Source organism: Python bivittatus, unplaced genomic scaffold, assembly GCF_059951505.1.
Source record: "Python bivittatus isolate LINGU-HERP-01145 unplaced genomic scaffold, Pbiv_v1 ctg000480_np1212, whole genome shotgun sequence".
Lineage (NCBI taxonomy): Eukaryota > Metazoa > Chordata > Lepidosauria > Squamata > Pythonidae > Python > Python bivittatus.
The window spans coordinates 31,875,452-31,941,914 of record NW_028277075.1 but is presented as its reverse complement, the minus strand read 5'-3'; the positions used below and the strand labels follow the sequence as shown (position 1 = coordinate 31,941,914).

At 39.7% G+C, this 66,463-nt stretch overlaps 1 long non-coding RNA gene across 1 annotated transcript; it reads left to right on the top strand.

The window, feature by feature from the left end:
* The first annotated feature begins 5,833 nt into the window (after positions 1–5,833).
* LOC148214946 (uncharacterized) lies at positions 5,834–31,481 on the top strand. Its single transcript, XR_015797019.1, has 3 exons — positions 5,834–10,001; positions 10,148–10,268; positions 31,121–31,481. It is a non-coding gene; the product is annotated as an uncharacterized LOC148214946 (long non-coding RNA).
* The last annotated feature ends 34,982 nt before the right edge of the window (positions 31,482–66,463 follow it).

Genomic DNA, 66,463 nt, shown 5'->3' with positions numbered 1-66,463 from the left:
CACCCTTAGTTCCACCCAAAGTTTAATGGGACTCACCCCCATTTCTTCACTCTCCGAGTCCTCCCGGGAACTACTTTCCTTCTCCAGAAGCACGGCTGCCTATTGGAGAGAGCACGGAGCTAACAACTTCCGGGTTTTACCGCCGCTGCACGTCACCGGTTTGGCGCCCATCTCGCCGCCGATAGCCACGGACTCTTTCTTGCCGGGCTTCGAAGACTTCAGCCCCTTCTGCTCCGTCTTCTTACCTCCCGATTCCGGCTTCGCTTTAGGGCACGCCGCTGGAAAGTGCCCCGGCTCCCTGCAGTTGAAACACACACGGTGGCTCCAGCTACTCTCCGACATGCTGCTCTTCACCTTGGGCGCCGTTTTCTTTGTTACGGGTAAGGGCAGAAGTCGGGTTCTCGCTTCCACGGTGCGCCATTGTTCCTCCACCTCGCCGGCCATGGCAACCCATCCATGAAAGGTTTTAGGGTAACCCTGGCACATCACTCGCTGCAGTAATTCGGGTTGCAGGCCCCTCTGGAAGAATTCGATTAGGAGCCCCTCTGGCACGTCAGGCAGCCTCTGCGCCAAACCCCGAAATTCGTAGGCAAACTCGGAGACCGTCTTGGACCCTTGCTTAAGCCTTTCTAGGTCGCGTTGTGCTTTCAGCACCACACACGGATCTTCAAAGTGTGCCCAGAGAGCTGCCATGAAATCCTCCAATTTTCTCAACACCCGATCCTTCGCCTGGTGCAGGCCAACCACCCACTCGGCTGCCATGCCTTCAAAGAAACTCGACACATAGGAGACCTTCTCAGCCTCGCTGCGGAACAATTCACCATAGCCCTCCATGTAGATCCAAACCTGGGTGATAAAACAGGCAAGCTGCTTAGCATCCCCTCCGAATTTCATGGAGATGCCCTGCTGCTGCATTGGGCTCTTCTTGACTCAGCTAGGTGAGTTATCCTCATCCTCCTCTCTGGAGGTCTCCCCCTCGGCCAATTGCTCCACTGCTTCCATTCCTCCCGGTGTCCCCGCCGACTCTTGAGTAGGGAGCATAAATCCCCCTCTGAGCAGTTTATCCACCCTGGCCCTTAACGCTCGCACATCATCAGATAGGGACCCCATCTGCCCCTCCAGTTTCCTCATGCGCTCTTTCGTCGAAGGGTCTCGTTCCTTCGTTGCCGTTGCCCTCGCCACCGCTTGGGTCTGGTGCGATGATTCCACCGGCTCCTCCTGGGTCACCACCTTAACTTCTAACGGAGGAAGATGGGGTGCCTCTTCCACTTCCTCAATGACATTGTCCCATTGCTTGGTAGGTCCCGGTCAACACGACACCTGGGATTCCCGCAGGACAATCTCCCCAGTGGAAGTCTTCATTGGGAGTCTTAGCAAAATGTAATGATCTGCCACCCACTGCTCCCAAGTCCAGTAACTTTCCTTGCAACCAATATTGATTCAAAAGAAAGTTCATTTATTGAGAACAAGTGTACAGTTCCAAAGCATTGCTAAGACTAAGCCTCTGCGCACCAAAAGCTGTTTTTTCTACTTTTCCCCTCCTTCACCCCCCTTGCCTCCTTAGTCTCCTGATTCTCCCGCTGGTACGACCTTGAGCATTCCAGCGCCTGTGATAAGGAGCCATCTGCCTCTAACTGTGCTTCATCCATTTTCCCGCCATTTCCCCCCCTCCCCCCTTTTACAATGGCAGAACCGCAGCATGTAAAAAGCAACTACCAACTAGCCAACTCTAAAATCTACTATTAAATCTTGCGAGGATTCTGACCCACTGTTGGTTTGCAATTTGTTTCAATACTTTCTACAATCAAATGTGTGTATTTCAGGACATTTCTTTTCTAACTGTCTTTTTCAATGGTGGAAGTCTTTCCCTATACTTTGAATTTTTCATATGTTCAATACTTTTTCCTTTCAGGTGAATGAAGCTGATGTTCTTCATACTTTTCCTCTGTGATTTCATGTCTTTCCTCATCTGTTTCAGAAGTTAATAAAATGTGATATTCATAAATTTCATTCTTTTGATGATCTTGATCTTTTGTTTCATTTGTGTTGTTGTTGGCAATACTATTACCCTGGTTACCTAATAGGACCAGCTCAGTCCTATAGACCATTTATCAACTTATGCCAAGGGCCATAACACCAGGCGTGGTCCTTGTTGACCTGGGTAACAATGGATCCAGTATGGACATTTCCTTTTGTGGGTTCACTTTTAAAATGGTTTTTCAGCCACATTTTCTCTTCATCTCATCCCACCTTTTCTTTCTTCTTCTCTCCACACACAGGGAAATGAAAGGGATCTGAAGATGGAGGAGGAAGGTGCCTTTCTCCATTGCAAGAACACTTCTGAAAGGGGGCCAGTAAGAAAACAGGCACAGTGAGGTGAGGCCTGGGTATGGTTTGGCCAGCACACTACATGGGGAGATCTAGAAGGCCTATAATGGTATGTGGGAATGACTGTGGGAGACAGGAAGAAGAGCTGCAGCCTAGACAATGGTCTGATAAATGAAATCTGAGTCTGAAGGAAGGGTGGGGGTGGAGAGAGCATCTCAGAAGGGACCCTCCCTAGTTTTTGGGAGAGTAAAAGTAAAGGAGGGGAGAGATACTTTCAGACTTGCAGGTTTCTGCTACTATAACGTTACAATAAAGGCAGTGTTATTACTCATGATTGGTGCTTTTGGACTACCTCAAGGATTGACAAGGCCAGACCTGCCCATGGTCTGTATATTCCTCATTGCTGGCCCAAGGTCTGAAAACCCAACATTAATCAATTCTAGCACTGCATAACATAGGAAGAATAAAACCCAGCCTGTTTCAGAAGTGAGTTTTCCAGAGTGTCCAACCAGGTGACTCTGCAAAACCCACAATAAGTTTTTGCCACTTGTTACTTTCTAGCAACTGATATCCAGAAGTGTACTTTTTCTAAAACGGGTCCAGTTCTGCAACTCTTGAATCAACAAGAGTTAGTAGTCAGTAGCAGTGTGAATCTAGTCATTTAGTTTTATAAAGTATGGTTCATGGTTTAGCATGTGCATAAAAGCAGACAACTGCAGTTTATGCTACTGCTGTGCAGCATTATAGAAATAATTTGTAAAAATTACTTCTGAATATTAAGGAAAGCAAAAGTAGCACAGGTCTACAACTCTTTAAAGCAGCCGTGAGCATATGGCTACTTTAAAGAGTTGCAGACAGATGTATTTGCACTCTCACAGACTCTTAAACAATTATTTAGAATCAAATCTACAGCACTGCATAATCCGGGCTTATTCATAACTCATAATTAAATAAATGATACTTAACATGATGTGGGAAACCAACTGCAGATTTTACGTGGCAAACCATTCAAATGGAATAGTATTTTTTCACACCCTATTTAAGGATATGTTCACATTATGGATACATCCAGCAATTTGAACTCAAGATAAATTACATACTTTTCCATTTATGTAAGTCTACAGTGCACATATGTTCTGCAGCCATTTCTACCTTTGCAGAGATTCTTTCAGATCTTCCTTATAGTTTTCTGCTGTATTATGATGACAATGGTCACTGAAGCACAAAAACATACTTTCATTCACTTAGCTTCCTCACTCTTGCTGTGAGTTTCTGCATATACAAACACATACATAGCAACTCTTACTCACAAATGTCTGTATACAAAATCCAGGTGTTGTTTTGAGAGATAAATGAATCTGGTTACATTTGTGCACATTATAGACATCTTTGAATTTTTGTATGGCTCCCTGGATTAATGCGCAATTTCTATTAATATTTCCATATCCTCTTGTGATGGATATTTTGGTTTTCCTTAGTTTTCACAGCTCTGTATTGTGAAATGTCATTTATGAACACTCTCTGTGATGAACTCAGTGAGTTTAGCCCATTATAGATTCTTTGAGCCAGATGGCAGATTGGATTCCCCTAACAATCATGCCTTTAAATAAAAAATTGCCAAGTTTATAGGGGGTGGGGATCAAAACATAACATAGTACAATAGGCCATTTTTAAGGTTGATGCTGTTGCTAATGTTTTGCCTTTGTAGTTGTCAGAACTAGGTTAAAGACAACAATAAAGGGAGGAGGAGCTAAGAAGCAGAAGCTGTGTGGCCAACAAATAGGGAGGACTAGTGGATCAAAGAATAGATCAGGAGACAGACTAGAGAAAAACCAGGAGGAGGGGGTGGTAGATTGTAGCAGAGAGCAAGGCTATCAGGAAGGAGGGGGTGCATCCCAGAAAGGGCAAGGAGACAAAAGACAACACAGATCGGAGGTGGAGCATGGGAAGAGTAAGAGGTTCAGGGTTGCCACTCCCTAGAATCTCCCAGGGTATATCCACTAGTTGCAGGAGTACAGATTTAGTCTGGCAAGATTCTGTCTATATGGTATAAGCAAATAAAGGAACTGGACTGTTTCACCGTTGTTCTTGGGCTGGGCCTCACAGAGGGCCAAATAACAAGCCAGAATATAAGAGCATACCAAGAATCAAAGTCTATGTTGTTGAAGCAATTGTCTTGTCAGAAAGACTTGATAGTCACCCAGGGTTGATAGTCAAAATGCTCTGCCAGATATAGGATTACCAGATGTCTGGCAAAAGGAGGACATGTCCTTCTTTTTGTCTTCATGTCCTCCATCCAGCAGGCATAGTCTTAAAATCAAATATTGTCTGGCTTTTTGAGTGTCTTGTGGGGGGGGGCAGTTGGACTGTTTTCACAACAGTAGTCATTCAAACTTTCGTGTATTGTGACCTTGTAAATTGTCTGCTTCTTTCTTTCCCATTCCCTTCCCTTCTATGGACAGACTTGACAGCCTAGATTTATGTTATTTAATTTATTTCCTGATTCCAGCAATTGGCTTCAATCCAGACCTTCAAATCTATGATCATTGTAGACTGTAGATCACATTATTCATGATACGTTTCTATGGTGAAATTTGAAAAGCGCATTGTTGTCAATTCTATATTATTGCTAGCATATGTTCTTCAAAATAAAGATTTGTTGGAAAAATATTATGATTAAAAAACAGTCTTTCTGATGCTGGCAAAAGTAATTTTATATACATGTAGGCCTAAATACATTTTTTTGCAGCTTTTCACTGTAATTTTTGTTGCAGAGTCCAAGAAAGTTAAAGTGTGACCTCCTTTCTCCCCATTTTGTGGGAAAAATGCAGTCAGAACTCACAGATCCTGTGTTCCTAGATGGACACGTGGAAGGAGGCGATGACTCTGTGAGGTCACTTCCCTCTTCTTCCTCCACCATGCTATGAAGAAGAGGGACACGTCTGATCTCTTCAGCTCAGAGAGAAAGTATGGCCTAAAGTATGGCCTAGTCTTATAAACCAGTTGATAGTTTAAATTTGCTGTTAGTTTATTTCTTGCTACTGTAACTGCTGTTCTGAAAAGAAAGAAAAGTACACGTTTTGAGTAAACGTTATTTCTGCTTTTCTTTACAAGAAAAACTGCAATCGTTATTTTTGAGGGAACAAAAGGGTAGCACCAGTTATAATTCCATGCCCACAAAGGGTTGTGGGCCCAGACACGACGAAATTTGAAATATTTTAGTGGATGTTGCTGGATTTTCTTGAGAGAAGAAAGATTCAAAGCGGACATTTTTTTTCTGGTGAGCACATGGTGACTTCCATTGTCTCCATTGTGAAAGAGATTCCCCACCCAATTTTTCTTTTGCAGAGCAGTAGCTAGGCAGAAAAAGATTTTGATTTTTCATTGGAGATTTAAACTTAATTTTAAATTTTTGCACAATTTTGATTCTTGAGATGGCCAATCAGAATCACACTGATGAGGGAAGCCTCAAGCTACTCAAACTCACAGAGAAAAATTTTATCCAATGGAAAAAGTGCCTAGAGGTCATATTTGATCTTAAAGAAATTTTGGATTGTATCAAAAATGAAAGGCCTGCTGGCACTACTGAAGAGGCTAAAATTCAATCAAAGCATGGGAAAAACAGAATAAGTTAGCAGCGGCTATAATTCTGGACAGTATTTCAGATGTGCAGATGATCCACGTTAAGAAGGGGAATACTGCAGCCCAAATCCTTAAGAATTTGGAATTGTCATACGGACTTGCAAGTAAACGCTCTCACCGGGCCTGGATAAGAGGCTTATTTAAGTTGAAACTCATATCCAAGCAGATTGTAACAGCCATGTGACTCAATTCTTGACAATTATTGAAAAACTAGAACTCACAGAATACCCAATGCAGGAACAACAGAAAATACGTTATTTCCTGGGATCACTAGGATCTAAGTTTGGGACTTTTGCAACTCTTATGGATGGGAAGACAGACTTAACTCTAAGAAAAATGATTGCCCATCTGAGAGAAAAGTGTGTGGAAAGGAGACAAGAATCTCCCGCTAGAAATGAAAAGGCCAATGATTCAAACTATATGTCAAAATTCCAAGTGAAGGTGAAAGCAACACAAAAGAAAATTGTGTGCTTTAATTGTAATAAGGAAGGACATATAGCTAAAGCTTGCAAAGCTCCAAAGTCACAAAGATTCCCTGCATTTAAGCAACCAAATAATAGGAAAGGGGAAAGTGAGGGAAGTTTTCTTTTACAAGAAAAGAGTTCAACTGTCAACAATTGTGAAACCAAGTCAAACAAATGGATTATAGATTCTGGAGCCTCTAGTCATTTCAGTCATGACAAGAATTTCTTTGAGGACATTAAAAGTATTGACCCATCACAAGGTAGCAGTATTCAGATTGCAGATGGAAAAATCATAAATGCACATGGAGAAGGGGTCAGGAGTGCTGAAATGCAAAATAGGTTGTGAGATAAAAGAGAATCCTGTACAAAGGGTTTTGTATGCTCCAGAACTGAACTGCAATATGCTTAGTGTCTCCACTCTAGCCAGAAAAGGTTTCCATATATTATTTGAAAATGATGTGTGCCAGGTGTCTAAAGATGGGAGATTGTATGCTGAAGCGAGCCTAATAGATGGTGTACATGAGATGAATCTTTGGGAACCCCAATCATCTATAGTGGTGCGTTCAAGCCAGAAGGATGAGGTGGATCCACAACTTTGGCACAGGAGACTTGGACACAGAGACATCAATGCTGTAATGGATTTGCAGCGCGAGGAGCTTGCAAGAGGAATAAAGATAGCACTAAACACTTTACCAACAACAAAGTGTGTAAGTTATATCATGGAGAAAAGTGTTAAACCTTTTTTTCCATCATGTACTCAACAGAGAAGTACCAGAGTGCTTGATATAGTTTACAGTGATGTATGTGGTCCACTGAATGTTTGCTCAATGGGAGGAAATAAGTACATTCTAATATCTCTGGATGATTTTTCAAGATATTGTGTTGTGTATTTTCTGAAGGAAAAGAATCAAACATGAGATGTTCAGAAAGTACCTTGCCATGGTAAACAACAAATTCCAGAGAAAACCCTTGGTTCTCATAACTGACAATGGGGGTGAGTACTGTTCACATGAGATGAAAACTTTCTTGGAAGAGGAAGGAATTAAACATGTGAAATGTGTCCCATACACACCACAACAAAACTCAATTGCAGAAAGAAAGTTCAGATCCGTTATAGAGATGACGAGATGTATGTTAAAAGACGCATCTCTACCCCAGTGCATGTGGGGAGATGCAGCCGCAACTGCTGTATATCTCCAGAACAGATTGCCAACCAAAGGAGCTACACGCACACCTTCTGAGCTTTGGCATGGGAGAATTCCTAATCTGTCGCACATTCGTGTGTTTGGGAGCCTTGTCTATGGCTATATTCCCAAAGAAAATAGGCACAAGTTGGACTCCACAGCACAAAAGGGCATTCTCGTGGGCTATGCCGCTGGAGGAAAAGGCTACAGAGTCATGGATTTTAAAACGGGACAGGTCAGCTCAAGACACGTAGTTTATTTTGATGAACAAAGCCAAGTTGACAAAAGATGAAGTGTCATAGATTTTTCTGAGCAATCAGAAAAGGAAACATCAGATCTCATGTACTTTCCACCAGAAATATGTGATTGTCCAGATCTGCCTTCTGTTACCATAATACCATCTACAGAGAATGAACAGGAAGAAGTTGCAGAGAACCAGACTCCCAACAGCAGCACCAGAAATGAAGAGGAACTGCCTGATGTGGAGATGCCTACATTGGAAGCTGATGAGGAAGCTGATGAACCACAGATTAGATGCTCCAACAAAGGTGGAGGTAGAGATCCAACAAAGGTGTCCCACCACCAGGTCTGTCCTACCTTGCAGGGTTGGTGCAATCCCTAGAGCCTCCCAACTAGGAAGTGGTGGAAAAGATGCCAGCCACCGAAGCATGTGTCTGGAAGGATGCTGCACAGGAGGAAATCAATGCACTGCACAAGAACAAGACATGGACTCTTACCTAGCTACCTCCAGGCAAAAAGGCTATTGGAAGTAAGTGGGTCTTTAAAGTTAAACAAGATGCAGAAGGGAAAGTACAGCGCTACAAAGCAAGGCTTGTAGCACAGGGGTTCAGTCAAAAGTATGGAGAAGACTATGATGCCACTTATGCCCCAGTGGTCAGATTTACCACTATCAGAACACTTTTAAACTTCGCAGCTTCAAAGGAGATGCAAGTGAGACACATAGACATAAAAACTGCATTCTTACATGGCGAGATCTCAGAGGAGATTTATATGAAACAACCCAAAGGTTTCATCAAACCAAATGAATCTCATTTAGTATGCAGACTTTAGAAGGGGCTTTATGGACTAAAACAAGCCGCTAGGGCAGGGAATGAAAAACTACACACCATGTTAACACAGGATACAAACAAGGCCATGCAGACAAGTGTTTATACACCAAATGCAATAATGGACAATTTTCTTACATTCTGGCATTTGTTGATGACCTCATAATTGTGACTGAAAATGACAGAAACTACTCCCAAATAGTAGAGCATCTAAGCAAAGATGTGGAAGTCAAAGAACTAGGAAAAGTGCATTATTACCTAGGAATTCAGATAGAAAGAGAAGAAGATGGTTCTTTTCTTGTAAGCCAAAAACAGAAGGTCACTGAATTAATTGAGAGTCTGCAGATGCAAGAAGCACACCTGGTTGCCACACCTATGGCTACTGATTTTTTGAGGAGTCAAGAGGAATCAGTCAAGTGGGGATTCTAAGCAGAAAAGTAAGTTCTCCCACCGAACATGACTGGACAGCTGTTAAGAGAGTTGTCAGATATCTAAGAGGTACCGCAAACTGTAAATTAAAACTGCCAGCTGACAGCGATCCAAAGCTAATAGGTTACATGGACGCTGACTGGGCAGGGGATGCAAAAGACTCTAAATCCACAGGTGGTTGTCTTTATGTTTGCAAATGGTCCCTTTTCTTGGGGCAGTTATAAACAAAATTGTGTAGCCCTGTCTTCCACAGAGTCGGAATACATTGCAGCTACAGAAGCTTGCAGAGAAATGGCCTGGCTTGACCAACTGACAAAAGACTTTGGTTTAGTGCGCAAGAAGCCCGTTTGCCTCATGGAAGACAACCAGAGTTGCCTGAAGTTGTCACAGGGTGAGAAATTCCATGCAAGAACGAAGCACATTGGAGTCAAATATCAGTTTGTGCCTGAAGCCATCCAGGATGGACTTGTGGACTTGGCTTATTGCCATACAAAAGAGATGACTGCAGACATTCTCACCAAGCCTCTACCAAGAGACAGCTTCGAGAACCTTCGAGTCAAAATGGGACTCTGGGTGGTTTAGTTTAATAAAATTCAATACAGGAACTGTTTTGACTGAGGTTTGTGGGAAAAATGCAGTCAGAACTCACAGATCCTGTGTTCCTAGATGGACACATGGAAGGAGGCGGTGACTCTGTGAAGTCACTTCCCTCTTCCTCCTCCACCATGCTATGAAGAAGAGGGACACATCTGATCTCTTCAGCTCAGAGAGAAAGTATAGCCTAAAGTATGGCCTAGTCTTATAAACTAGTTAATAGTTTAAATTTGCTGTTAGTTTATTTCTTGCTACTGTAACTGCTGTTCTGAAAAGAAAGAAAAGTACTTCATGTGAGTAAACGTTATTTCTGCTTTTCTTTACAAGAAAAACTGCAATCGTTATTTTTGGGGGAACAAAAGGGTAGCACCAGTTATAATTCCATGCCCACACATTTGTCCTCCTTTCCAATTGTCCCTGCCCTCCTTTGCCTGTTCAGATATCTGGTAACCCTAGCCAGATGGTTCCTCAGTGAGAAGGCGACTCAAGCATTTCAAGATTCACCAGATACATTCTCCAAAAAGAGAAAACATTCAAGCAACTTTGGCAAGTGAAACAAGGTAAAACAAGAAGAAACAAAAATCACAAGTCGTCTTCTGGCTACAAGAACACATTTGTGAAAGTTTTCTGGGTGGAATAGAAAACACTGGTTCACACATTGTGCCAAACTAATATATAGTTGGGGTTTATCTTACTGTACTAAATGGATACACAATCAACATACTATGTTACAATAGAGATTTATACAGTAAACTATGTTAAGCGTACTGAGGCTCAGCATAGTGTGTGAATTTGGTGAAAGTAGAAGAGGAATATTGTACATTCCAGCCCTTTAGCTGTTTTCGAAATGATATTACAGCCCAGGAAGTGTTTTAAAAATGTTTGTCATGGAGCTATACATTTTAATGATAGAACACATATCACACAATATCTAAAATTAAACCTGTGACATTTCAAGATAGAGTATCTTTGGAAACAATCTTTTGCCCGAGTTCTTGGAGAACTACTTCATGTCAGTGTTGATCATTCTGAGTGAAGAATCTCACAGACAAGGATTGTCCCTCTCTTATCAGCCAACCAAATGCTCTCTGGCTTTGATAGCCTGTCTTTTTTCCAGATGGTACTGGCTCAAAATTCTGGGAATTGTAGTTTCAGCTTTAAATGAAAGATTTGGTAAAATTGGTTGTATTTTAAAGTAAAGGTAATGAAAAATAGTTCATCAATTGCATGACTAAAAGCACGTATGAAAGTAAAATTTAGTTGTACATTTAGAAAATCTTAAAAGCTCTTTTAAATCCAAGCATTTGTGGTAACTCTCCACCATCTACTGGACAGTTAAGGAATTGTGTCTGGAAAATCCAACTCCATTAAGAATTGAAACATTCCTATAAACAGAAAGTAAAAGCATCCTTATATTTATATAAGGAGATATATACAGTGGTACCTCGGGATACGAACGCCTCTGCTTACGAATTTTTCAGGTTACGACCAGCTCCGGCCCCAAAAATTTACCTCGGTTTGTGAATTCCGCCTCGGGGTACGAACTGGATTGGTGGCCATTTTCCACCGTGACACGTGGTCCGTGGCCATTTTCCGCCCGTGCCACGTGGTCCGTGGCCATTTTCTGCCCATGCCACGTGGTCTGCGGCCATTTTTCCGCCCGTGCCATGTGGTCCGCGGCTGTTTTTCCGGCCCTGCCGCGTGGTCTGCGGCCGTTTTCGCGCCGCGCCGTGCCAGGCTGTTTTCGCACCGGGCCGTTTTCGCGCTGCGCCGGGCCGTTTTCGCGCCGCGCTGCGCCGCACCCGGCCGTTTTCGCGCCGCACCACGCCGCGCCCGGCCGCTTTCCCGCCCGACGCGTGGTCCGTGGACGCCAGAACGGATTAACGGTAATTACATTGAACCTTATGGGAAATTGCCTCGGGTTGCGACCAAATTCGGGCGGAGGGCGGAACAGATTAACCAGATTTACATTGAACCCTATGGGGAAATTTCCTTCGGGTTACGACCAACTCGGATACGCCCAGAGTCACGGAACGGATTAAGTTCGTATCCCGAGGTACCACTGTGTGTGTGTGTGTGTGTGTGTGTGTGTGTGTGTATATAAATAAATATAAATAATAGGGAATAGTAATAATTTCTAGCACTTCCCTGCAGACATAGACATTTGCTACTAGTCACAGTGACAGTCAAATGACAAAATACATGCCAAAGCATAATGCAAGCCCATCATCTGAACCTTTGTCTCCACATCAGATACAAATGTGTAAGTTGTAGGGTTTGAGCGATGATACCTAATGCATGTTTTGCTCCCTCTTCCTGCTACTATGCCAGTGCTGTGTCTGCAGAGCATTTTTAAAGGGGGACTTGGTGTTTTGAAAGGAAGGGGGGGGGGATCAGGGGAAGATGGAGGATAGATATACACCTGAATGTCTTGGCTTATGTCCTAAGCATTTGCTTTGCATGCCGTCAGATACATAGTGAAGTCTTTGAGCGTCATTGGATGGGTTTGAAGATCATACTAAGTTATGGCTCTTTAATTCTTGCTCACTGAATAAACCATAATTTGAAAGTGCTGGTCAGGACGACTTATTTAACTATCTATCAAGTTCAAAGCTCTGTAATATGCATAATGGCAAGTGAAACGTCATTTTAAGATTTTGTAGGAAATCAGCTTAAATGTGTATAGTAAAAAATAGCTTTTTGCATTCTATTAGACACTTCAAGAAATATACAGTAGTATGGGATTTGTTAGATATTATAAAGGGCGTGGAACAAAAGTTGATGAAATACAAGAGAACAGACTTGGTTTGAATATCACATTAACAATGTTTACCCATGATTTATTGAATAAATTGTCTTTGGCTGGCTTCACCCAATAGGCACCCAAAAACACATGACCTCTAGATGACAGAGAAGAGCTACAGTATATATCAACTCTTTGCTGCCATGTAGTGATTATCTGGATTATTGCAGCCTAGATATGATATGTCTATTGTTCCAACTAATTCAAGTTAATTTCTCATTTTTGGAAATAAGATGGGATTACTAAGGCATAATCCAGGGTTCCAGATGGGCTATGGGGCAACTGATTGTCCAATCCAACTTGTTAAGGCACAAATTATTGGAGAAAATATTATATTTACATATTGAGTCCTGTTGTCTTCTCTTCCTCTAGAGCTGATAGTCCTGATAGCTATAAAACTGCCATAGCCAATCATATCTAACAATTCTGTATATCAGGGCAGGCACAAGGCCATTCTTTAAAACTATTATTTTTAGCAGCCAGGACTGCACTAAGGTTGAAAGACATACATCATGAATGAAATCATTAAAAGCTATTGTGTTTTTGCAAAACAACCTTCTACAGAACAAAGCTATGTATATCTATTTAGAAGTAAGCTGTACTAAGTTTAATGAGTAAACTTACGAGGTAAGTGCATATAAGATTGAAGTGTTCAACAGTAATTTTGCAATTTATTTAGCTAAGTTTTTATGTGATTAATTTGTATAACTGTCTGAGAAACATAGTTCCATATTCTTTCCCTTTTCCTCCCTCCTTCATTCTGTAACCTGGCCAACAGTTGTTGGTAACGGGGAAAAAAAAGGAAATGGCTAAAAATATACAGCGAATCATGAAAAATGACATTACTTTAAAATTAACAAGGTAATCCAATTGCCATAGCAACCTCAATTGGAAAAGCAAACTATTTTATTTTCTAGCTTTTCCAAAAGCCACAGATATGCCAACATGAATTTTAAACCTTGCTGTACATGTTGCCTTATCTTAAGTCTTATTTTTATCTAGGCATATGGCATAACCACAGTATTCCAGAATTGTATGGACCCGCAATGGCTGGGTCCATGCTCCACTAACAGCTTAGTGTGATGTGAGCATCTGGCCCTTCTTAAAGAAGTAAGATGTCATTATTCTGATTCAACATAATCACAGGACTAAATCACTGACCTGTTGGACAGAACAGCAAGATATCTATTAATGAATTTATTTAGTATTTGTTAGGCTGTGCTTGGATGTAATGGACTGGCTCCAAAGCCCTCTAAACCAACCCCTTCTAAATCTAGTATGCTATGAGTTTGGCTGCTAACATGACGTACCACCTCTACTTGATCCAGCTAAGCATGTGGTGTGAGCAGGACTGTTGAGCTTTGAGGGTGATTGTATTGTGTTCAGCATTACATCCTTTTGGATCACATACCTAGAATACTAGCTGCTGGGAAGCAACAGAAAAGGAGGGTTATCGCCTTCTGGTCATGATACAAGCACTCGGTATGCAGCTACTTGGCCACTGTGGGACACAGAAAAGTGGAGTAGATTGACCTATCCAGTGGGTTTTATATTATTTTCTTGGCACTAAAATAGAGATAAAATTAGATTTAGTTGAAAGGGTCCTATATAGAAAGAAAGCAATGCTCTTGATTTTGAAATCTGATCTTGATTCTTTTATCTTCCAGAATGTAGAACATATTCTTTCTCAGCAATACAGGCTGTCCATTGGTTGATTCCAACCAAAATAATGACTGATCTGGTTCCTTGTTCTGAAGAACAATATTAGGTCTTCCTATTTGACCCCCATTTGGGGAAGGCTATTAGGTCTTACTATGTACCTTACCTTGGGTGGAGAGGCAAAGAAATATAATACATTTTCCTTGCATCTGCCAAGAGCTGATAGAAAGCAGGAATGTACACTCTTTTTGAATAGAAGGCCATTGATGTGACAGGGACCCACTCCAGAAAAGGGGCAGGATCAGTATAAAGAAATGGACAGATCCAAGGTAAAAAGTGAATTTGATTGAATTTAATAAATGTAATTAAGTACTACTAATATGATTTTTCCTGCAGACTTAACAGGTCTACTTTCTCTCATTATAAAGGCGCTTTGGGAGCTGCATTCAAGGGCTGATGGAGTATATATAAATTTTCTTTAACTATGTACAATGTCACTTAAACTAATAATTGTTCTAAAGCACTACTATTCATATAGCCTTTTTGAGGGAGGGTGTGATAAACTCCCAAATGGTTTCAAATGTGACTTATTCCCACACTCCTGACCCCTCATAGAATGAACTCCAAAGAGATATTTTGGGATGATATAGGTCTTTCACACACATTATACACTTATTGGTTTCACTATCAACAGCAGATTTTGATGCAACTGCACAACCAGCCTTTGAAACTTTTTATCTCTCCGTCCCCCTTTAAACGTGGCAGTGTACTTTATGGGAAGTTGCCTATTGGAAAATACAGGACTGAATATATATTATATTGTATTGCATTCTGAGTGTGTGTCAGTACACTGTATGTTAGTGGGATAAAGGTAATGGATGTTATGAAAACTTTATATTTCTATCTCTCTTTTTCCCCCCTGTTATGCTACTGTAGCTCTATACTGTAGAATAGCCTCTTTTCATTTTCCCTTGTTTCACTCATGGTCATCTTCAGTTTTAGAAAAGAACTCCATATTTTCTTCCTTGTTCTTCCACTCTTGAATTTTCCTCCTTGCTTTTCTATTGTTATTCCAGCATCCTCAGCATTGCTGGATCTTTTCCCCACCACTGAAGAGATTAAGTCTCTCAGATGGAGTTCAGCTTAGAATGATCTTTACTTGATGACAAGTATACACTGTTGAGCATTCTTCTTGTTTATACTCCTCATGACTTTTGATAAGTACCTATAACTCAATAAGTATTGTGAATCATTGTATCTAGCCCTGATTGTTGTTAACAGCTCAACTTCTTGACTGTTACATCTTATCAGGATATTCTCTTTGTCATCGTTTCTACAATTTCCTCTCCTTTGTTTGCAATGTCCTACAGATTTAAAGTTCACCTATATACACGAAATGCATAAAAAACCCATCTCAGTATGCTCTAGGAAGAAGGGTGTAGCAAGGTAGACAGAGAAATGTTTGTGCTACACTTCTCCCAATTCCAGAAGTTAAGATAAAGTATTATTGCCTTGTTGGCGAGTGCTGCAAATTTCCTTAAGATGGGCTACAAGAATGGTAGTCTCTAGATTAGAGATCCTAGCTTGCATAGAATGATGTGAACATGCTTGGAATAAATCTGGACTTTGGTTGCATTTGTGACATACTGGCCAAAATGTGCCAAAACTGGCCACTACTGATCTTAGTGTTAACAGGGAATGCTGCATGAGAAACAAGTGCAACTAAGACTGGTGACATAACCTGATATGAAAGTTTCAATTGACTAAAGCCATCATGAGCAGTAGAGGTCAGTATCCATCTGGTGACAATCCATCCCTATGAAAGATTGAGTCTTGGAATATAAGAGCATGAATGAAATTAAAGGAAAAAAAAAAAGATATTCTCTCTGTGACACAAAAAGAAATAGAAAGGATGTAATACAGCTGAGTAAAAGTGGTTTGATCTGGGTGAATACATGCAGGGAAGTGAAGATGTACATTTAATGAAGGGTTAAAATGTATATCAGAAAATGTGATCTGGTGTGATCTAGGATGTGTGTGTATGAAAGTAGGAATCCATAGGTTAGTGATAGCTGCATGTTAGACTCCAGTGACTGGTGATAGTGGAAACACCAGGGATGAGTTTTGGGGAAAATTGTGCAATATTTTGAATGAATGCACTCCGAGGCACATCATTATTCTATTAGGTGACATGAGTGGATGTGTGGGAAGAAGATAAAAGAATACAGACATGATTGGGGCCTTTAGAGACACAAGAAGGAATGAAAATGGTGATTGGTGAGTATCTGCTTAGAAAAAGTCTGTCTGTTTCAAAGCAGCGCATAAAATGGTGTATGGAAGCAAGGATGGTTTGTAAGAACAAAAGCTACGAAGAGGGATAATGAATATTCCCTCTATATTTCCATTTCTTTTTCTTACCTCATGCCATTATAACTTTGGCTTATTATTTCATTCTCTGCATAATTCCAAAATGGAATAACATGATACATAAATATATATCTATGTATGTATAATTTAAGGTACAGCTGAAATTTGGTAAACTAGTATCAGGGTTTTCAATTGTAAAGGGATGTAGCTTTTATGCCAAATCTTCTGAGAAAGTCGTTTTTCATTTTAGCGTGCAATGGTATTTACTTTGCTGCAAGATAATGTTAAAGTCAGTATTTCTTAGATCCTTCCAATTCAACATGATCAGACTCTAGAGGTGAAGATTTTAGTGGAAGTTATTGACAGCCTTTTTCTTGGCAACAAAGCATTTGCCACTGCCTTTTTTCAGGATATTTTTTTCCCAACTACCCTGCATAGCCTCCATTTCCTGAGGTCTCCCATCCAAGAGCAAGCTAAGCCTCATTTTACATGCCCATGGGTGGGGGGTCAGCAATCTCAAAAAGAGGGCATGATTGGGTGATTGAAGCCCCACAACTTTGGGCATTGCACCCATTGTAAAAGGGGCAGGGCTTTGATCTTCCAGTTGTGCCCACCATTTTGACACTGTTAAACCTCCCTCCCCCAAGGGATGCCCGCTTAACCTTTTTGAGATCATCCATAACTAGGTGCTGCTACTTAACTGGCTGTAACTACAGAAACTGTGGCTAATAAAAATATGACTAAAATTGCAAAATTGTAGATTTAGTATGCAATTATATAATTCAGGCTTATAGTTGTAAATTATGAATATTGTTTATGTTTAACAATGCTTTCTACAGTAATGATGGTGGGAGAGAATCGTCTCCATATATGTTAAGTAGGTCTATGGAATTCTACCTTACTGTAAATGCTCAGGTTTCTGTAGAAGATGCATTGCCTAACCTAACCATAAGGTGGAGCTGTTGTATGGTAAATTTTAATTCGTGGTCGTTTTGTATATTTCACCCAAAGACATGCCTGAACTGAAATAGTGTCTAATTATGGTTATAGATATATGGTGCAATAGTTTGATAGACTTCCTAAGGGAAATTTCTTGAAATCAACAAGATTTCCTATATTTTTTCTTCTGAATTCCATCAAGTTTGTCCTTTACTAATTTTTGTTGTTTAGTCGTTAAGTCGTGTCCGACTCTTCGTGACCCCATGAACCATATTGCGCCAGGCCTTCCTGTCCTTCACTGCCTCCCTGAGTTTGCTCAGTTTCATGCTCATTGCTTCAGTGATGCTATCTAACCATCTCATCCTCTGCCGTCCTCTTCTCCTTTTGCCTTCAATCTTTCCCAGCATCAGGGTCTTCTCCAAAGAGATCTCTCTTCGCATTAGGTGGCCAAAATATCTGAGCTTGAGCTTCATTATCGATCCTTCCAATGAGCAATCAGGGTTGATTTCCTTTAAGATTGACTGGTTTGACCTCCTAGCAGTCCAGGGAACTCTTAAGAGTCTTCTCCAGCACCACAGTTCAAAGGCATCAATTCTTCGGCGCTCGGCCTTTTTTATGGTCCAGCTCTCACAGCCATACATTACTACCGGAAAAACCATAGCTTTGACTATGCGGATCTTTGTCGGCAAGGTGACGTCTCTGCTTTTTAATATGCTATCTAGGCTTGCCATAGCTTTCCTCCCAGGGAGCAAGCGTCTTTTAATTTCATGGCTGCAGTCTCCGTCTGCGGTGATCTTGGAGCCCAAATAAATGAAGTCTGTTACTGCTTCCATTTCTACCCCTTCTATTTGCCAGGAATTGATGGGTCCAGATGCCATGATCTTAGTTTTTTTAATGTTGAGTTTCAAGCCAGCTTTTGCACTCTCCTCTTTCACCTTCATCAAGAGGCTCTTTAGTTCTTCTTCACTTTCTGCCATTAGGGTGGTATCGTCCGCATATCTGAGGTTGTTGATGATTCTCCCTGCAATCTTAATTCCGGCTTGTGATTCTTCCAGCCTGGCATTTCTCATGATGTACTCTGCATATAGGTTAAATAAGCAGGGTGACAGTATACAGCCTTGTCGTACACCTTTCCCTATTTTGAACCAATCGGTTGTTCCATGACCGGTTCTAACTGTTGCTTCTTGGCCCGCATACAGATTTCTCAGGAGACAGGTAAGGTGGTCTGGTATTCCCATCTCTTTAAGAATTTGCCACAGTTTGTTGTGATCCACACAATCAAAGGCTTTTGCATAGTCAATGAAGCAGAAGTAGATATTTTTCTGGAACTCTCGTGCTTTCTCCATGATCCAGCGAATGTTGGCGATTTGATCTCTAGTTCCTCTGCTTCTTCGAAACCCAGCTTGTACATCCGGTAGTTCTCGGTTCATATATTGCTGAAGCCTAGCTTGTAGGATTTTGAGCATAACCTTGCTAGCATGTGAAATGAGTGCAATTGTGCGATAGTTTGAGCATTCTTTGGCGTTGCCCTTCTTTGGAATTGGAACGTAAACTGACCTTTTCCAATCCCGTGGCCACTGTTGCGTTTTCCAAACTTGCTGGCATATTGAGTGCAGCACTTTAACACCATCATCTTTTAGTATTTTAAATAACTCAGCTGGAATCCTGTCATCTCCACTAGCTTTGTTGTTAGCAATGCTTCCTAAGGCCCACTTGACTTCACTCTCTAGGATGTCTGGCTCAAGGTCAGTGATCACACCAGCGTGGACATCAGGGACATTAAGATCTTTCTTGTATAGTTCTTCTGTGTATTCTTGCCACCTCTTCTTAATCTCTTCTGCTTCTGTTAGGTCCCTGCCTTTTTGTCCTTTATCATGCCCATCTTTGCACTAAACGTTCCTTTCATATCTCCAATTTTCTTGAAGAGATCTCTAGTCTTCCCCATTCTATTGTTTTCCTCAATTTCTTTGCACTGTTCATTTAAGAAGGCCTTCTTATCTCTCCTTGTTATTCTCTGGAAATCTGCATTCAGTTGCTTATATCTTTCCCTTTCACCCTTGCTTTTCACATTCCTTCTTTCCACAGCTATTTGTAATGCCTCATCAGACAGCCATTTTGCTTTCTTGCATTTCTTTTTCCTTGGGATGGTTTTAGTTGCTGCCTCCTGTACAATGTTACAGACCTCCGTCCATAGTTCTTCAGGCACTCTGTCTACCAAATCTAACCCTCTAAATCTATTCATCACCTTCACTGTGTACTCACAAGGAATATGATCTAAGTCTAAGATCTGAGTGGTCTAGTGGTTTTCCCTACATTCTTCAATTTAAGCCTAAATTTTGCAGTAAGAAGCTCATGATCTGAGCCACAGTCAGCTCCTGGTCTTGTTTTTGCTGTCTGTATAGAGCTTCTCCATCTTTGGCTGCAAAGTATGTAATCAATCTGGTTTCGGTATTGACCATCTGGTGATGTCCATGTGTAGAGTCGTCTCTTGTGTTGTTGGAAAAGAGTGTTTGCTATGACTAGCTTGTTCTCTTGACAGAACTCTATTAGCCTTTGCCCTGCTTCATTTTGTACTCCAAGGCCAAACTTGCCTGTTATTCCGATTACTCCTTGACTTCCTACTTTAGCATTCCAATCCCCTATGATGAAAAGGACATCTTTTTTTGGTGCTAGTTCTAGAAGGTGTTGTAGGTCTTCATAGAACTGGTCAACTTCAGCTTCTTCGGCATCAGTGGTTGGGGCATAGACTTGGATTACTGTGATGTTGAATGGTTTGCCTTGGATACGCACTGAGATCATTCTGTCGTTTTTGAGGTTGTACCCCATTACTGCCTTTCCCTCTCTCTTATTGACTATGAGTGCTGCTCCATTTCTTCTAAGGGTTTCTTGGCCACAGTAGTAGATATAATGGTCACCTGAATTAAATTCACCCATTCCCATCCATTTCAATTCGCTGATTCTCAAAACCCCATGGACAATGTTAAAAGGCTAAAAGAATAATAGCAGCTTTCATTTATTTGTTGGATTTGTGCCTCACATTTCTACCCATATATACATTCAAGGGTTTAAACGTGACATTAAAATTCATACATTAAAAGTATGTGAACAATTAAAAATTTTATCTTACTGTTAGTTTTCTAATGGTAAGGAGATTTTACTTTTGGATGAGAATGGTGAATCTTCACAGTATCAGCCAAATGATGCATCCGCCTTAAGCATCAGGTTGTGTGTGACATGAAAAGGCAGCAAATACTTAAAAGGTATTTTAAGGATGAACTACATCATAATTGTGCTGCCAAGCCCCCCAAGTCCTGCCGTGCTGCTTCATTATTGTGTCAGGGTGTTACCCTGGAGGAGAAATTTATCAGTGTAAATATGGCAATGACAGAGCACAGCTAAGCTGTGTCACTCAGCTCACTCAGAGCTCACACCTGAAGGGTGTGGCTACATGACACAACACAAATCACAGTATATAAGGTGCACCATGGGTTATGGTGTGGCTGATGGTTGGAGTTGTGGTTGGTAGGTTGGCGTATTGTAAGTTCTGTATAGATTGTACAGTAAAAGTCTGTGTACAGTTTTCTACAAACAGACTGTGGACTAGTTATTTTGCAATGCTCACGGAGCACCACAACGTGGTGTCTACGCTGATCCCCAACATATTGGTGGGGGGGGGGTCCTGGGAGTGATGAGTGAAGAACATCAGGAGTGTATGCCAAGAGTATATATTCCCAACGGGATCACCCAAGACATGACAGTTACCCCAGCTGACCAGCTAAAGCGAGAAGCAATCTGTATTGGACAGTAGCAATATACAAAGATGCTGGAGAGAGCATGATTGTTTTAGTGACGATGGCAAAGGCATTAATTCATAGTGCGCAGAGAAAGCAATGGAAAACCACTCCTGTATTTTTACCAAGAAAACATTCTACATGTATAGAAAGTATAAAATGATTGAGGATATAGTGTCTGATGATGGGCCCTTCAGGTCAGATGGCACTCAACATGGTACTGAGGAAGAACTGAGGACCTTTCAGAGTACTAATGCTGTTTATGACATGGCTAGATTAAAGCCTTTGAGACTTCTAGTTGCTAAGGTTGCCATACAGGAAAAGAAAATCCAAAATTGCAAAGACAGAATTACAATAGGAACAGGAAACATAAGAAGCATGAACATGGGAAAGCTCAGCACAGTGAAAGATGAAAGGAAACTACTATAAATTGACATCTGGAGATATTTATAGTGGTTGGGGCATAGACTTGGATTACTGTGATGTTGAATGGTTTGCCTTGGATACGCACTGAGATCATTCTGTCGTTTTTGAGGTTGTACCCCATTACTGCCTTTCCCTCTCTCTTATTCACTATGAGTGCAACTCCACTTCTTCTAAGGGTTTCTTGCCCACAGTAGTAGATATAATGGTCACCTGAATTAAATTCACCCATTCCCGTCCATTTCAGTTCGCTGATTCCCAAGATGTCGACGTACAATCTTGTCATCTCATGTTTGACCACATCCAGCTTGCCTTGGTTCATAGATCTTACATTCCAGGTACCTATACAATATTGTTCTTTACAGCATCGGACCTTCTTTTCGCTTCCAGATACATCCACAGCTGAACGTCCTTTCGGCTTTGGCCCAGCCGCTTCACTCTTTCTGGAGCTACTTGCAATTGCCCTCCGCTCTTCCCCAGTAGCATATTTGACACCTTCCAACCTGAGGGGCTCATCTTCCGGCGTCATATCTTTTAGCCTTTTAACATTGTCCATGGGGTTTTCTTGGCAAGGATACTGGAGTGGGTTGCCATTTCCTTCTCCAGTGGACCACATTTTGTCAGAACTCTCTGTCATGACCTGTCCGTCTTGGGTGGCCCTGCACAGTATAGCTCATGGCTTCACTGAGTTACGCAAGCCCCTTCGCCACGACAAGGCAGTGATCCATGAAGGGGTTACTAATTTTTACCAGCTTTATTTACTGCACTGAAGAAAAACTTCTGATTTTGTTTTTTGTTTCCTAACTGTCCTTCAAAAAAGAAAAAGAAGTCACATCAGTGTTAATGACCTGAAGAGTTCAATGTTACTGAATTGAAGAACTGAATGTAGGTTAAATTCAGTTATGTGCCTGTAACTTCTTATCATTTTTCATGAAGAATGAAAGATAACTGCTATTAGTGAACTGGCAATTAAAGACAAGGTATAAATGTGATAAGTCATGGAGTTAAAATAGTAAGATATTTCAGTGTTGCATACTGGGTTCACATATCCTGGTCACTAACTATGTTATGGGTTCTTGCTCAAACTGAATTCTTTTCTATTCATGATAGTATTTCCAATTAATCCTGTATGCAACTCTTATATTAAAAATAGCAGGTCCTCTTGAAATTATTGAAAAAAACTTCTGGGAGAATAATTTGAGATCTGACTTTGATGAATCTCACCGGAATCCTTCATGGTATAGAATTCCTTTTAAATCCATATTGGCAATTCATCAAGAATTGATAATGAAGATAATTTATTATTGGTGGCTGATAAGGAAAGTGGCACATGAGGTTAGTCCTTTTGGTTAGAAGGTTTTGAAGAGAATGAAAAAATCACCCAGCAACCGTTCCTAATACAGTAATACCTTGGTTCACGAACGCTTCTGTTCACAAACAATTCAGTTCACGAACAGCACCGTTCGCAAAATTTTGCTTCCGTTTGCGAACTCTGCATCGGGTGACAAACATGACCTGCGGCCATTTTCCCTGCTCTGACACGTGGTCGTGGCTTCCCGTAGGGAGGGGGACTCTCCCTCCAAGCAATAACCGCCTCCCCACCCGCCTTCCTGTCCTCCACGCCAGAAGTCGCCTCGAGCAAGGTTAGTTCTCTCTCTTCATACTGTACTGTACTGTACTTTGTTTCATATTTTTGTGGTTTAAAAAAAAATACATATGGTTCAGAACAGATTAACCATATTTACGTTGAACCTTATGGGAAAATTTGATTTGGTTCACGACCAATTCGGTTCGCGACCAGAGTCGTGGAACGAATTAAGTTCGTGAGCCAAGGTACCACTGTAAATCCTACTTAATTTATTACTTCTGTTTCTTTGGACATACAGACTTGATGCAGATTAAGAAATTGATTCCTATAGTTAGCTGCTAGGTTTGTTCTAACAGTAAAATAAACACAACAGCACTGAGATACCCTATACATTTATTCAAGTTCTGGACACTGTCTATTACCTATATTAACAATGTTCCTTTTCAAATATTCTGGGTAGAAATAATGAATAAGAATGCTTACAAGGTAGGTTTGTAGTTCTTAAGAACATATGTGTTCCCATATACTCTCAAGGTTAGTTTTGTTGTTGTTCCTGATTTATTTTTCTTTTCAACTCTGGTTAATGTCTTTATGTTTATTTATTCAATAAAAAAGTATCTCTCCCATCTCTATCTCTATCTGTACCTCTAGTTATGCACTATTTATTTGACTTTATACAAATAACCATGTTTGAAACATTCTTAATAGATTTAAAGATAATGAAGGATTTCTTACAAAAGATGGGTGTTGTATGTAAGGAATGCCCCATTCATCTAGAGAAACTCTCGTGACACGTGTGTTCAACAAAGAAGTTTACTCAAGCGTAACGCAACAGTTACAGACAAAGCCAGGACTGGCTTGGCACATTTCGTGGTACAATTTATAGTCTTGGTCCTACAATAAAGTAGTTCTTTTTCTTAATAAAATAAGTTGATCTCTACTTGTTCACTGCTCCATCATGAACTTCTGCATAAACAATAATTCATTTCCATTAAGGAGATTATATATGAATAAGTGACATATCTTGGTATAGTACCTGATGCTGCAGATTATTATAGAAGGACACTACAGACTCTATTAGGAATATACCTGCAAGATTTTTATGTATGTCCTCAATGCAGAGGATCTGAAAGAAAAGATCAAATAAAGTGGAGCTAGTTCAATAATAAATACAAGATTGAAGTTATACAGCAAATGGAACAATTGTAAAGGTTTTAATTTAAAATGATTAAAATTATCTGGAAAAAATTGCACATTCTTGCCTGCCTGATAAAATTTCATGGCAGAAGAAGGAGGTGAAATGGGACAGAACATTACAATAAAAAATTGGAGTATGTTTCCTAATTGGAATGTATCCTTGAAATGCTGCCATTTAAATTTAAAGATCTGACAGTGAAATAAGGTAGTAGTTGTATATATTTAAAATTATCGGATTTTAGGATATAAATCAAGTACGTGACAATACCTGCATTGAATTTTATTGGAATGATAAATTATAAAATATGATTAAAGCCTAGTTTTAATGGTTCATTTGGGGAGAAAAGGGTGTCTGTTAACTCTGAATGTTTGTTAAATTTGAAATTACATCCTTTGCATCAATTTACTCTATTTGCATAACTATGCCAATCATGTTAATGCAAATGACATTAAAATGTCCATTACATAATTATGCAGATTATGTAGGCTGATGGAAATGATATAAATGACATTAATTCTCCAGACCGTTTCAGAAACAACAGGTTTTTTTCCCATCGTTTGGGATGAAGTCTGAACAAAAATGTCCATTGGATCCATACTCCACTGAATCAATGTTGTATTATATTATAACACCATATTTAACATGTGAATCTTGCAGCTTGAGCCTATCTGGAAGTAAATCCCACTGATTTCAGTGAAACCTAGACTGTAAATGTGCTCAGCACTGATCCTTGGCTGGGTTTTCATGTCACACTAAGTGAAGAAGCTCAGTTAATGGTTGCTTATATAGCACCATTTTACCCCCACCCCCTCCGTGCTCCCATTTCGTCAGTCGCTCTGCCTGCTCTTTGTCTGAGAGACTGCTAATCTGAGTCCCTTCCTTCAGCCTTTCTCCCCAGGCACCCAGCACAGAGCACCTGCCCTTTGACTCTCCTTCCGGAAGGGCTTAGCTAGCTAGGTGCTGGGGCTTGCCTATCCCTATCAGGCATTTCCTGTAAATCTATCTCCTCTGTCATAAAACCTGCTTCACTAATCTTTGCTGAGGAATGCCCACACACAATTTGCATGTTGTAAGATGAGCCAATTTTTCATGATGGAGCTGTTTTTATAGGAAAGCTGATTCTCAGAAGAATTCCACATAAGCCACCATTTTTCTCAGCCAGAATCACAGCCATGCCCCACCATGGGTATCCTGACTAAGGGCTGCTGAGGAATCTCCTGTCTTGGCTAGTGCATTGGAGGTGAATTATTCTTTCTCTGCGTGTGAGCATTCCTCAGCAAAGATTACAGTGAAAATTACAGATTACAGTAAAAATTAAGATTACTGTAAACATCACAGTTTTTACCTTTCTATTAAGAACCATAAAAGAAAGCTTGGTTGAAGATGGATTTGTGAACTAAAGCAATCCTTGGGCATGGTGGGCACTTTGCACATAACCATTTCTTATTCTGCATTGCTGTTTTAACATGCAGAGTGGCTATTTTTTTAAAAATACATGCATGCATAATTATGCTTATTGTAGCATGGGGAAATCTTAAGGCAAATATCCAATTTGCATGGCATTCATAGTACTATTACTACCATGTAGAGGGCTTCTGGGTAAATATTAGCTAATTGTAGTCCATAGTCCTGTAAAGCCGGTTTGGGGAAGGTTGCTACAACATCAGCTGATAATATTTTCTCTCATCCGACAGTCAAGGAGACTGAGGCTGATGGAGAAGTGACTTTGAGGCCATTTTGGTCTGATCCACACTGTACACTAAGTGATGGTGTAAGCCAGAATTGACAAGCTAGACTAGAAGCAGGCACAAACAGGCATTCAAGGACACAAAGAGCTCAGCTAAGTAGATGGATGATAGAAAACCTAATGAAGCTGCTACAAAAGAATTCTAGTGACTGCTAAGTATCAAACACAAGCCTTGTTTATATGGAAATTGAGGTTTAAATCTTGCATGTTTCCTTTGCATGCTTCTGACTTTGTAAAAATTGGCTCTCTTGGTGTTTGTTTTTGGCTTGGTGTGCTTTGTGAACACAGCCACCCTGGTTTGTAAATCATAGTTTATGGCTTAACCTTTGGGGGAAACTGAACAGTTCATTGTTATTCAATAAATCATAGTTAAATAATATTGGATAGTGTGGAAATTGGCTGTTTTTTCAAAGGGCAAGTGTCATTGTGATAAATCACACACACACACACACTTTAATTGGCTAAAGTCTCATGAGATTTCAGAGTAAGACTGAAGAAATCTCAAGAGAATTTGCAACCTTGTGAGATAGTGGCAATAAATTTAAAAAAAAAGTAAAAAGAGGTAAGTGTGAATCTAGTCTGTGATAGCTCACAGAAGAGACAAAACACAAACTGTGGCACTTCCACTATGCTCCCTCAAGTATCATCCAGATGGGTCATAACACAGAGCTGCCTTCCATGGACTTGAATTAAAGCAATTATTTCAACGAAAGAAAAAGGCTTGCCATGTTTGGGTGAAGTAGTGAAATTCATAGACAGCCTTCAGAATGTGTGAAATGTGTACATTAATGTGATCACAAATGCTTGGAAGAGAAACTACCTGCCATTTTTGTTTTTAAAAAGCAAAAATTGTTACATTTGTTCTGAGGCAGAAGCCACGTCCAAGAGAACAGAAGCGAAACGCTAATAATAGTTTAACTTCAACAGATGGTCCTGAAGTGGATAGCAGACTAGCTTTGTTGAAAGATCATGAATGAAAGGTTGTCATAAGTAGACGTTTTGCTACACTGAAAGAATCATTAAAGTATCCCTACCCTGTGGCCTTTTCTGCTCAAGGTTTTGTCTCTCATCCTGCCAGGGGGAATCTGTGCTCCTCTTGACCACCCACACCAGCAGGTAGGAGTTCAACCCCACCTTGATGGTCATGCATTTCACAAAGAGTTAGTATTTTCAGCTTCATAGACCATGGGAATAAAAGCTTCACTTAGCATTTTCATTTATTCTCAGTCTTGTTTCAGGTGTCATAAAAGCGGTGTGCTCATCCTTTGGGCAATTCCAACCACTGCATGCAAAATTGCACTCTTTCAAGCCAGCATGGGATGAGGCCAGAGTCATGTCTGACAAAGATAAAAGACTGGAGTAAAAAAAAATAATGGCCTTTTGATGAATCCTAAGCAGATTCAGAAAAGGCACACGACTGCTTCCAATGACAATATTTTCTTGCAGAGTTTAAAATGCACAGTATTCATTAATGTATTGGACAGTACGGGTTCATACAGCTATCATTATTTCAACTACTATTAAAATCAGGCTTATTTATAAATTCCCTTTCTGCAATTACAATGTTCCAAATTGGTTCCCAGCAGATAGGATAGTAAGAATAAGCTATACCAATTGAGCTACTGCCATATGAAGAATTAAAACTAACCTAAGTTCACCTAACAGTTTTAAGAACCCATAGAGGAAGATTGAGCCTTTAATGTCATTATTTTAGAACAAACAAATAGCACTTCTGTGCATTCAAAAGCAGCACTTTGTAATTTGTTTATCCAAATGAGCCTAAATCACCAGTAGAAATATAATCTTTGTTATCCATTTGGTTATTTCCATCCTTTGATTATGATTACATGCCATCAAGTTAGTGTCAACTCTTAGTGACTGTGTAGATAGATTTTCTCCATGACCATCTGTCCCTAATCTGGTCTTCAAGGTCTTCTAATGATGCACCCATTACCACTGCATCTGAGTCCATCCATTTTGCTGCTGGTCACCCACTTCTCTTTTCTTTCACCTTTCCTAGCATCAGAGCCTTCTCCAGAGAGCTACAGTCTACTAGTCTTCTGCCTGTCTGTCCTACATAGTGGCTCTTACAGTCCTTGTGAATAGTGCATCCATGAACACCAACTAGCAGTCAGAAGACATGACAAAAATTCCTTAATCTCACAACACATGGACAGACTCAACCACAGTTTCAGCTGGGAAACTATTAGCATTTTAGATAAGCCAAATCCAAAAATGCTAGGAAATTCCTGGAAGCTTGTCATTTCAGACAAATCAGCCATCAATAGACAGATAGAGATAAACCACACTTATATACCATTCAAAAGAGACAATGAAAAACCTAGGAAGGAAACAAAAAGACTAGAATACATCCCCTCCAGCAGTCAACAACTCAGATAAGAAGGGATCAACCCCAGACAAACAATCAGGCAGAAAACAATACCCTAATCAAGGAGCCACCAAAGAGGAAATCACACCCCCACCCAAACTGGCAGGGCAAGCTACTATACATAAAAAGGGAGCACACCCCACACTCACACTGATGATGTTACCTAGGTGGGTAATGAAATGTCTGCAAGCAAACAACCAAACTCAGAGAGCACCACAACTCCACAGTTTAACCCTGAGCAACATGTATTTTTTTCTATTGGATCTAATAGCTCTGGACAGATTACAGGAATACATATATAATTCATAAAGTTCTAAATCCATTTCTAATCCTTAACTAATATTAAATGTAAACACTAAAAACTGTAAAAATGCTCAAGGTAAAAAGGTATGTTTTCAGCCTCCTCTTAAATTGTAAATGCCTCAAGGGGGTGGTTTGTGTGTGTGTGTGAGGTGTTAATTAGGCACAGACAAGACAAGTGAGGTGGACTAGCTGCAAGTGGCTTCTGATTATTCTGGGTTATAGCAGTCTGAGATGTCTTGCTGAGTCTGTCAAATGTCAGATGAACAGGTTCAGAGCATTTTGTTTAATAGCAGCCTTTGTTGTCTGAATTTCCCAAAAAGAACGTAGTTTAATACCATCCTCCCTGCTTTTTTGTGGTCAACCCTTATGAAAATTACTAGTTAAGAATCATAAAAAAAACTTAGTAGGATAGGAAAAAGAGGGTAAAGTGATTTTTTTTTTAAAAAAAAAAACTCCCTTCCTTTTCCAATTATTGTTTATCTGGCACTTTGTATGAAATGCATATATCATAGAGATTTCCCTCAACATCAAGCCTGAACCACTGAGAAAGAAGTGCAGTAGCAAGAGTTATGAAAACTGAAAATATAAAGCTTTTTGTTTGTTTTACGCCCAATGCAGAGAAATTGCAATAGGCAGGAAGAGACATGGAGTGGGAGTAAAGGCAGAGGGTCTTGATTTTCCAAGCTGTACATCCGATGTACAGAGCTTTTTTAAAAAAATCAGTTTTCTTCTTTTATGAACTAGCAACATTTTACATACATTACTACATAATACCTGTGTAGTGCTACTGTGGAAGATGATCGCAAAGGTGAGGAGGTTTAGCTCCATTTTTCTTTGTGTTTATCTATATGAAATGTCATCTCTGACAAGTCATTGTGCACGGGACAGCTAGGCAAAGTTTTAGCTTTCTCCCAAATACATAGGCTTCAACCATCCTCCCCAGTTAACTGGGCATTTTCTCACACAGCTGAGCTCATGAATATTATCTCTTTCATTTAGAAGTGCTTTGTCAAGGCCAGCGACCAAATAGGGAAGGCATAATGGGATGGCTGAGCTGAAAGTGTCTCACATAAATTTTTGATAACTGCTGGACCACTAGTCTAAACAGTAAATGTATGTAATTAGAAGGATGAGTAATTGCAATAGAATAGTATATAAGCTTTCAGAAACCTGCCTGGGGGGAGTTTCAGTATGGGCCTGCCAAGGAAAGGTGTTATACGCTAGCTGGAATCATCGGGATAATTTCTTTAACTGGGGACAAGAGGCTCCGAGGGATGTAAGATTTTGTTCTCTATTTATACGCCTCTATTGAATGTTCCCCTATCTTGCTTTATTGTCTCGCCTGCTAACATTTCCTGTGTATTTTATGCTTTGCAGTTAAAGTTATTCTTTTGGCTACAATTTTCAGATTTTACCTTGTTTGTGTGTTTATTGCTTTTGAACCCACAAACCTTCTCCTCACATCATCCAAAAATCCTATGACTTGAAAGTCTTGATAAGACCATATATTGCCATTAGTAGATCAAAGGGTCCACCACCAAACACAACTCCATCCCCATTGCCTTATTTTATAGTTTGTCTTATTTAGAGAGCTGGAAGGAAAAACAACTTTTGCAGATACTATAGTTTAATTCATGCAGTTTACTACATCATGGTGTGCTTTAACCAGGGTTCATTGAACAAGCCATAGTGATCTGGTTTATACATAATGCCAAGACATAAAAATTGTTATTACTTTGGTCCCACATCATGCAAAGCTGAGAGCAGTGTGATATGTGAAGCCAGTAACTGTCTACTTCTCAAACTGACCGTGTCCTGAATCAGTTGAGCAACTCCTCTTTGGAAGAGGAGAGATAGTGCCATCTATGCTCATTCTGAAAACAGCTGATGCTGTTGGCTTAGTTGATCTTGCATTTAAGATGAGAACTGGGGTTCCCCCAGTTTCTTTGGAATACTCCAATGCAATATGAAGCCTCTGCCAACAGAACTTGACAACCAAAAGCAAAGCTCTTCAATGTTGTGTCTTTTCAGTTGGAATCAAGGAGCCACCAAGAGAAGTTCTGATTGTAAATGCTTCTGTCTTGCATACAACAAGATGTTGAGAAAATGATCTTTGTTTTGTTCCAAACATTGCCTTGATTCTTACCTCTTGGAATTTCTGTGAATTGGAATTTAACTGTGACTCTGCTTTTCTGTTTTGCACAGATGTCTGGATACTCAATTCTTTAATCCCAGTTCACCTTCTTTATTTTGGCACTGAATCCTGCTTCTATCTTCATACAACCATAAAATTTCCTGGAGCTGAATGTGGATTGTTTAGAGATTGGTTGTCTGCCATTTCTAACTCTGGCAGAGATTACTTCCTTTGGAAGGAGAGTCCTCTTGAATCTTTGAATCATTAACAAAGTTTAGAGGGTTCATATTTGGTTCACTTTGGAAGAGCCGTAGTTCAACTTGGATTCACTTCTGGAATCCTTCAAATTCAATTCTGGATTTGAGATTTGATGTATTGGAAGTATTGGAAATGGATAATTCAATAAATGGATAATTCAATAAAGACTGTTTATTTCAGACTAGTTATTGCCTTATTTTCATTATTCACTAGAGCACTGTTCAGGCATTAGGGAAATCTGGTGTCACATTACTTTACAAACTGTAAAGGTGATCATGTTAGCCCTACCCATCTCATATCACTCTCTATACATAGAAGGTTGCTATCTGCAGTGGAGACCCTTTTACATCCATGAAGACTTAGTACATAATTGTGGGCCCCAAATAAATGAAGATATTATAGATGGCTACTTTCTTGTGTGTAAGGCATAGATAGCAAGTGGGTGTGGCTATCACACTCATTCCTATCCATCCAGAATGAAGATTTTGTGGCTTGTTACAATCCATGAAAACCAACCAAGAAAGTCTTCTCTTGCCTTCCCATATAATGCTCCTCTTCCAACTCTCGGATGCTAAGGAGGGCCTCACTGGCGATCGTAGGATTTGGGTAGGTACAGACTGAGAGAGAAAGTTCCTCAAGTATTGGGGTCTTCAGTATGATGGGCTTAAATGTCATTACTAAAACCTTGAACAAGTCTGATTGGTATTATGTAAGCAGCCAATGCTGTTCTTTTAGGACTGGCTTTACATGGTCACTGTGAAGGGTGTTGTGGGTAATAGCTTGTTGTCACGTTTTACACCAGCTGGAATGCCTGAGTCATTCATTAGGGCAGAGTGCTCTGCAGTAATCCAAGCAGGAGTGTACCAGCAGAATGCTTACAGTGGCCGGCCCACCCCTTTCCAGAAAGGGTTGTAACCATCAGACGAGTGTGTGCAAACTGTTGCCAGTTTCCCTAATGACAATATAATGTTTATGCTTTCAGTCTTGTAAGATGCTATGCTAGCAATCCTGCTTTGTATAGTGACCTAGCAGTATGACAAGAGACCTTGCCACAGCAGCATATAGATGTATGCTTTGGGCTCACAGAAAACAATCTCCTGTAATATTGCCTCTTGCTTGCACCAAAATTGACATGATGTTAGGCAAGCGATAGTAAAAAGGGCCACAGCACTGAGCTGAGTTTGATCTAAAAATAATTATGTCAGGTGGTGCCTGGAGCTACATCTCTCTCATGTCTGCTTGTTGTTCCCAGTATGTTGCTAAGGAGAAAGAAATGGAGAAAGCTATAGGTAGAAGGCAAAGATAATGCTATTTTTTTCCTCTCTAATAGTTTCGTGCAGCTTTGTTCCCCTTGCCCCACGGCTCTCCTTGACCTTCTGAAACACAAGCTGGCCCCAGCCTTGCAGATGGCAGCTCTCCAGTCAGACTGTATCTTCTGCATTCGGTTAGGATACTCTTTCTAACAAAGTAAACAAGAAATAATAAGGATGCATTCAACTGCCAAGAGAAAAGCCGCTGACAATTTTAGCATGTAAAACTGTTTCATGGATGGAGATAAAATCAGATACATAAACAGGTGGCCACAGAGATCTGTCTTAGCTGCAAGACTTCAGGAGTGTGCCCGCTTTTCTTAATTATTTCAAGATCGATACTATGGCTTGCTGTGCAAGGCAAAAGATGGGGAATGTTAGGTCAGATGCAAAGGCTCTTCTATTAAGGGCAAAGCAAGGCATCAAATTACTCTGTCGCAGTCCAACTTCCACCGATCTGGGCTGGGCAGGCTGCTCTCAGAATATTTTAGCAGGTAAGCCTGGCCAAGGAAGAGAGAAAGGGGCTCCAGAGGGAATGGAAAAACCTGCGAGCTGGCTGCCTTAACACTTGCTTTTTGATATGTGTAAGTGGGTGTTAGGATCACCCTCATAATCAAGGAGACTTTGTAAGCCGTAAAAGGGAGGGATTAAATGTTTTGATCTGAATTAATACAGGTCTTAATACAAAGCTATGTTTTTATAAAATTATTGTTTTCATGCTACCATTACATAACTTGACAGAATATATAGGAACCGTGTGTGGAAATATGTAGAACTTCAGATGGAAAGCTTAGCTACTCCAGAGGAGTTTGGAAAGCCTGCAGAAATTGTTGGGTTAGAGGTCTTCTTTTCAGTTCCTGCATGAATCCTGCTGAAAGGCAGAAATTTCAGCCTTCAATGGACAATCAGAATAATAGATCCCAACGGACTGTGAGCCATTTCTTTCTGGTTCTATGGATGTTGAACACACTTCTTTGTTTTCTAATACAGAAAATAGATTTAGGGGGTAGTGCAATAATTGGTTGAGTTCTGCTATTAATACCTACCTTCTCTTCTAGAAGAAGAGATAATAGATTACGAGGGCTTCCAGAAAATCTCAGCCAGTGTCTCTAAGAAGTTTAAAAACCTTTTCCAAAGCCTTTAACTATCCCTACCCCTGTTCAGGCTGCTATATACAGTATAGCAGTATGTACACAATGTAGGAACATATCAAATGTCTATTGTGTGCCAGTACTGTTTCAAATGGATGGCCACCCTGTGTTCAGCACAAGGCTTTTAAAGGAAATTGATTTTAGGTGAGGGATGTGTTACAGGAGGCAAGGAGATTTTTCTCTTGGTCTCATGGAGCCTCACAATGGAAAATTGCCAGAGCTCAATCTTTTCGGCTTTGTTGTTCTTTGGAAGGAGATGGGGAAGATCTTTGGTCCTAAAAATAGTTTTCCCCAACGATGGGCAAGCTTTTCACAGAAACAGCAGTCAAGGTTTCTTGCAGATGGAAGCATGCACAACTGAGGTTTTTTTCTATGACTGTTGTCCCTGTACATAGAAAATGAGATATTAGAATGAAGAACTTTCTCCCTGATATCCTAGTTTTATGTGTGCAGAGATGTATAGGAAAGCACCCAACAGGTCAATGCCGCTAGCAATGGTTGTCATCTCATTTGCTATATTATATTGTATGGATTTTGAAATGGGGGGGGGTTGAAGTGGCAATTTCCTCTGAGACAATAAATGTATCTGAGAAATGAAGGAGGCCACTGGATGCTAATCAATTCAACCTCCTCACCCTTTTACTGTTGAAGGTCCAGAGATGTCAGAAAAATGTGACTCTTCATGCCTAGCCACTTAAAAAGCTAGAATGATCCAAAGCTGAAATTCTTGTATTCACATAATGAAACTTCTCACAACCGGCTAACTATGCAATCTTCCAATATCATCAATATAACAAAAGCTGTGCTATGAATCTCAAGTAGATTTATGAATAAAAGGAAATAGCCACAGAAGGACAGATTGTTAGCTAGTGCTCACAGATAGTGTGAATTCTGTATGTTGCTTCAACCATTATGAAATGGTGGAGATTGGTTTGAGCTGTTCCCAACATACGCAATTTCTGAAAAGATGTTTCTGTTAGAAGCACTTTACATTTGCACTTTTATTGGTTTTATTGCTATGTCTCTAAGGCATCATTTGTTTTAAATTCACGGGCTGCTGCCTGGTACCTTGACCCAGCTTTAGTCTGGAAGAGATGAAAATCGGAGACCAGCTGGGCCCTGTAATTAGGAATATGCTGGTGCATAATTGGGCAGATGAGAATCTGAATGAGCTCAGCATGACCATAACTGAGGAGATGAGCCATAAGAAGGTTGAGAACATAAATGTTTCCAATGACAATGGTATTTGCAGGTCCATTTATCAGCACTCAGCATCATTGGGCAGCCAAGTGGACTCTACTTCCAGACAGCAACCACTGACACTGACATCCATGAGCCATGATTAAACATTTTCACAGTGTCCTCAAACATTGATCGTATTGCAGATTGGAAGCAACCTGGGACCCAAGAGCTTCCCTGTCCTATCTGATTGATTTTTTTTTTTAAAAAAAAGCCTGGATGGCATGCTTACTAGGACCAACCAAAATAAGAAAAAGGTTCTCCAGAACTGTTTATCAAAAAAAACAACAACCAGTTCTTAAAAGTTGGGGTTAAGAAAGAAGCAAGAAAGTTCAGAATTTAGATCAGATGTATGCGCCATGAGATCTGCAGTTCAAGTCCTAAGATTTTCCTTATGGACTCACCTGGCAGTGGTTGCGTGCTTTCTTGCTTTGTTGCTTTGTTTAAAAAATAAATAATGGAAAACTGGCATGGTGCTAATCATCAGTCTCTAGTATGATCCTTATTTTCAAGAAGCACACTGGGGCCTACGTAAGCTCCAGATGCATATTTGAAAAATAGAAATGGTGGGTAGCTGAAGACAAGAAAGGAAGAAGACAATATTCAGTTGGAGTGGTAGTGAACCTTTCTGGGGGGCTCAAGAGACAACAGAGAATATCTTTCCCTGTTTGTCTTATGGTTCTGAGACAAAGAGATGAACTTTAAATGGTGGCTTATAGCCTGTCCTTTATGACCACACATCATCATTCACACATACACATGGACCTATAGGCATACATGTCCTGATGAAGACCAGATTAGAGAAATCTTTCCAAGTGGATGGCTATGCACTCTGCCTCAACAATGGGAGAAATAGATTCTTCAAGTGGGATATATTAGCAGGGGAATAATTATTCAGAGTTCATACTGCAAATTTTATTTTATTACCAATCCAAACTAGACTTTGCATAAGGTGTTGCTGGCTATACTCAGAAGAGTGTGCTGCAAAGCATTGCAAGCTTCTTCTGAATCAGAAATAGTTTTCCTGATAGTGAATCAAGCAAATGAATGGGTAGGGGATTTTAAAGGAAAATTCTGGGTTTGGGAAAGTAGCCAAGGAAAGGGATCTTGCAGGATAGAATAGCAATGGTGCAAGCAAGGAAAACAATGAGCAAAGGCAAAATGTCATCAATCATTTTTTTGCCAGATGCCGCAACTGAGCTTTGCTGATTCATTCTGGAAAGGCTAGCAGTGCCTTAAAAGTGGAAAAAGGAAAATGCACAGAAAACATTAGGATGTATTATAAATATAAGTTTTATATTATTTTTATACTTATTCTGAAATAATTCCAGAGAAAATGACTAATACAGGAGGTTAATAGAGAAAGATATCTTCCTGCTTTGCATGTAAGATGAATTCCCTGGGGATTAAATAATACCATGACCAGGAACCATAATTGTACAAAATTTTAAGGTAGCCCCATGGTATCTGTGGATGGGCAACTGTCAAGGCAGCGGCTCTCTCCAAAACTGACAGGCCGAGGAAACAAATAAACAAAAACCCAGAAACAACGCACCAGATGCTTGGCCACTCCTTTGTCCTTCTTGAAGAGAAGGGAGACTTTTTCCTTTCGCTTGGAAAAAACAGGAAGTCCCAGCTAGTCTCTTACTAATTCACTCTGATCAAGTTCCTTTGTGAGGATGAATACTGTACACATAAAAATTGCAAGAAAGGAAAGGCAAGGGACAGATCTGGAAAGAACTGAAACAGCCCAGATCAATCTTAAGACATTATATGGGGATCAGAAGACAAAAGGCCTGAACATCTGAAAGTGCCCATAAGGCAACTGGAACCAACTGTTAATGGCTACAGATGTCAAAGTATTTTGCTTACATTAAGGGCGCAAATTGTGCTCTATTGTTACACTTATCAGATAACAGCGTTAATGAATTGTCGCTGCATTGTTCTCAAGCCAATATTTGTCAGGTTACTGTGGCTAATTCTGTCATGAAACATGATTTAATATCCGATTCATGCGAAATGCTTACTGTTGCGTGCACTTGGTAAACATACTCCATTTAAATTAGAATTGTATTTAATCTGTTTTTCAAATTCTCCATGCCCTGGAAGCGGGTTCCAAGGTGAGCGTTTCTATTGGGTGGTTACTCCTTCATATAATTTGAATTGAGCTGTATTTTCCAAATGGGCGAAGGCAAAGGCAGATGTTGCAAATGGTCAGATTTAAGATTACTATCTTTCAGCTGGGAAGAAGTCATAAGACAACTGCCAACCTGAAACAGAGAAAAAGTCAATTGTATTGGGAATAATTAGATTAATATGCAAACTGAGATGATAGGAGATAAATATATATATTTTGTATGTATGTTTTTGTTTCTTTTTTCCAAATAAACTGCATTTCAAATAAGGATGGGATGTATGTGTAGGGGACATATATAAATATTTTAAATGTAGATCATTGAAGAATCCTATAATACAGTAGATCTCTGCATGCATATCTGTGTGTGCAGGGTCCCTCAGGGCTTTCCACCCACTCCACTCCTATTTAACATTTATATGAAGCTGCTGGGTGAGGTCATCTGTTGCCATGAGGTTAAGTGTCATCAGTATGCTGATGATGCTCAGTCATACATTTCCACTCCTGCAGACAAAGTGATGCCCTCAAGGTTCTTTCCCAGTGTCTGGAGGCTGTGAGGGTCTGGATGGCAAAGAACAGACTGCAACTTAATTCTAGTAAGACCGAGTAACTCTGGGTGTTACAGTCCCTGGATCCAGGGATTTTCCATCTTTAGTTCTGAATTGGGTAGTGCTCCCCTAGACAGAACTGATGTGCAGTTTGGATCCCTCTTAGATTTTTGGGTTCTGCTGGAAGAGCAGGTAGTAGCCAGGAGGGCCTTTGCACAATTCCACCTTGTGCGCCCATTCCTAAATCAGGAGGCCCTACTCATAGTCACTCACATCTTTTTTAGCTGAGCAACTTTTTTTGGCTATATTTTTTAAATTAACTAAATAAAAAGAAAAAAGAAAAAAATGCACAAAATTATAGAAGAAGAAAATGAAGCTGGAACAAAAGGAACAAAAACATACCAACATTCAAAATGTATATTTACAGACATACATATATCTAAAGGGCATGATTCATTATAGTCATCTGTGGTTGATCTATATCATACTCACATCTTGATCACTTCACAGTTGGACTCTTGCAATGGGATATCTACATGGGGCTCTCTTTAAGACCATCCGGAAGCAGCAATTGGTCCAGAACACAGAGCTGTAAGTAGTTATGGGCACACCACGGACTGCTGATCGAATACCACTGCTCCAGAAATTGCACTCTCTCCTAATAGGCTTCTGGGTACAATTCAAGATGATAGTTATCACCTATAAAGCTCTTCATGGCACAGGTCTGGGTTACCTATGGGATTGCCTATCTCCAACTGACTCTCTATCCCATGAGATCCAACAGGTCGGGCATGTTCTGGGTCTCCTCTATAAAACAGTGTCATCTGTTTCATTGCCTCTGAAACCTTGGAGATTTGGACAGCCTTGATTCTATTGGTATTCCGAAGGGCCTTGAAGATATGGCTTTTCCCCTCGGTATTGGGCCAGGGTGCTAGATAAGCCTATCTGTAATAATTGGAAATTCAATTACTGTTGGTTGGCCTCAGTTACCTGATATTTTGCAAGTTGGTAGCCATATAAATTGATTTGGTAGACAGACAGACAGACAGACAGACAGACAGATGACAGAGATAAAGAGATATGACAATTAACTTTAGCGCAATGTCAAACTGCAACTGAGCCTGAAGAAGCTGCTCAAGATTCACAAATAGTACTAGGCTCATTCTTGACAGTTGTCATTGGCTTAGTGTTTGATGGTGGATAAAAAAAGGCATAAATTTAAATTGTCCAAGCCACTTTCAGATGAGTCTAGGTCTAATGCCATAGCAAATGTTGACAGCAACTATTCAGAGAATATTCTTGGGATGACTTCTCTTCCTGCCAGAAAGGCCATGATGTGGCCTTGTTGTAGCTGTCAGTCAAATGAGACTGGGTTTCTAAGATTCTACTCTTCTTTCTATAAAAATTCATGCAATGATGTACGAAAAACAAAGCTGGTGTATGGGTTATGAGCCTAAACACATATCAGAAATCTTTTCTTTGCAGTTCAGTGCTACTTGATGTCTTTTATGTTTTTGTGTTCTGTTTTACTTCTGTCTAGGATAATGTGCATGATTATAATTAGTAGAAGGGTTCAATATTGCAAGGAACTTTATGGGGGTGGAACAAAACATCCTTTTACAGATCTTTAGTCAGGCATTTGCCATTTTTGTTTGGAAATGAATCATCTTTGAAGAACTTGATGCACATGGTGTGTGATATGCAAAAACATGTACTTTTTGAGGTTCCCTGCTGAAGCTATCAACAGCATTTTTACATTAATACAGGAACTCTAAAATCGTTTGCAGGATACAATGGGAATAGCAGTTCAGAGGGAGTTTGTAATAGCATTGTAGCAAATGTTGAGATATAATAAGTAATATTTGCAAAAACTTTGGACTCAAATTCTACAATGCACTTGGCTTATAATCTTGAGCAACTAACTTGTTTTCACTTAGCCAACTAATCTGTTGTCAAAAGTGTTCAACCACAAGGCCATTATACTGGGTGGATTTGCCAAGATGGCTATATCTGCAAGGGGCTCAGTGTGCAGTTTAGGGCTTCCTTTTCAGCAAGTGTGTGTGGGTCCAGAAGACTGAAGACACTTCTATTGGCCCTGCATGCTCAGAAGACGAGGAAATGGCTTTGAAGTGACCACTACAACCCTTCAAAGATATACAATGGCCTCAGTACTCTTGAGTTTAGAGGGGAACTTCACAAATAGTACAACTGTTACCTGGGTCCTAAGTTACAATAAGGGGAAATACATTTCAATTAATGCCTCAACCAAGTAGAGCTATTTCAAGTTCCACCACACTTAATGTTGTCTTTACTCTTCCCCAAAAGTTCCAAACTGAGCAGTAGGTTTGGAGGGAGGCTTAGGAACGGTGGTCCCTGGTGCAGAGGGACTGCATGATACAGAACCCAAGCGGGCACAGATTGGGAATGAGATTTGCAAAAACAAAGCTCCATTCTCCCATGAGACTTCTGGGGGGTGGCGGGGGGTGGGGGAAGAAATGCATAGTTATGGGAGGATTAAGTTATGCCACACTTCACAGAAATCAGAGCAAATGTTCTTGATCTATTCGCTTCTCAGTATTAGATATAAACAAATGTTTTTTGTTATGAGATAAAATGTGAGGAATTTTGCTGTGATAATATTCCCTGCAGCAACAAATAAGGTTGACAGATTTCAGACCAACTGGCTGAAAGGACTTTCTGCAAATGAAATTAGTGGTTGAATTCTTTCATGATTCTTATAATGCCCTTCCTGAATGTGGTGGAACCGATTGCTGTGGGCTGAGATTAATTCACAGATTTTTTCATTAAAAAAATTTGATACTAGGCCAGATCAATAAGCTAACATAGTTGCAAAACTTCCTCAGATAACTGCTTAGGACAAGAGACTGAGCAACTATGTGGTGCAGCGAATGCCCAAATAAATGGTCTCTTTCAGTCTAAAGCTCTTCCATGATGTAGGATACTGTGATTAGGGCAACCAATGGAGGGCATCTAACTCCATTTGGAAGGATCTTTGTGATTTCAGGGCAAACCTCTTAATTATTGATCCCAATACCCCCATCTGTCAACTCCATTCCAACATGTCCTATCTAAATAATGTTGGTTCTTGCTTTAGTTGCTTAAATACTGCCTTCAGCATACAATGGAACTCTGAAGAATGAAACTTAGTAGAAGTCCAGAAGTGGAACAAAATAGTTCAGACTTATCTCCTCTGCTCCAGGGAAATAAAAATCTGTCCTTAAATGATCCTGTTCTATTTGATGATCTGGACTCTGGTTAAATCTAATGCATAGAAGTTAATAAAAAATAAGCAATAATATAACTAAAGCACAATTAACAACATAACCCTAGAAAGAATGAAAACACGTAGCATTTCCTTATCTTCAGCAGCCAAAACATGTTCTCACATGAATTAAAAATATTTCCAGTGGAAATATGACAGTGGAAGAAAGAATGGGACAAGTATACTTGATAGAAAGACAAGTTTTGCCATGCTGCTTCATTCTTCTGAGTGTAAATGGAAACTGTCCCATTTAAGAGAAGAAAGTAAAATAATAGGGGGCACTAATGGAAAGAGGTTGGGAGCTAAATCCGCTTCTTTGCTGTCTATTTAGAGACGCTGAGAATTCTCTCTGCAGTTTTATCTTGGGTTCTGTTTCTTGCTTGCTTTAGGTTAGGTGGAATATGGTCTGATGTTAAAACTGTCAGTGGTGACTCCTGGAGACTAATTGATATAGTATTGTAAAGTGACAATATTTTAAAAAATATAGACTATTAAGGATAAAGATAAAGATAAGGACATGTGAAAAAAAGAAGTATTCAAAGCTCAAGAGATGAGAAAATCCCTTCCCCACCACTGAGAAAGACTTCTGGTTGAAAGGATAAGGGGATCTGCAGCTGCTTTATTTGATAATAATATGACATAGACATATAGATCTTTTGTTTTTGTAGGACTTTGGGACAATTGCTGTAGCAAAGCCAGTTTACAAGTGGGACAAAATTGGTGCTTTCTTCTTTGATTTTGGATTCAATTTGCTGGATCTCCTCTCCCCCCTCCAGGTATCAGATATAAACATGCTTCCCCAGTCCCAGAAAATGCTTGTGAAGAAAGAACATCCTGCGTGAAGGGGCTTTAATCCTCCCAGTAGAGGGCAGTCATGTATTTGAAATCAACTGATAAGCACTTCTTAGTTCCCCTGAATATGACTTCTGCCCCCACCCCTCAGAAATCATAACAGTTAGGTCTCTCATATCTGGGTTTCACAAATCTGGATGACCACTAGATAGCACCAAAGAGATTCAGAACGACTTATTCTTTGCCACCATCCAGTCAATGTCCAGTTTTTTGCAGTTCAGATATGGTAGGCCTAATAGTACTATCATAGCGTGCGTGTTTGATGCTCATTGGAACTTAATATTGTCTAGGACATTGGTTGAGAGCATTTCTGTTACAAAATGATGGTCCTAGGGTGCATCTAGACAAGGTGTAGCTCATATAATCAATCAATTCATCTTATTTTGTGTGGGGGATCAAGGTAACATTATCTTCCATTTGGAACCCTCCCATCTTTTCCCACTGATCTTTTTCCTTTCCACAACACCAGAAAAAACAAAAATTCTGTTAGGCTGGACAAGATGGAATAGTTGCACAAAGACTGATAACTAGTACTAGATCTTGTCTGTCAGGAAGTACCCTAAGAATATTGTTTATTGAAATGGAAGTACCCTAATATGGGAGAATTTTTCTTGGGTCTCACAGATATATGTAGTCTAGACAGGATTGTCCATGAAATAGATTATGTTTACAAGATCATTTATTAGCATGTCTACTGAATGCTTAGTCAAATAATTAATTAATTAAACAGAAATTCCAGGTTAATAGAGCAACATGTTTTTTAAAAATTAAAATCCCTATTTTAATACAATGAAACTTCAATAGCAACAAATGTAAGAGGCATTCCCTCTTCTTTCTTACAGAGGGTGAAATGCATCTTCTAAGGTGCTGCCTGCTGCTCCTAAGGATAAGCAGATCAATCTATTTCCATCTCAGTATTACATCTTTTGCAGCCCTTTTCTACGTTAATTTATTTTAAAAATGTGCATGAAGCAGTTTATTCTGACATATGAATTTTTATACTTTTTGCTAGTTTTTCAAGACAAGAATTGAATTACACAGTTTTAAAAAATCCTGAACTCTGAAGGATAACTGATTGGGTTCCACTTTGCATTTTGTCAAGGAGATTCAAGTTCAGGTTAATTCAATCTGATACATAGATTCAGTAAAATCCTCATGTATCACCAGCTTGACATTAGCTGGAGGGAATACCTCTTCTGTAATGATGTTTACTGCAATTTGGAAAATAATTTGGTTCTCATTTTAACACAAGCGCACCCAATTCTTAGTTCCTAGATTTTGTATAATTAAAGATAATATTTTTGATTATATATTCATTTACAAATTAACATCTACATTGTTCCAAATGTTGTAATGCAGTTCAGAATTTTGAAAGTTACAATATTGAATATATTAGAGAAAATGAGTTTTAAAATGTCATAATGCCAGCATTATGAGAAATGTGTATGAAGATTGCCAAATGAGTAAGCATTTGGGGAAAAAAAAACCCCAAACCTATGCAAAAACAGGATGAAAGAAACCTATGGTTGAAAGCTGAAGAAATGGAGAAAACCCAGACTTAGTAGATTCAACCATTTTTAGCCTCAAGCACATCTACATCAACTCCAAACATCCTTTTTGCTTCCAAACTATGTGTTTGCCCACATGCAATTATAAAGATATGCAAATTTAACTCAAAGAATTATTTATTAATCAAATAAAACAAAGAGGATGTTAAATGCAACTGTGTTTTTAGCACATCTGGTCTTTTGCTTTAACAGTTCCAGGACTAGGTCCATGGCACATGGGAAGGTGGATTTAAATCTGTCTCCTTGATCCTGTCCTGCAGCCTTATCTTAAATCACTTTCTTTTATGGAAAACACCTTTGTATAGGGGAAAAAAACATTTGCATGTACTTGCAGTCTCAACAGACACTTGCACAATTGTCAGCATTGTTGAACTGCACACAGATGGCTTGCTTCTACCCAAACACACACCCTGTATACAAAACATCTAGCCTTTGAAGTATTATTGGTTCCAATGGATTCCTAACTTGGAAGAACTTGAAAGAACTCACTTCTGGCCTTTGGCCTTAGCCGAGGTTCTGAGGAAATGGATAAGGAAGGGGCTGTGTTTCCAGTTGAGAGAAACTGCAATGTTACTGAAAGATATGTCAGCAATAAACTGTGATGCCTCACTGCGCAGAATGGTTTTATGTTTTCAAACTTACCTTCTAGTAAGGTACCAAACTTAAGGACTAGAAACTTGAAAGGGTTGCTGTAGAGTGTATTTACAGAGGGGCAGGGAAGGGAAGCATAAACAAGCTGCAATTGCCTATGACACAATGCTCTCTATTAAATATATTACATTCTAAATTAAATCTTGAGCTGAAGAAAATAATAGATCACATACATGGCTTAAAATAGCCAGAAAAATTCCAGAAACCTAAGGGGGGAAAATCTCCTCTGTATCTCCAGGCTTGTTCTTCTAAACTGATTTATTGTACATGGCATTTTCTTTGCTAAGATTAAGACATCCAAGCATATTTCTTATAGAAAAGGCTCAAAAGGACTAAAAATATTTCCAAAGCAAGGACAAAACTACCATAAATCCCCAGCATCTTTATTATCTCTCTTCTTTGCAATTGTCTCAGCTTAACCCTATATTTATCCTGACGGCCCGGTAGGCTCTTGGTTTCTCTTCTTCTGTTCCCCTGGCTGGAACTTTTATTTCTGTCCACCTCATTCCATTCTTCTTTCTGCAAGACTTGCTTTTCTGGATATGACATGCATACCTGTTTTCCCTTCTCAGCATCCCCATTTTATTCATGTATTCTTTCTGTTCTTGGGAGACCCTCCAAGAGATGGCACTTTTCCAGGACAACAGCACTTCCCCCGATTAGGACATTATGTGTGGGAGCCAATGGCCCAGGGTTTCCATTCCTGCAGAATCCAGAGAGGTGAAGATCAACCAGTTGGTTTAATGTTGATGGAGGTCCTGAGAGCAATATTGGGCAATCTGTCACTTGTTAACATCTGTAATGAAAGCTGGACAGCAGCTTGCAAGCATGGACCTGGAAAGGGGCCCTTGCACGAGAGGAAAGGCAAGCCGTGGAAGGAGCGAGCTGCTGCAGGAAAGCAAGGGGTTGAGAGAAGGCTAAGAATCCCTTGGCCTGGCCACTTTCTTTCTCCAAATTGCCTGCACTTAAAAGGGCTTTCCCCCAGCCAAAGCCCACCGAGAGAACATGCTAGTAGGGACTGAACTCTGGACCTTTGAAACGGCTGCCTGAACTTCCTACCTTCCCACTTGCGCAAATCAGTTGGGATGTATCCCTTCCTAGCTCCTTGATGGCAGGATTAAGAGCAAGGGGGCAGGAGGGGGGCAGAGGATGCAGTGCATATTCCCTCAGAATAATTTCAGAGTATCTTCAGAAAAAATAAAAGATTGTTACCCTCTCATTTTCTACTGAACTGCTGGGAAATGGCAAGGGTTAGTGGGGCTGTAAATAGATTAAAAAGGGAAGTGATCCACTGGAAAAAAAATGTAAACAACAGCTGCTTTCTCTTCTTCCTCCTCTTCCTCCTTCATTAAATGTGTGTACCGCCTGACTCCCAACGACTCTGGGTGGTTTCCAGCAGGTGATGGTGATGGTGGTGAAAGGTTTAAAGCAACCTCCATGCATCTGCTTGTCCCCAGTTTGAAGGAGGAGGAGGATTAGATCAATATCCTGCCTTTACTTTGTCCAACCCAAGGTGACACGCATAATGCTCCTGCCCCTTATTTCCCCCCCACCCACAGTCCTGTGAAGTGGGTTGGGCTGAGAGAAAGTGACTGGCCCAAAGTCACCTAGCCAGCTTTTGGGCCTAAGGCAATTCATGGTTTCCCAGTTTCTAGCCCAACACTTAATCCCTGCACCAAACTATATAATACAAATGTTGAGTGAGTAATCTTTGAAGCTCTTCCCCTGGGGTCATGTGTAAAGGATAGCCATCTTTTTGAAGTACATCCACAAATTTAGTACTGAAGCTTCAGTCGCGATATGTCAACAGTTCTGCATGTTATGATCTCATATGGAAGCAGAGGAACGGGGAAGTACCTTTTGGCCTTTGTAGTAAATAAAACCTTTCATTCGTGATTGTTAAAGGAAAGCCAGCAGGTTTACTCTGGGGTTTGGCAGGATGCAAAACATAAAAGTCAGGTGAGGACAGGAGAGTTCCAGCTCTCTCTGAGGAGGGAACAATAGTGCACTTTTCTGGCGCATGTAGAGGAGGGCAGCACGCTGGGTTTAAAGGCACCAGGATGCCTCGGAGCATGGGGGCTTGGCCATGGCAGCTCCCCCAACTCCTTAAAGCAGCCGCTGCTCAATCCAGACACGTTTTGGTTAAGGAGTTGTACACATATGCCATTTCTATTGTTGTAGGATATACTGTTCTACACATTGTTTCTAATCAGAGCCGTCCGTGGGGTATGTGTGTAAAAAAAGGGAAGATAGTGGCCACATTAACACGAGTGAAGCCCTGCCCCTTCTGATGTGTGTCATAACATGCATTAAAGGGGTAGGGTTTTGATCACAGCCCACCATCTTGCCTTTTGACTCCCCAGCCCACCCCGCAGACACCCCTGCTCCAAAGCACTTGTTGCCTTTGGTAGCCAAACATCAGGAGTCCACTCACACCTTTTCTGCCCACCAGATTGGATTGAAAGGCCCAAGCTTTTCAAAAGCCATATGCTGCAGCCCACCAAAGCAGATGCCTCTTAGCAAAATCTGGTAGTCAGAGAAGGTGCCAGTGGATTCCTTCTGATTTTTTGCTACAATAGGCCAACACGGCTCTTCTCCTACGAAAACAAAGACGACTTTTGTTTTTTTAATCCAAAGTGCTGCACAGCCTCTGTTTGTGCATGGGCTTGTGTGTGTGTGCCCACATGTGCATCTATATGTACCGTATGGGTGGGTGTGTATATAGATAAATAGGGGGGTTATTTATTTGTTTAGTACCGAACATTTTGTTGAGTTGTATTACAGAATAAAAAAAGTTTCCTAGTCTCCGAGAACAGTCAAAATCTGTGTTTTTCAAACTTAGCAATTTTAAGATGGATGGACTTCAACTCCCAGAATTCCCTAGTCAGCATTCCAGGAGTTGAAGTCCACACATCTTAAAGTTGCGAAGTGTGAAAAAACATTGGTCCAAATTCTAGCGACAGAAAAGATGAAACAAGGCAAGTCTGTATATGACTATATACAATTACTTTTTTCAAGTGTGGTTATAATTTGGGTTAGGAACATAAGCAGCTGCCTTGTCCTGGCTCACATTGTTGTATTTTACTACACTTTATTTATCCTTTCTCTTTTCTGGTGAGCCCCAGGTGCCACACCTGGGCATCACTGTCACCTCTCAGCAGTGCCAGATATAGGCACAAGTTAAGTAAGTCGTAGCTTAGGACCTAACATTAGATGTGCCTGTGATAACTAACAGCAATGATAATCACTGAAACGTCTTTGCCTTCACTACCTTTTCACATAAAATCCCCTGCTGGAATTCTGAAGCCTGATTTTTCCATGCTGCTTCAGAGGTAATTCCAGCCACTTCCCTTTCGGAATTGCTGTATTAATTTCCTCACCCCTAGGTAGACCAACCTGACCTCAGTCCTCAAAAGGACAAGGGGACCCTGCTTACCCACCCATTCACAAGTCCCTTCAGCACCAGGTTATCTCTGCCAATCTCCTCCTTGCCACTTTCCCGCCCATCCCACAACTCTGAATGCCTTATCCAGCATGGAAGTCACACAAAATTGAGAGAGAAGCTTATATTCTGAGTGTCACTCACTATGACTGGTCCCACCAGCTACTACGTCTCTGTTGTGGTAACAAAACTATGAGTCACCAAGTTCTCTGAGGACAAAAGCTATTGCAAGAAAAGTTTCTGTACTAAATATTAAGTGCATAGAGGATGAAAAAAATTGCAGCTTATAATTTGACATAATCAATTATGATGCTCCTTTAAAATAATGAAATCATACTTAAATGTAATGAGATGTGTGAAGAGCAGCTATATGATTAACGTGGCTGCTTTTTAAAAATGAACTACTGATCTATGCCATATTCTCATTTTTCTTTTCATTAAAAGGCTACCATTTCTTATTTTCTAAGTAAGAAGTCATAAGATATTTTCTTCTAAGGCTATACAAAGTTCATATAGGATATTAGCAAGATATATGTTTTATTCTGAGTACTAGGATTAATTTTATGACAAGCTACTTTGCTACTTCTATTACATAAATTCTGATCCCGTAACTGTTCTTATGATTTTTTAAAAAATGAAGTCAGGTTTGAAATATGTTAATTAAGAAACCTTAACAGATATACTAAATATAAGAAAAATAAAATTGCATATTTTCTTTAGTTGATCTTCATTGAATTTGTCTATTCATAGATGTAAATATGCATTGGTTTATTATTTTTTTTTTCATTACCCATTCTATTACTGTAATACATTTTTCTTTTATTATCTGGGATCTTGGAAGCTCAGCATATCTTAATCCCGCCCAGCCATGCAGCAACAATCTTTTTCAGATTCCTGGCTTCCTTTCACCTCCCTTTCAGTTTAATAATCAGTTTCCCTAAACAGGATTGAACTGGTTTGATGACACCTCTGGCTTACAAGCCAGGTGGCCACACTGCAACCTTTAATGTTTATCCCCAACTTCTGGCAGTCGGAGGTATACTCTTAGCCCAGAACAACGTGCCTGAAACGAACCTCTTTCAACCCCATGCTCTGCTACCCAATGTGGTCTGCATAAATCCAGTGGATCCCTAAAGAGGGGCAGAATTAGAATTTTCTGGGCCTCTTTGCTGACATTTGGATTTTTGCAGCCCAGATACAGTAGCCTTAGTTATGCAAAATGCAACTATGATCTCTCTGAGAGATGTCTGCCCATCCTTTGGTGAAATCTGAATATAGAGATTCCATTTAGCTGTCATTCATGGTTAATCATTACTGGTTCAATCAACAGGTCAACATGGATTTGTTTTATTTTTTTTTTTTAAACACAATTGAATGGTGTAAGTAGGCATCCGAGAGTCATCAACAACTGCTGTAGGGTTAAAGAAGGCATTCCAGCAGGAGAAGTCATAGTGATGAGTTGGTTGAGGCCTAGTCTAATGAAACCAGCCCAAATGTGTCAGGCTCACAAATTCTATCTAATAAGCTATGCTTGCATGACATACAAACCCACATTTAACAGAACCAGTGTTTACTCAATTAATCCAATTGCTTAGGTGCTCAGATGTCACTGAGCTTTTAACCAAACATAGTGGATAGGTTCTGGCAACACGCTGAGCTACAAATGACAAGAACACATTTTAGCCTAGGGCGGCATGGAATCTAGCCACAGATCCCTTCCGTGTACGGTGGCAGATTATGACCTTTTCTTCTGGGCCCAGGTTTCTAGACTTGTTGGTTTCTAGGCAAAATGTCTGATCACACCCTGCTCTTTTAAGCCCCAGATAAAACTTGGCACGTGGCATGAAGAATAAGAATAAAAAAGCTGGTGGGAGTGGCGAGGAACGCTGGCCATGAACAAATCTGTTCTAGTTTTGTACCATATAATGGAGACTTTGAGATACAGAAACTGGCAAATCAAGTATTTTATGGCACAGAGTTAAAGATTACTACTTGCTAATTACTGCAAGCCAAGCTGCTGTTAGAGGGCCCAGCTAAGAAGTTGATAATTCTAAAAAGGAAAGGAAAGGAAAGGAAAGGAAAGGAAAGGAAAGGAAAGGAAAGGAAAGGAAAGGAAAGGAAAGGAAAGGAAAGGAAAGGAAAGGAAAGGAAAGGAAAGGAAAGTTGTTTCCCCTCTTGTACTGGGAGATTCCAATATCCTGGCTATTCAGTGATGTATGAGATGGAAGAAATCTAGGCTCTGTTGTTCATATATCATGCTATCTCATGGTTTGCTTAACCATGGTTTACTCAATTAATCTAAATACATGGAGTATCACAAGACACTAAAACATAAACTAACACATTGGTTGGGTTAGCATAGGGTCCCCATTCTGTGCTGTAAAAATCAGGATAACCACAAGAGAGCAGCAAAGAGATATAGGAAGCTCTCATGTGGATTTTTCCAGGCCAGATTGGGTAGCCCCTCCTGTTGCCAAAAAAGAAGGTCAAATTTCAGTTTAGGGTTACCTGTGTCAACAAAAAGGAAGAGACTGTGGTTGGCTTCTTAATTCCTGCTGCCATCTAGCAGTCATCTGGATTTTTGCAGCACTGATGTGGTAGCCCTAGGTTTGCACATAAACTTGTGTGTGTGTGTGACTTCAAGTCAATGGTGACTCCTGGCAACTGCCTTGTACAAACCAGCCATGGCCTTATTGTCTATCGATTCTAGATTTGCACTTGCTCCAACGGAAAAAGGAGGACAAAAATCAACTTGGTATTAGAGGTATAAAAGGATGCCCACTGAAAAAGGGGTGAAGAGGAAGAAGTGCTCAGGGTGGAAAAAAATCATGCTCTACTGAATGAGCAACAAAGATGAATCAAAACCAAAGAAAATACAAAAAAAAAAAAAAAGGTGCATAGTCAAACAGTATTCCTTGCTGAATCTGCATAGGTTTTATTAATTAGAGTCTGCTGATTATTCAGTATGAACTGAGCATGAAAGCAAATCTCCCTTTTTCTCTCTCCCTTTATTACCAGAGGTCAAAATCGCCTGGATGGTATCATAAGACCACAGAACGCTAGGCAATGCTGAATGAAATGTTACCTGCTTTTGGTGGTGTTACCTATTCTGATCTGGAAAAGTCCCAGCGAGAGATTTCTGTATCTCTTTGATGCAATCTAACAATCCTTTGGATTTCAGAGCCCAGATATGGTAGCCTTGGTCTAATTTGAATCTTTGGTGAAAAGCACAGAACAAACAATCGATTAGGATCACCAATTTACGTTTTTAACCATTTTGTGTTGCTTTGTGCAGTCAGAGGTGCAGAAATTACCAAGTGAAAGTTTTAAAATAATAGTAATAGTAGATAGTAGTAGTAATTGTAGTATACCACTTTTCATTCACTTGGCAAATCAAACGGTCATTAAAGGCAGAGGAAAGGAGTTAGTTTAAAACAAAGGGGCAACAATCCCAATTAATGGATGCTGATCCTGTGTTTTTAGCAGCCAGGTGAAATGCAGAAAAGAGAATTATCCTGAGGTGAACGGAGAATGTTCCGGCTACTTTATTTTTGCACATCAGGCTGTTGGTAAAGGCAGAGGAGCATTCTGTGGTTCTTGAAACAGGATTTGCGCAGCACCTACAACTGAGTCCAACTGTATTGTCTTTGAATAGCTCTTCTCCATGACAGCTAAGCTCCTAATTAAAGCAGTTTTATCTGGCTTCAAATAATCTTTAAAAGAGTGGATCTCTTCATTCTGTTTTCTCATCTGTCCCTCACCAATTTTCAGTCTTTTGAATCTTGCATATTCTGTTCTTGCCACATTTCATCATCCCACATAACAAGCGGGGTAGCTGTCAAATGTTTCCAAGCCAGCCTGCTACTAGTATAATTAATTACCCTGACCCTTTGGACTTCCTAGGAGAGTTTTAATGTCCTGCTTTTACAGTAAATAATTAACTGAGAAAGGTCATAAAAAGTAAAATATTCATCTTCCACCCCTCCAGGTTTCATGGACAACAGAGAATTGCGTTGATGTCAGTCCAGGCATTTGTCAGAAAGAGGCTGGTTTGCATCATATTCTGTGGTCTTAGGATACCACCCTGGTGATTTGAACTGAAGGGGTATGGGTGATAGCAGGAAAAGCCAGGGTGGGTGGGTGTTTAGGGTGTGATGGAGAGGCAAGAACTTTGGGCTGCTACCAGTCAAAATTATAGTCCAGCTATTCCATCATTTCCTCCTTTCTAGTAAGAGGAAAGAAGTCATGATACAATGAAGGGTGGGCTTCAAATCAAGATACTGTTTGGAATTGTCACCTCCTCCCACTGCATATAATTCCTTGTTTCTGGCATAGTGGTTGTACAATTGAAAGTCTTGTCTGACAGCAGTCTTCCCCATCACAGTTAGAGGTGTTTCTATACAGATTATACTTCTGTTTTGTTCTAAAAGGCAACATTTAATTATGGAAAGAGCTTGCTTTAATTAGGCCTGTATAATTTGTGACTAGTCAAACTATACACAGCATTCAAACAATATAGCAGCCCAACTGGGACTCAACAAGTCTTTGTTTTTGTTCTTTTGCTCAATCAAGACTACAAAAAAGTAGTGATTGTCAAACAACCACAATACGTGGTTGCTTTTGTGGGGTTTTTTTTTTTGTTGCCATCTTTTGTTATCTGCTTCTGTGATCTCTAATGTTGGCTGCATCTCTCATCAGATGTCTCTTCTCTCACACATCCACTAACTTCACAACAAAATGTGATCAAGTCACAAACAGGAAATGATGATGTAATTCCAAATACATGAAAAATTAAAATCCAATTTTCATGCAAATAGCAAATCATAAAGATGAGGAATATTTGAAAGAGAGGCGGAACGGCTTCGGAACTTAATGTTTATCAGGTTTTCCAAATAGCATCCTTACAGTATAGATGGGACAGGAGAGGGGTGGGTGGGAATGGCATCCATCTATCTTACCCACCTTTAGCATTGGAAGATGGCTGGGAATATTTATGCAACTATAGTTTATCACTATCTTTGCAGGGTTTGAAGGAATATTAAAAATATAATTATTTTTCAATGAAAATAAATCTTCAGTGAAAATGTGCTCAGTGGGATATGTTTAATACTCTACTGAATTCTGAGTCTTTTGTTGGGACTATCTCATGACAATCATTCCACTTTGGAGGAGATTAGAAGCAGGGGAAAATCCAGGGAAGAGACAAAAAGCTATCAAGAATCAATTATAAATTCAACGATATAATAATAAACATGAATTCAGTTTTTAAAATAATTTTTACTGTCTGGATTGTCCATTTGAAACACAGACCATTTTGCGTACTTTATCACAAAACCTTTTTACCCATAGGGTGTTTTTGTGGCTGGAGCACTTGATTGACTAATTGATTGATCTAGTCTCCAAACAACTGGGTGCTTTACCTAATTAAAAAAAAAAAAAGAACAATAAAAAGAATAAGATGATGTGCATTCAGAAAGACCATACAAAACAGAACAAAATCTTACCAGACAAAATTTTACAGGGGCTCTCCCCTGTCACCCAGCCCCAGGGCCTGGGAGAATAGCCAGGTTTTCAGCCCCTTGCAGAACATCATCAGGATGGGAGCTGTACAGTAGGAACACTGGAATGATGCTGTACCAGAAGACAGGTGCCAAGTGCTATGACAAAGAAGGCATACCTCCAAGGCCCCAAGAAGTGACTCTGTTTAATTGAGGGGACCCAAAATATATCTAATCTGCTGGACATTATTGGACAGGCAGAAACGATTGGAGATAGGTGATCAGCTGTGGAGTCCTTGGGGTTCTCTGAGCTTGGTTGTTTTCTTGCAAATGTTTCGTTACCCGGCTAGGTAACATCTTCAATGCTAGAATGGGATGGGGTTTGCTCTCTGTTTCTATACTGTGGCATGCCCTGCCAGTGTTGGTGGGGGTGGGGGTTTTGTTCTGTTTTATTTTTTCTTCTGGTAGTTCCTTGATTAGGGTATTGTTTACTGCTTGATTGTATGCCTGGTGGTAATCTCTGCTTATGTGGGTGATCACCAGGCATACAATCAAGCAGTAAACAATACCCTAATCAAGGAACTACCAGAGGAGCAAAACAAAACCCCCATCCTCCACCAGCCCTGGCAAGGCAGGCCACAGTAAATAAACAGAGAGCAAACCCCATCCCATTCTAGCACTGAAGATGTTACCTAGCCGGGTAAAGAAATGTTTGCAGGAAAACAATCAAGCTCAGAGAACCCCAAGGACTCCACAGTTCAACCCTGAGCTACACATATTTGCTTCTATTGATAGGTGATCAAATTGCTGAATACATGAAATAGTTGTATTCTATGTCATTCAGCCATCCAAATAAATATCTCCAGATGTCAATTTATAGTAGTTTCCTTTCATCTTTCACTGTGCTGAGCTTTCCCATGTTCATGCTTCTTATGTTTCCTGTTCCTATTGTAATTCTGTCTTTGCAATTTTGGATTTTCTTTTCCTGTATGGCAACCTTAGCAACTAGAAGTCTCAAAGGCTTTAATCTAGCCATGTCATAAACAGCATTAGTACTCTGAAAGGTCCTCAGTTCTTCCTCAGTACCATGTTGAGTGCCATCTGACCTGAAGGGCCCATCATCAGACACTATATCCTCAATCATTTTATACTTTCTATACATGTAGAATGTTTTCTTGGTAAAAATACAGGAGTGGTTTTCCATTGCTTTCTCTGCGCACTATGAATTAATGCCTTTGCCATCGTCACTAAAACAATCATGCTCTCTCCAGCATCTTTGTATATTGCTACTGTCCAATACAGATTGCTTCTCGCTTTAGCTGGTCAGCTGGGGTAACTGTCATGTCTTGGGTGATCCCGTTGGGAATATATACTCTTGGCATACACTCCTGATGTTCTTCACTCATCACTCCCAGGACCCCCCCCACCAATATGTTGGGGATCAGCGTAGACACCACGTTGTGGTGCTCCGTGAGCATTGCAAAATAACTAGTCCACAGTCTGTTTGTAGAAAACTGTACACAGACTTTTACTGTACAATCTATACAGAACTTACAATACGCCAACCTACCAACCACAACTCCAACCATCAGCCACACCATAACCCATGGTGCACCTTATATACTGTGATTTGTGTTGTGTCATGTAGCCACACCCTTCAGGTGTGAGCTCTGAGTGAGCTGAGTGACACAGCTTAGCTGTGCTCTGTCATTGCCATATTTACACTGATAAATTTCTCCTCCAGGGTAACACCCTGACACAATAATGAAGCAGCACGGCAGGACTTGGGGGGCTTGGCAGCACAATTATGATGTAGTTCATCCTTAAAATACCTTTTAAGTATTTGCTGCCTTTTCATGTCACACACAACCTGATGCTTAAGGCGGATGCATCATTTGGCTGATACTGTGAAGATTCACCATTCTCATCCAAAAGTAAAATCTCCTTACCATTAGAAAACTAACAGTAAGATAAAATTTTTAATTGTTCACATACTTTTAATGTATGAATTTTAATGTCACGTTTAAACCCTTGAATGTATATATGGGTAGAAATGTGGGGCACAAATCCAACAAATAAATGAAAGCTGCTATTATTCTTTTAGCCTTTTAACATTGTCCATGGGGTTTTGAGAATCAGCGAATTGAAATGGATGGGAATGGGTGAATTTAATTCAGGTGACCATTATATCTACTACTGTGGCCAAGAAACCCTTAGAAGAAATGGAGCAGCACTCATAGTCAATAAGAGAGAGGGAAAGGCAGTAATGGGGTACAACCTCAAAAACGACAGAATGATCTCAGTGCGTATCCAAGGCAAACCATTCAACATCACAGTAATCCAAGTCTATGCCCCAACCACTGATGCCGAAGAAGCTGAAGTTGACCAGTTCTATGAAGACCTACAACACCTTCTAGAACTAGCACCAAAAAAAGATGTCCTTTTCATCATAGGGGATTGGAATGCTAAAGTAGGAAGTCAAGGAGTAATCGGAATAACAGGCAAGTTTGGCCTTGGAGTACAAAATGAAGCAGGGCAAAGGCTAATAGAGTTCTGTCAAGAGAACAAGCTAGTCATAGCAAACACTCTTTTCCAACAACACAAGAGACGACTCTACACATGGACATCACCAGATGGTCAATACCGAAACCAGATTGATTACATACTTTGCAGCCAAAGATGGAGAAGCTCTATACAGACAGCAAAAACAAGACCAGGAGCTGACTGTGGCTCAGATCATGAGCTTCTTACTGCAAAATTTAGGCTTAAATTGAAGAATGTAGGGAAAACCACTAGACCACTCAGATCTTAGACTTAGATCATATTCCTTGTGAGTACACAGTGAAGGTGATGAATAGATTTAGAGGGTTAGATTTGGTAGACAGAGTGCCTGAAGAACTATGGACGGAGGTCTGTAACATTGTACAGGAGGCAGCAACTAAAACCATCCCAAGGAAAAAGAAATGCAAGAAAGCAAAATGGCTGTCTGATGAGGCATTACAAATAGCTGTGGAAAGAAGGAATGTGAAAAGCAAGGGTGAAAGGGAAAGATATAAGCAACTGAATGCAGATTTCCAGAGAATAACAAGGAGAGATAAGAAGGCCTTCTTAAATGAACAGTGCAAAGAAATTGAGGAAAACAATAGAATGGGGAAGACTAGAGATCTCTTCAAGAAAATTGGAGATATGAAAGGAACGTTTAGTGCAAAGATGGGCATGATAAAGGACAAAAAAGGCAGGGACCTAACAGAAGCAGAAGAGATTAAGAAGAGGTGGCAAGAATACACAGAAGAACTATACAAGAAAGATCTTAATGTCCCTGACGTCCACGCTGGTGTGGTCACGGACCTTGAGCCAGACATCCTAGAGAGTGAAGTCAAGTGGGCCTTAGGAAGCATTGCTAACAACAAAGCTAGTGGAGATGACAGTATTCCAGCTGAGTTATTTAAAATACTAAAAGATGATGCTGTTAAAGTGCTGCACTCAATATGCCAGCAAGTTTGGAAACGCAACAGTGGCCACGAGATTGGAAAAGGTCAGTTTACATTCCAATTCCAAAGAAAGGCAATGCCAAAGAATGCTCAAACTATCGCACAATTGCACTCATTTCACATGCTAGCAAGGTTATGCTCAAAATCCTACAAGCTAGGCTTCAGCAATACATGAACCGAGAACTACCGGATGTACAAGCTGGGTTTCGAAGAGGCAGAGGAACTAGAGATCAAATCGCCAACATTCGCTGGATCATGGAGAAAGCACGAGAATTCCAGAAAAACATCTACTTCTGCTTCATTGACTATGCAAAAGCCTTCGATTGTGTGGATCACAACAAACTCTGGCAAATTCTTAAAGAGATGGGGGTACCAGACCATCTTACCTGTCTCCTGAGAAATCTGTATGCGGGCCAAGAAGCAACAGTTAGAACCAGTCACGGAACAACCGATTGGTTCAAAATAGGGAAAGGAGTACGACAAGGCTGTATACTGTCACCCTGCTTATTTAACCTATATGCAGAGTACATCATGAGAAATGCCAGGTTGGAAGAATCACAAGCTGGAATTAAGATTGCAGGGAGAATCATCAATAACCTCAGATATGCAGATGATACCACCCTAATGGCAGAAAGTGAAGAAGAACTAAAGGGCCTCTTGATGAGGGTGAAGGAGGAGAGTGCAAAAGCTGGCTTGAAACTCAACATTAAAAAAACTAAGATCATGGCATCTGGACCCATCAATTCCTGGCAAAGGACCCATTTCTTCCTGGGTAGAAATGGAAGCAGTAACAGACTTCATTTATTTGGGCTCCAAGATCACCACAGACAGAGACTGCAGCCATGAAATTAAAAGACGCTTGCTCCTTGGGAGGAAAGCTATGGCAAACCTAGATAGCATATTAAAAAGCAGAGACGTCACCTTGCTGACAAAGGTCCGCATAGTCAAAGCTATGGTTTTTCCAGTAGTAATGTATGGCTGTGAGAGCTGGACCATAAAGAAGGCTGAGCGCCGAAGAATTGATGCCTTTGAACTGTGGTGCTGGAGAAGACTCTTAAGAGTCCCCTGGACTGCTAGGAGGTCAAACCAGTCAATCTTAAAGGAAATCAACCCTGATTGCTCATTGGAAGGACTGATAATGAAGCTCAAGCTCAGATATTTTGGTCATCTAATGCGAAGAGAGATCTCTTTGGAGAAGACCCTGATGCTGGGAAAGATTGAAGGCAAAAGGAGAAGAGGACGGCAGAGGATGAGATGGTTAGATAGCATCACTGAAGCAATGAGCATGAAACTGAGCAAACTCAGGGAGGCAGTGAAGGACAGGAAGGGCTGGCGCAATATGGTTCATGGGGTCACGAAGAGTCGGACATGACTTAACGTCTGAACAACAACAATTATTCTTTAGTCTCACTATGCATTACTCTTTGATGAGTAGGGAGAGTAAATAGACATGGCATAACTCCCCTACTGTTTGATGAGTAGGGGGAGTAAATAGACATGGCATAACCACTATACAGGTTTCTTTTTCAGGTCATAAGTCTTTGAATAGTGACTCTTTGAAGAGGCAGATGACTCTTAAAACTAGAATCAATCTTTTATGTGATTTATATATTTTTTAAAATAATATATTTCGTAAACCAAGAAGACAGATTCCTGTCAGAAAAAAAATGTGTTTTATGCTAGAAAATCTTTATAATTAATTTGTAATTAATCCATTGGTATGGAAGGAATGGAATATAAATGAATTAATTCTAACATAAGTGAATTTGAAAAGATCACTTGATTGTAAAGTTTGGGAGATTAGAATTGATGAAGATTAAGTTATAGTGGCTTGACTTCGCTGCCTTTGTTGATTAGCAGCTCCTTAATAGAGTTGCTTGATGATCTGCATTAATAGGCAGCTGCACCATCAAATAACTTTCATTTAATGATGTATAAATATTAAGTGGTTAAAATCACATCAAGGGGCTCAGTTTTATTATGGGACAGGAAAAAGTAATAAAGGTAATTATAGTTTGAATGTGACAATGGTAAAAAGGATAGAAAAAGAAATTAAAAAGTGTTTTAGGGAAAGCCTTTCAAAGAACACAAATCAATTATGTTTATTTATTCATTTGACTTATAACCTACCATAATCTACTTGGGCTCCCAGCAGTCAAGAAATACACACAACATAAAATATCCTCGCTAAAGATATACACATATAAAAATCTATATATGAATAAGAACCTCTCCAACAAGAACAGAACCAGCAACAAGACAGAAATTAGATGGCAACTGATCCATTTATAAAAGCTCTTGGGAACAGCTCTGGTCTTCAGCAGGTTCCGAAACAAACCAACCATGTGGGTTAGTTTGGTGTTCCAAAGAGGAGATGCTGCCACATGAAAGAACCCTCCGTGCCTCAGCCCCCCTCACTCCACAACAGTGGGATACTACCAACAGCTTCTCCTGGGACAATTAAGTTAGCAGGATTGATTTCTGTTGAAGAATGCATTCCTGGAGACAGCGAGATGTCCAGCCATGTTGGGCTTTATAGGTCAAAGCCTACAGAGCAATTCATTAGTTTTGGAGAAAGTTGGTAGGCTTAAAGAATGCAGTCAAACGAAGTAGAAAATGGGAGGAAGGAAAGAGTCACATGACCCTTTTTCCTGGGCACTAACCCTGGTAGCATTTGCTTCAATTCTGCTCTTCAACATATCGCTATTGTTCTAGATAGATAGATAGATAGATAGATAGATAGATAGATAGATAGATAGATAGATAGATAGAATTTTTATTAAAGAAGTTTTTTCACAGAGTAAAAAGTTAAAGATAAAAAAGAGGTAGAAAAGAAGGAAAAAGAGAAAAAAAGAAAGAATAATAGAGAAGTGGCTTCTGATCTTCTTAATAGCATTTATAAGTACATTTATATTTTATCCTCTCTCTCTCTAAGGTTACATCAAAGTTTCCTTCTTTCCACAATCTGCTCTTTCTAATCCTCAAATCCATAAATCATCAGTTCATTTTTTTCCCTTTTTTCAGTAAAAAGTCCATAAGGGGTTTCCAGTTACTAATAAGTGTAGTAACTGATTTTCCTCTAAGCAAACCAGTTAATTTTGCCATCTTTACTAGTTCTGTCATCTTCACCACCCATTCCTCCGTTGTGGGTAAACATATTGCTGTTGTTCTTATAAAATCTCTAAAGTACTCCTTTCAGCTACTGATTGGATATTCTTCATTCCAAAGTAATTTCATCACTTTTTAAAAAAAATTCCATTCACTCTGTTGAAGGCTTCTTCTTTAGCCCTCCTCATCCACTTCCAACACAACTTTGGAATCCTTTGCTATTTCCATCAAAGTAGCTCTGTATTATCTTTACCTCTTTCAATCTTAAATATTTCTTGCACTCTTTGGCTACATTTTTTTTGCAAATAGCTTTTCCCCCTCTATAGATATTATACAGCAATTCACTTATTTTATTTATTTGTTAAATTTAGGCACTGCCTTAATCTGGACAGACTCTAGACACATGTATATATTTCTCTCATTATTAATTTTTTGCAGCATTTTTAAATGCATTTTTTCTCATCCAATTTGTTCTACTTCATTGCTCCACCAAGCATTGTAATAACAGAGTAATCGGATGTGTGTTGATTAGACATTTAGTAACAACATGAGCACTTACGCTGCAGCAGGAGACAATAAGAATTAGACCTTATCACTAGATCATTTTCCCTTATATAGAAATGGTTTTGATAATAGTGGTTAAGGACATAGGTAGCCTTGGAATGTATAGTTGGTACTACTAAGAGTTATCATATCTGAGCTACAAAGCTCTTGTCAGCCACAGGATGTTAATCAATAGCTAGCTTTTTCTATGTTTCTCGGCTGTCTTCTCATGTTTGTCTAATGTTTGAGGCATTAGATAGGCTGGCATTGGTATTTCTGGTACAAGTATTTTATAATATTAATGTTGACGTATTTTCCTTCAGCAACAGAGAAGCAGATTACTAAGGTTTATGCTGTTAGTACTTTAAAGCTGCAATTTAAAATAACGTTCTCTTAATAAATTCAGCAATAACAAAGCATGTAAAAAATACAAAATAAAATAAACCTTCGGTTGTGCTTTGTTTCCTTTAGTTAGGTGTACCATTATTCTTCCTTACGTGCATATATACACATATATCCTTTATACAATCACCTTTCAAGATAAGTAATATTATGCATAGCCTTGAATAGGAGCTACAGTAGTAGTAGTAAGCAAAAGAAATTAAAAACATGAGATAAGAAAAAAGAAAAGGAAAAAGAGCTAAATCTAATTTACTCCAACACCATTTCCTATAACTCTTCATATCTTTTTAACCTTGCAAATCACCCTTGTTTCTATCACACCCATATACCAATTCATACCTTTTTAAAATCATGTATCAGCTACATATGAAATCCTTCCAGAATAAATATGGTTCCTGCTGTGAGGCATGGCCATGTGTCTCTTTGTGAGCCACCAGGAGAACAGGAAATATGTCACAATAAACATGTTGCATTGTGGCCGTCCTTGGAATGTGCTTCTTCGGTGGGTGTTTTTTGTAATGACAAGGGGCATAATTTGTAAAATTTTCCACCTATTTTCCTATGCCTTGTAATTACTGAAATGTCTTTGATACTTTAGTATGCACTTCAGCAAAATGTTTAGACTAAACGAAACGGATGTTGGAATAATGGTGCGTTTTACGACGTTTGAAATAATGCCATTTCTCCCCCAAACTAGGTTAACTGTATCATGTGCTTACCACCTATGAAGATGCACGGCTGTTTCATTGCAGCCTCTCCCTCAGAGCGACGAAACTTTTGAATTATTGTGATTAAATTGAATAGGGATATAGTGCCATCTGTACATTGTTTTGAGAGATACTTAAGTATGGGGATGCTATTTTTAGTGGCTGCTTTTTTCATACTTTATTCCAACTATCTTCAGCTATATCTGTCCAAAATCTGTTTCCTGTACCTGTCTTAAAGCATCTCTTCTTTATGTATTAATAGCAGGTTTTAGAGTCTTGAAATAATGTCTTTTGGATTACTTGTAATTGTACACACAGGAAATCAGCCTCTGTTAAAGGCATTTAAAGACTGGATTATTGATTCATGTTTCCCCCACATGTTTATATACTGTTTGAATGGGAATTTATTTTTGGGGGTAGTAGTGGTGGTAAGCTAGTGATTCTACTTCCCATCTAAGTTTCTGGAGCAGCTTATTTATTTCTATGCTTCACCTCTTTTCAAATAAATCCATAATATGCTGTAAGATTCTTCTGTCCTGTCCTTATATTGTCAAAATTTGTCTGAACGATTGAAGTTGGGTGATTAATGATGTGGTTTATTCCATTTTGCCCCAATTTTAAACATCATGTTTTAAAACTTCTTTTTCATTTCAGGCATTATAATTTCTGGATAGTGTGAGATCAATAGAGCATCATCATCAAACATTTATGGCATGTAGATTTTCATATAATGTAATGGCTTAGATTTGGGGGTTAGTTCTGACTATTGCTGCCCGGATTTCCATTATTATAGCTAATTGACTGGGGATAATGAACATCTTTGTCTGGTGCCACTATCTGGTTTAAAATTATCTGATTCTATCTCGTTTGTTTTAACTAAGGCTATAGATTGGGAGTATCATTGAGAAACTAAATGAAAAAGAGAGTGCTAAAAATGTATTAAGAAAGTAAACATTGAATAAAGGGCCATTCCCTGAATCAAAAGCTTTCTAATATCAAGTGGTAACAGGGCTACTTTGGCTTTAGAAAAATTACATTGGTAAATAATTGAGCCTTGTTCATGTCTATGGGGAATAGTCTGAAAAGAATCAGACCATTACAGAGAATAATGTTAGATAAAACGTGGGTCTCTCTTAAGATGGATAAATCCATATTTGTGGGGCTGTCCCTCTCTCTCTAGTGTTGGGTTAAACAGATTGAAGTGTGTGAGTGTAGCACTCCCTGGAATGCTTTATGAAATTCACAGCCCAAACCAACATGAATGGGTGTCCTGTGATTCTTTAATTGTTTACTCATTTCTTTTAGTTTTCTACTTAGATTTATTTAAGGACTTTGTGATCATGCTGTGAAAGAGAGTTTACATTTATAACAGCCAAATAAAATAAAGTTGTCAGATAAAATAAAGTCAGGCTCAGCTTCTGATGATTGACATGGTCTTGTCCATGCCATGTTCTTGGCATGGTACAAAACTAATTTATTATTCTGTTCCTCCAGGGTTTTTGTTTTTTGTTTTTTTACTTCCTGGAATTCCCAAATATGTTCTCCATCCAAATCATAACCAAGGCCAATCCTATTTAATTTTTTAGATCAGTCAAGGTTGGTTAAGTACAGCTACTTGTGTACTTCAATTGTCTAACGTGTAGAATTCTTTTGAAAATATTCAGAAAGCTGTACTAATATCTCTGAATATATTCCATTTGTTGTTATTTTTGTTTGGATTTGTTTGGAAGCTTGATTTATTACTTCATATTTTTTAAAACCAGTGCCCATACAGTAGTTCTGAAACCTTAGTTCCAAATTGGGATCTCTGATTTGTATAACCATAGATTTTTAAATTGAGTTGATTTCCAGTGCTTCAAATTCACTTTTTTAAAAATGTCTATAGCTTCCCCCCCCCCTTTTGATGAGACTCTTCAAATAATTTTTTTTTTGCAATAATGCTTTTTGAATCTATTGTTTTTGTATATTTTTGTGCCTAATGCATAACCTCTTATGAATACTTTCATGGTCCCAAACAGTGCTCATTGCTAATCCAAGTTAAACCTAGATTAAATGTTGAAGGGATTTGTAGAGGTTGGTCTTCTATGCCTTTAGAGTTATTGGGGAAAGATCAGAAATTATACATGACTCTATTTTGTTACTTTTAAGCTAGCATTGCATGGATGCTGAAATTAAAAATTAAGTTTTAACATAGATACTGTATCTCTGACAGTAAAAAGGCACAATTTCTGGCATATGGGTTACCACAACACATCTTTTAGTCTGCAAAAATGTCTTATATCTAATAATTCAAGAACCAGGGCCATTCTTTATAGACAAAATTTCAGTGAAGCCATCAAATGTTTGTGGGTGTTCAGGCTCTTAAAAAGGATGTTATATAGTAAAAGTAACGTGCAACCCACTGTTAACGTGAGCACGTCACAGAATGAATAGAACTGAAATAGAACATTATTGCCCATGCAATCAACTTAATAACATGTGAGAAGAGCAATGCGGGAGTCTTGGTTCTCCTGTCTACTGTAGCAAACAAGATTTTATTTGTGGCCTATGGAAATGACATCTCTAGGGGTCTCAGAGATAGGTAGTCTGGTGGTCTTTTATAATCCATTGAATCCCCAGAATCTAAACTTCCTGTAATTACCACACCCCAAGTAAAAATTTGCCACACCATCTACTGATTTGCTGAGATACATACTTGACAACATAATACAAGCCAGCATATAAAGTGAGCTTTAGTAATTTAGGAGCCACCCAGATGAGGACAGAGTTAGCAAAAACATTAAATATATATATTCTTCTATAAATGTATTTATCTGTATTCATGTTTTGATTTTTCATTAAAATATCAAGAACAAGTGACCAATATCATAACTAATCATTATTCTGTCAAGTGGCAAAACTCTTTAAACGCTACACTTAGCTTTTGATGTCCCTTCCCAGCCTTTAATCCCATGACTTCCTTTGTGTTCCCACTAATAACTTTTCATTATCATTAATCCCTAATTTCTCACTGTGTTTTTTTCTATCCCAGATCAATCGCCTATTTATTTATTTATTTATTTATTTATTTATTTATTTATTTATTAAATCTATCACTGCCCAGCTCATTAAAAAGTGACTCTGGGTGGTTTATAGAGAAGATAAAAGCAATTAAAATACAATGTAAAAGTAGTCTTAAATAAATAATAAATAAATTCCAAGAATTGATGGAATTGGTGAGTAGCTCAGGGGGCGTCATCAGGGCGCCAGCCACCCCCAAGATTGATTAGAACTCTTCTTGCCCCATGCAAGCAGGCAGAGCCAGGTCTTTAGTCCTTTCCGGAAAGCCAGGAGGTTAGGGGCCCACTGCACCTCTGGAGGGAGAATATTCCAGAGGGCAGGGGCAATGGCAGAGAAGGCTCTCCTCTTGGGCCCTGCCAGCTGACATTCTCCCACTGACTGAGTCCACAACATGCCCTCTCTGCCTGACTGGGTAGGACAAGTTGATGTGATGGGGAGGAGACCCCCAAATACCTTTTAATTTACTTTCTTAAATTTCTCAATTTATATTTTTTGCCCATCTTTCCATAATCTCCCCAGCTGCCAATTGTTTTTCCACCTCTATTGGATTCACAAATTGCATAAGGCCACGGTTTGCTTGAGTACTGCAGAGCAATTTCTGAGAGCAAGGCATACTCCCATTCACACATTTCCTGCTCTAGATATTTAATTTGTAATACAGATAGTCCTTGCTTAATGATGGACTGGAATTTCCATCACTGAGTGATGTGGTCATAAAGTGTGACATCATGTGACTGTGCAGCTTAACAATGGCAGTTCTGGCAATCCTCGGTTACTGTCAAGCAAATCACTGTGGGTCATTAAGCAAGGACCTCACATGACCATGACTTCCAACTTCCTGCTGGCTTCCGCATTGACTTTGCTTGTGGGAAGCTGTCAGGGAGGGTTTCAAAAGGCGATCAGGTGACCACAGATGCTGTGATGGTCAGAAATCCAGGCCAGTTGCTGAGCACCCAGATTGTGATCATGTGACAGCAGGGGCACTGCAACAGCCGGAACTTTGAGGACTGGTCATAAGTACCACTTGTTCAGCACCATCACAAGTTTGAACGGTTGCTGAACGAGTGGTTGTTAAGTGAGAACCACCTGTATAATGTCCAATTTGTGACTTCTTTCATTGTATTTCATAGTCTCTACATGAACAGACATGAGCTGCATGTGCTCAGCCTACTGATATTTATAATGGATAGGATTCTTTGAAAGAAAGAGCCAATTGTTCTAATATAAATAGAAAATCTTTTAAATAAATAAATAAATAAATAAAAAGAAAATCTCCCTTGGATTGGGGATTTCCAAGACTGACAGTAATTATACAACAAGTAGGCAGGGCATGTATGTGGTGTCTGCATTATTTGGCTAACAAAGCAAAATAATGTGCTGTGCTGGTGGCTTAACATTTGAGAACTTGGAATATGCTTAAGCCTTTAAAAAACTAAACTAAACTTGTTCTTAATGTTAACTTCCTAAATCCTTAATTAGGCTCCTGGTGCCTCAACAAATCACATCGTTTATACTTAATGAGCTCACAATGTAGGTCTAAACGCCTAATTACCTGGATTTAATTTTTTCTACCTCCAAATGTATTTTCACTGTGTCTGTTCATTGATTAGAGAAGAGCAGAAGCCCAGAGGCACAAGCATTACTGATGGCAGTCAGGAATGTTGAATGCTGATGTGAGAAAAATGTTTTTGAGATATGGCCAAAATCATGGAAGGAATAAAGAGGATGTCAAGCTTTTCACATGACCCCTCAGGGAACTGCTGGTTTCACTGGGGAAAGAATAAAAGCAGTACGCTGGGGGAGGGGGGGGGGCTGAAGCATTGAAAACCTTATGAGGTACCGCTTAGAGAGAAAACATTCATCATTGTTGAACTGGCAGCTCTGTTTCCCTCTGCCCTCATCCATCTGGGTGTCTAGGGTCCCTTCTAGTTCTTCCCCTATATCCAAAGACTACTCCTTCTCTGTTGCACTGTCCAAATGATACATCATTGGATGGTGGCCATAAGCTTTCCCTGGGGAAAAAGAAGGTTTTATTCCTCAGCATTTATGTACTTACATCCTTATTCACAGAGAGGAGAAACAGATTTAAAAGAGACCATTTCTTTTGTGACTGAGGTCAATCCTTGGTGACCTCTTCAGGAAAAAAAGGCTGCCTCCATCTCTCTTGCC